The 51,190-nt window shown below is 42.6% G+C and overlaps 2 protein-coding genes across 4 annotated transcripts; both read right to left on the reverse strand.

Annotated features, from left to right (window-relative positions):
• Window positions 1–12,082: 12,082 nt before the first annotated feature.
• UBOX5 (U-box domain containing 5) lies at window positions 12,083–39,349 on the reverse strand. Of its 2 annotated transcripts, none has more exons than XM_089526377.1 (5): window positions 39,322–39,349; window positions 19,404–19,504; window positions 17,297–18,482; window positions 15,724–15,885; window positions 12,083–13,145 (listed from the first exon to the last, which is right to left on the reverse strand). In XM_089526377.1, the coding sequence occupies exons 2-5, from the start codon at window positions 19,455–19,457 to the stop codon at window positions 12,934–12,936; spliced, it is 1,614 nt and encodes a 537-aa protein (XP_089382503.1). In that variant the 5' UTR covers window positions 19,458–19,504; window positions 39,322–39,349; the 3' UTR covers window positions 12,083–12,933. The 2 variants fall into 2 exon arrangements, with proteins under 2 accessions (XP_089382503.1, XP_089382502.1); XM_089526376.1 differs by lacking the exon at window positions 39,322–39,349 and adding an exon at window positions 35,698–35,784.
• FASTKD5 (FASTK mitochondrial RNA regulator 5) lies at window positions 24,218–39,369 on the reverse strand. 2 transcript variants are annotated; one of them, XM_089526375.1, is made up of 2 exons: window positions 39,322–39,369; window positions 24,218–27,008 (listed from the first exon to the last, which is right to left on the reverse strand). In XM_089526375.1, exon 2 carries the CDS (start codon window positions 26,971–26,973, stop codon window positions 24,496–24,498), a length of 2,478 nt encoding a protein of 825 aa, XP_089382501.1. In that variant the 5' UTR covers window positions 26,974–27,008; window positions 39,322–39,369; the 3' UTR covers window positions 24,218–24,495. The 2 variants fall into 2 exon arrangements, with proteins under 2 accessions (XP_089382501.1, XP_089382500.1); XM_089526374.1 differs by lacking the exon at window positions 39,322–39,369 and adding an exon at window positions 35,698–35,743.
• Between the last annotated feature and the right edge of the window lie 11,821 nt (window positions 39,370–51,190).

Genomic DNA, 51,190 nt, shown 5'->3' on the forward strand with positions numbered 1-51,190 from the left:
ATTTGTCGTTTTACAAGGTCTTTAGCCTTCTGTGGTGCCTCACAAAACTATAAGCCCCAGGATTCTGTAGGATGGAGTCAGGGCAGTTAAAGTGGTGTCAGACTGCATTATTTCTGCAGTGTAAATGGACCCACTTTCAGGTGAAGATTGCCAAGGTGGAGTGGTGCATGGGAGCCAGCATGATGTAGTGAGTTGAATGCTGAATTACAGTTCTGGAGACCAGGGTTCAAATCCCCACTTGGCCACAGAAACCCGCTGGGTGAATTTTGGAAACTTAGTCTCTCAGCCTCTGAGAAAGGCCAAGACAAACTTCCTCTGAACAAATCTTGCCAAGAAAACCTAATGTTGAAAAAACTTCCAAAGAAGGCGACTCCACCAAAACCTCCAAGGAAGTGTGTTCCACTGTTGAACAGCTCTTACTGTCAGGAAGTTCCTCCTAATGTTGAGGTGGAATCTCTTTTCCTGTAGCTTGCATCCATTGTCCATGTCCTATTCTCTGGAGCAGCAGAAAACAAGTTTGCTCTTTTCTCAACATGACACCCCTTCAAATATTTAAGCAGGGCTATCATATCACCTCTTAACTTTCTCCAGGTTAAACACATCCAGCTCCCTAAGTCGTATCCTCATAGGGCACGCGGTTACCAGACCTTTCACCATTTTGGTGGCCCTCCTCTGGACATGCTCCAGCTTCTCAATATCCTTTTTGAATTGAGGTGCCCAGAAGTAGACACAGTATTCTGGGTGAAGCCTGACCAAAGCAGAACAGAGTGGCACTACTACTTCCCTTGATCTTCTTAACAGTAACTTTCTACTCCATGATCTATGTTATTGAGATATTTTTGTCCCTGGGACTAAGTGGGTGGAAGACCATGTCACTTTATTGACATGTTTCAAATAATTCCCCTCGTGGCCCCTGCCCACATCTTGCTTTGACAGGATTCCTGAGAGGGTGAATGTGCCCGGTTGCAGATGGCACCTCAGACTGACTCAACATCATGACGGAGGTGAAACCATCCAGCCCCAATTCGCCTCGCCAAAAGAACTCTCCCACACAAACTCCCATCTGTCCTAGGACTGGCAACGTCCGCATTGGCCTTCTTGAGTGCCAAGGTTGCCATTCTGTAGAAAAATATGTCAGGAGAACTCAGCGTCTACCCTAGTTGGGAAGTTCCTTGAAGCCACCTTTTCCAAAGCTGGGTTGAGACTGCTCTACTTTTGTTACCTGGATGAGATCATTCCTCCAATTGTAAGAATTGTGCTCTCCCCTAAAATGGTCCTTCAGCCCCCACATTTCTAGCATTGCATGAACTTAAAACTTTAGCTGAGCATTTAGAAATATGGCTGAGCCATCCAAAGACAGGCCCAGGCAAAGCAAGCAAGGAAATGTGAACACAGCGAATGCAAGAATTCTAGAGATTTACAATGATCAATGTTTTGTGTGCTGGCATCCTAGAAATGAGAGAAATGGAAAATTTCATTGAGGAAGCAGGATTGGTGTTTGGGAGGACAATGTCCTACCTTTGTCCCTCTCTGTCATTAGACCTCTAGGATCAGATATATGTGTGTGTTGCACTCTTTCAGCCTCAGAGGAAGGCAAGGGCAAACCTCTTATGAACAAATCATGCCAATAAAACCCTTGCTAGGTTTGCCATAGGATTGCCATATGTCCAAAATGACTTGAAGGCACACAACAACAAGGAAGAGGAGAAGAGGGAGCAAAATCTTGCCCTTCTCAGTAAAATCAGGCAAAAGCAAACTCCTGCAGCCTCTCCTAGCTCATCTATTCTTCCTCATTTGTAACTTTTAGCATCTTGACCACATGGTGATGTTGCATGGATGCATATGTCCCAGTTTTCATCTGTGAAATGCTGCTGTGGTGTAGTGGTTTGAGTGTTGGACTGTGGACTTTATCATATGGGGAAAATGGAGGGTTTAAACAGCGATTATCCCATGAAAATCACACAATTGCGATTAACATTTTCACACGTCGTCGCAATTAAAGTGCCATTATACCATGAATGATTTGTTGCTGTTTATTGCCTGTTTATTCCTGGGATAATGGCTCTTTAATCACAAAGTCGTGTGAAAATGTTAATCATGATTGCATGATTTTCATGGGATAACTGCTGTTTAACACCCCCCTCCCCTAATTTTCCCCACGTAACAAAGTCCAATGACTCTGGAGACCAGGGTTCGAATCCTGGTTTGGCCGTGTAAACACACTTGGTGACCTTGAGCAAATCACATTCTCTCAGCGTCAGAGGATGGCAATGGCAAACCCGATCTGAAGAAACGTGCCAAGAAAACCCAGTGATAGGTTTGCTCTAGGGTCACCGTAAGGCAGAAATGACTTGAAGGCCCATAATGCACACATGCTGGTCTATCATTCCTTTCCATTAAGACCTGTCTAAAGAAATGTTCCTCCTTTGCTTTTGACATTTGCAGAACAACTATGGCCCCACAGAAAGGAAAAGCATTTTGAAAAGGCTAAGGGAATGAGACCCCTGCTCTTCTAAGTCACTCCTCATTAAGTTTTGCATACTGTGTTTTAATTTTTGGGCACAGCTCCACTCCTGCACTGCCCCCAGCTGCTTCTCCTTGGATGCTCCAAACCATCATGCGGAGCAGTTCCCAATGGAAGAGATGTCCCAGGCCTGACACCAGCGGGAAGTGACCCCAGGAACGTGGAATGAATATGCAAAGGGGAATCTTGCAAACGAGAAACACGTCAGCAACACCCTCCTTCATGGTCACCCAGGAAGAGGAGCACAGCAGAAGCCTTTCAGCTTTTGGAAGCAATTATGAAAGTTAATCTTCATTGTTCAATTAGTGGAAAAGGAGAAGTGGAGGGGGGGGGGTTGGAAGAATGCAAAAGGAGAGGCAACTTAGTGCAAGCAAAAGGAACCAAACAAACACATCCATGAGGCTGGTTGTCTTTGGGCTTGTTGCAGAGGACATAAAACAAGAGATCAGGCAATGGAGGAAAGATGAGCAAAGAAATCTGGGGGAACTAGGTACAAAAGAAGAGAGAATAGGGTAAACCAGTTTTTCTATGCATCCTATTGGTCATAATTGATCAAATCATAGTGTTGGAAGGGGGCTCATGGGCCATCCAATCCCCTGTTCAGTGCAGGACCACCAGGTAATGTATGAATGGGGGACTGCAGTCAAGAAATCAGAAGAAAACTAAGAACGGGGAGGGCAGTTAATGAAAGAACTAGAAAAGCTCCTAAAGAGTAAAGATAGCCATCTAAGCACAAAAGTTAGAATCGTACAAGCAATTGTGTTCCCCATTGCTATGTATGGATGTGAGAGCTGGCCAGTGGGGTAAATGGACAAAACCAGAATAAATTAATTTGAGATGTGGTGCTGGAGAAGAGTGCTGAGAATACCAGGGATAGCAAAAAAGAACAAATAAATGGGTCCTGGAACAGATCAAGCCAGAAATGTCCTTGAAGACTAAACTGAGGCTGTCGTACTTCATACACATCATGAGAAGGAAGGACTCATTAGAAAAGACAATAATGTTAGGAAAGGTAGAGGGAATTAGAAAGAGAGGAGGACCACATGATAGATGAATGGACTCAATTAAATTGGTCACAGCAGGTACGAATCTACAAGAACTTAGGAGAATAGTGGAAGACAGAGAGTCTTGGAGATGTCACATCCACAGGGTTGCCATGAGTCGAGATCGACTTGAGGATGAGTAACAACAACAACAACAAATGTAGCTGTCCAGCTTCTTTTTGAAGACATCCAGAGAAGGGAACCCATCTCCTCTCTAGGTAATTTGTTCCATTGCTGAACGGCTCATACTGTGAAGACATTCTTTCTCATGTTCTATTTAAATTTACAATCCTGTAGCCTAAAACCAGGCCCTGCCTGCATTGGCCAAGTGCAATGGCTCTGTGAAGATCCAGAGCAACTGGTGTGTTTTAAAAAGCTGGGCTAAGAGGGATAAAACCTAGTTCTGGCACTGAGCATGCTGGCAGTCATCTGATCTGCTTGCACCAGAACTGGGCTTTGGGCTGTGCGTCGTCTGGTCTCCCTGCCGAGGGAACAAAGGCAGGTCATTGTATTTGGCCCATGCAGACAGAGCCTAGGTCTAAAGGTTTTAAGTTACAGGACAGTTGATTTCGATTTGAACCTTAGAAGAAATGTCTTGACAGTCAGAGCAGCTTGGCAATGGAACCTATTGCCTAGAGAGGTGGTGGGTTCTTCTTTTCTGGACGTCTTCAAAAAAAAAGATTGAACAGCTATCTTCTGGGAATGCTTTAGCTGGAGATCCTTCACTAAACAGGGGTTTGGATTAGATGGTCCTTAAATCCCCTTCCAATGGCATGATTCTATGATTCTATGTATGCGCAATGGAATATGCAACAGAAAGTTCAACCCAATGTGCATCCACTCTCTCTCTCTCTCTCTCTCTCTCTGTCTCTCTCTCACACACACACACACACACACAATGATGCTGCAGACACAACCCTACTTGTACAACCTTCAACTAAATTCAGATGTTCTGCGTTGGATAGAAATATCCACCTGCTTCTGTAAAGGAAACATCTTGCCGTTGTGTGCCTTCAAGTCATTTCTGATTTATGGTGATTCTAAGGAGATTATCACACAGTTCTTAAAGAGAAGTGGGATTGTAACTGGAATCACACAACCCTTGGCCAGGCAGTAGGTATCCTATAGTCAGTCTGTGCTTCTGCTGTTGCTTTTAATGAATGGGAAAATCCCATGCATAGCTGTCAATCATGCTGTAAACCCTTTATTGGAGTATGTGCCATAGATCATTCAGGGGTAATTCAGAGAGAAGGGGATTGAAGCCAGTTTCACTGCACCACCATCCCATTCCCAATGAAAGCAAGACTTCTTACTGCTGAGGAGGCAACCATTTCATCTGGTTATGATAGAGGCATGCACCACAGGCATGCACCCTACTTTGTCCCTCCCTGCTTCTGTCCATGAAGAACCAAAACCGCAGATCCCAAATTCACGAATGGGGAGAGATGAATGTACCTCTATTGACGCAGCCTAGAATCACATTGGCCTTTTTAGCTGCTGCATCACACTGTTGACCCATGTTCAACTTATGGTTTACTAGGACTCCTAGATCCCTTTCACATGTCATCTTGTTAATCCACATGTCCCCCATCCTATATCTATGCATTTCATTTTTTCTGCCTAAGTGCAGTACCTTACATTTCTCCATGTTGAAAATCATTTTGTTAGTTTAGCCCATCTTTCTAATCTATTCAGGTCATTTTGAGTTTTGATCATCTCCTCTGTAGTATTAACTACTCTTCCTAATTTCCAGTCATCTGCAAATCTGATAAGCTTATACCACATCCTGACAGAAGGTGTTTAAATTGGCACTATTTAGTTTTCCATCTGTGGCCAAATCTATATAAAATTATATTATCTATACATCCATTTGACTAATATTGCTGTGCCAAGGAGCAGCTGTCAGAGCCACTTGTAAGATGAAGGAACTAATGGACCTTACCCCCGAAATCATGGCTAAACTGTACTTTATGTAATTTAAACATCTTTTTTCAAAACCACACACATACTTTGAAAAACGGCCAAATGACTGTAATACAGTCTTCATCCAAGTAAAAATTTGAACATGCAATGAAAGAGGGGAATTTAAGGTGAAAGAGTGTCATAGTGACCCAGCTACAGCACATTATGCTCACTTGCTTAATGCCCAGGCAGGCAAAATCTCGATCTTTGTGTTCTTCAGGAATATAACTTGTTCAGCCTTTGCAGAGCAGCTCCAAGCAAGACATGGAGAACCTCACATCCCAGAGCCAAATCTGGACCTCGGGCGTTCCTTACGACTCATCCTTGAATTTTGATGGCTCCATCATTTAGTGGTTTCCCATCTGTTAAACATCCCACCTCCTCATTCTATGATTGCATCTACACTGCAGAATTGAAGCAGTTTGATACTGTTTTAACTGCCATGGCACATTACTATGGAATTTTCGGATTTGTAAAATTTGTGAGATTTTTAGCCTTCTCTGTCAAAGAGCTCTGGTGCCATAACAAACTACAGTAGGTCCTCCACAGTCGCTGGGGTTAGGGGCACCGGACCCCCATGAATGTGGATAAACTGCAAATAACCCCCCCCCCCCCCACTATTTTTCTAACATGAGAGAAAACCTCTCTAGGAATCTCTAGGTCGTCCAGCACACTTTTGTGGCTAGAGAAGGGTTTTCTCTAGTAATCTCTAGGTCCTCCAGAGCAACCCTATGGTCAACTTCCAGCAGAGTCACGCTGAAGGACCAAGGTATTCCTAGAGAGAACATATTAATCAAATCTGCAAATAATCAGATCCGCAAAAGCCAAAGCTGCAAATGTCAAGGGCTGACTGTACAGATCCCAGGATTCTATAGTATGGAGCCATGGCAGCTAAAGCATGTCAAACTGCATTATTTCTGCAGTGCAGATGCAGCCTAAGTTTGGAACACCTCTCCTAAGGCTCAGTGGTCAAAGGAAGAGCTTTAAGCCAAAAATGCCTTGGTTCTGGGTCCATCCTTTTGCCTTTGGACTTACTCACCTCTGGAGCTTGCCCCCCAAGTACCTGTCTGCAATTGTATCCAGGGCAAAAGAGATTCTTCAGCTCCACATCTCCATACCCTCCAACATTTCATGGATGAAAACCAGGATTTGTGTGGCCAAGCAACTTTAGAGTGTGGTCAAGATGGCAAAAGATTTTAATGGGGAAATACATATAAGATGAGAGTTGGCAGCAGTTTGCTTTTGGCCTGAGTTGACAAAGGGCAAGATTCTGCCCTTCCTCTCCTCTTTTCCCCTGATCGTAGAGTGCAAACTACCATTTAGAACCTGTTTTGCCGCAACTGATGAAACCTGAGGGCAAGGGGGAAAGTAGGAATGGAAGAAAGAAACTGGGATTTTTACAAGCAACTGAAGAAGTGGGAAAGCAGAGGTTTAATGAGGATTGTTCCGGCAAAACTGGGACTTTTGGTGGGTATGCATCTCAGCGATCCAGCTCAAGTCATAGGCCCAGGTCCTGGGATCTTAGTTTACAAATAGCTTAAAAGAATGGAGAATTGCTTCCAGTAAAAGCAGACAAGCCCTCCCAGATGGACTTGACTCAAGGCCCTTTCACACTACAGTTACGGACATATGATTTCACTTTAACTGCTATGGCACCATGCTATAGGAATCCTGGGTTTCGTACTTTGGTGAGGCATTACAGCTGAGTCTGCTAAATACTTCTTCTTAAATGGAAAATCCTAGCATTTCATAATAGGGATCCATTGCAGTTAAAGTGGAATCACTAAAATTGTATACGGTGAAAGGATCCCAAGCCCATCCCCTCTCTTTTATTTATATGTATCTGTAATTTGTATAAGAGAGCCAGCATTTTGTAGTGGTTTGTTGGATGAAGACTCCCAGAGAGCAGGGTTCAAATCACTGCTTGGGTACAGGAATCCAATGGATGACCTTGGGCAAGCCACATTCTCTCAGCCTCAGAAAAAGGCAATGGCAAACCCCTCCAAACAGTATACCATACTGGTTCTCATGGTATCAAATTGCTATAAGTGTGTAGCATAAAACAGACTTAAAAGTCTGTAGCAAAAGCAACTAGAACTTTGTGGAATCGTAAAGCCTTACAGATTTCTTTTTATCAATAGAGTCCATCTCAGAGATGGATTAAACATCGTCTTGAAAGTTGTGAAACTCTGCATGGAGTTACTCATATTCTCTTTCATTTGACTGCAAGAACATCATCCAGTTGCTGGGACACGCTTCACTCATAAACTCCTATCACACAATGCCAAAGCTGTACCTTTCGGCTAGTTGAAATTCCACTTGAACAAATTTCTATTCACCTTATCGGCAATAACTATGCCTTCTGCCTGTTTGAAGAAGTGTACTACTGTATATGTGTCTTAATTGTCTTTTCTGACCCTATGATTAAAAAATAATATAAGCAAAAGGTTTTAAATAACAGTAAATTGTAATTAGTTTCATCCCAATTTCCCATCCCCTTCAGTTCTCAGCAGGGTTTGAATCCGACTCTTATTATATTCTGCAAACAGACAGTAAAATTATGACACTAGACGCTGAGAACATTATTAATATTCTGATTCTTTTAAAAAGTCAGCCACTGTCCCAAGTGTCATTTCGGCAAGGAATGAAAGCATTAAAAGACCAGACCAGGCTTCAGACTACTGTATCTTAAAATTACATTAGCAGGAATTATCCACCCTCAAATGACTCGGTGTCTAGAATGATAATGCAAGAATAAAAGATTAAAATGCAATTACACTCTTTAAAGTCAAGGAAGGTTAATGAAATGTTTTCTGAGTTGAGGAAGATCTGCACAATCCAGCTTGGAATCACTTAGTGAAATCTGCTAACATACCAACTCAGAGGTTAAAGGTAAAAAGCATCATGGGGAGGGCAGTAAAAGGCTGAAGGGTCCAGCAGGAGCATCATCTAAAGGCCGATATGAGCAACCATAGCACTCCGCTTCAAGAAGTGTGCCTAGCATAAGATGCCCAACTTCTCCTAATCTATCAGAGCAGACATTCCCAAACGTAAGTCTATCTGGGGCCCAGTTCTCATGGATTAACTTGCACTGCAGAGATGACACAGACACTGAGAGATCTTTTGCTTGAACACCTCCCCAAATGTGACCAAACCACTGTGGTTTGCTTCCTCTGATCCTCCAAAGTGCTTTAAAATGCAAAAATGGAGGAAAGACAATCTGCCAAAGAGGGAGCTGAAACTGACGTCGCATCTCCAAAATAAGACTACAAGGCAAGTGTATAGTAGAAAAATGCAGGCCTCACTGAAACCTGGTGGGATGAGTCTCATGACTGGAATGTAGTAATAGAAGGATATGACCTTTTTAAGAGAAATAGGCCAAACAGGAAAGAAAGGGGAGTAGCACTGTATGTCAGGGACATTTACACCAGTGAAGAGATCCAGGACATCAATCCTGGAAGCCAGGTGGAGAGCATCTGGATAAAAATTAAAGGGGAGGGAAACAACAAGGATGTTATGGTGGGAGTCTACTACAGACCCCCAAGTCAGATGGAGGAATTGGATGATGCCTTTCTAGAACAGATGACCACAGTCAGAAAAGAGAGATGTAGTAGTGATGGGCGACTTCAACTACCCTGATATTTGTTGGAAGTCAAACTCAGCCAGATCCTCAAGGTCTAGCAAATTCCTCACTTGCCTGGAAGACTATTTCATGGTCCAAAAGGTGGAAGAGGCAACAAGGGGGTCGGCTATTTTGGATCTGATCCTAACCAACAGCAATGAACTGGTTAACGGAGTGCAAGTGGTGGGATCCTTAGGTGGGAGTGACCATGTGCGCCAGGCAGTCAGACAGGAAAGCTGATTTCTATAAACTCCGGGAAATACAGGGGTGATTCTGTAGTCAGGAATACTAAAAAAGAAGGGAGTTCAAGACGGATGGGAGTTTCTCAAAAGGGAGATACTGGAGGCACAAACTAAAACAGTTCCAATGAGGAGGGAAAATGAGAGATGTCTCAAGACTAGGATGGATGATTAAAGAACTTTCAACTGAGCTAAGTTTGAAATGGAACATGTATAAGAAATGGAAAAAGGGGGAAATCACAAAAAAGGAATTCAAAGAAATAGCAGGCATGTGTAGGGTAAAGTCAGAAAAGCTAAAGCGCAGAATGAACTCAGGCTTGCTAGAGAGGTTAAGAACAATAAAAAGGGCTTTTTTGGATACGTCTGCAGCAAAAGGATGAAGAGGGAAACGGTAGGGACACTGCGTGGAGAAGATGGCAAAATGCTAACAGGGGACAGAGAAAAGGCAGAATTGCTCACACCTTCTTTGCCCCAGTCTTCTCACAAAAGGAAAAGTGTGGTCAACCTGAGGATAATGGAGCAGAGGACAGAATAGGGGAATTTCAGCACAGAATAAGTAAGGAGATAGTAGAAGAATACCTTGTTAATCTAAATGAATTTAAGTCTCCGGGACCAGATGAACTACATCCAAGGGTACTAAAAGAACTGGCAAATGTAATATCGGAGCCATTGGCAATCATATTTGAAAACTCCTGGAAAACAGGAGAGATCCCAGCAGACTGGCAGAGGACAAACGTTGTCCCCATCTTCAAAAAGGGGAAAAAGAGGATCCCAACAATTATCGTCCAATTAGTCTGACATCAATACCAGGAAAGATTCTGGAGCAGATCATTAAACAAAGAGTCTGTGAACATCTAGAAGGCAATGCCATAATCACAAAAAGTCAACATGGGTTTCAGAGAAAGAAGTCATGCCAGACAAATCTGATCTCTTTCTTTGATAAAATTACCAGCTTGGTAGATGATGGGAATGCTGTGGATACAGTATATCTTGATTTCAGTAAAGCCTTTGACATGGTTCTCCATGATATTTTTGCAAACAGGCAGGTAAAATGTGGGCTAGAAAATGAAACTGTTAAGTAGTTGTAATTGGTTGACTGGCCAAACCCAAAGAGTGCTCAGCAATGGCTCATCTTCTTCATCTTGGTGAGAAGAGACCAGTGGAGTGTCCAGTGGGGTTCTGTCCTGGGCCCAGTACTATTCAATATCTTTATCAATGACTTGGATGAAAGAACTTGAATAGAGGGCATGCTCATTAAATTTGCAGATGACATCAAATTAGGAGGAACAGCTAATACTCCAGAGGACAGGATCAAAATTAAAAATGATCTTAGTAGGTAGAAAGCTAGGCAAAATCTAACAAAATAATTTCTACATGGAGAAATGTAAGATACTGCACTTAGGGCAGAAAAATGAAATGCACAAATATAGGATAGGGGACACCTGGCTTAACAGCAGTATGTGTAAAAGGGATCTAGGAGTCTAAGTAGACCACAAGTTGAACATGGAACAGTGTGATGTGGCAGCTAAAAGGCCAATGTGATTCTAGGCTGCATTAATAGTAGTGTCTAGAAGACAGAGGGAAGTAATAGTACCATTCTATTCTGCTTTGGTCAGGCCTCACCTGGAATATTGTATCCAGTTCTGGGCAGCACAATTCCAAAAGGATGTTGACAAGCTGCAGCATGTCCAAAGGAGGGTGACTAAAACGGTGAAGGATTTGGAAACCATGCCTTATGAGGAGCGACTTAGGGAGCTGGGTATTTTTACCCTGGAGAAGAGTAAGTTAAGAGGTGATTAGGTAACCCTAGTTAAATATTTGAGGGGGTGTCATATTGAGTATGGAGCAAGTTTGTTTTCTGCTGCTCCAGCGAATAGGACACAGAGCAAAGGATGGTAGTTATAGGAAAAGATTCCACTTAAACATTAAGAGAAACTTCCTGACTGTAAGAGCTGTTTCGACAGCGGAACACTCATCCTAGGGGAGTGGTGGTTTCCTTCTTTGGAGGTCTTTAAAGAGAGGTTGGGTGGCCATTTGTTAGGGCTGCTTTGACTGTGTATTCCTGCATGGCAGGGGATTGGACTGGCTGGCCCTTGGGGTCTCTTCCAACTGTATGATTCTATGATATCTGGTCTAGGGGGTATGGGAAATAATTTGACATTTTAAGCCCAGGAAAGCCCATTTTTCCCCAACAGGAAGTGACCATGAATTCCAGAGATGTCCAGTAATGTGTTGAAAGTGCACCCCAAACTGCTTTTGAAGGTTGTGGCATTGCACTCCCTGAGGGAGGTCAATATGGCCTCAACAGCTGTTCAGCCCTGCTGCATTACTTCGAAAAAGGCCTTCTTCTGCAATTGCTGTCATTCACTATGCATCACAACAGTTGTCCAGGACTTTTAAGGTATGTCAGCTTATTCCTCCATTTAGGAAGAGGGATTTGTATCTCACAAGCACTTGCATCTCCAACAAGAACATCCATTCAAGAGGTTGTAGCGACCCATTATGATGCTCTATGCAGGCATGTCGGGAAACTGTTTCTACTTGTTTAAAGATGTTTGTCTTAGTGAAGTATCACGTGAATAAGCTCTGCAGATTTTGACCAGAAGCAGCTCTATGTTATTTATCCATGCATAAGATAATACAAGCAAAAAAGACACAGAGGAACGTAACAGTTGTAAAAGCCCAGAGGAGATCAGCGGCTTCTGATCATAATTTTATTAAGGCTTACATATTTATTTGATGGACAGGCAAAGAGCGGACCACTTTTCTGACTTAGATGCACAACAGAAATGAAGAGCAACAACAAATGTAGTGCATACATAACACACTGATGTGTGTTTGCTTTTTAAAGAAATACATGTTGTACAGCTAATGAAAATTGGCACCAACACTTTTTCGAACGATGCCCATGACTCACTCCTCCCAGGTAGGTATTTGTGTTCAAAACAATCCCAGCGCCTGGTTAGCATTAGGAGTGGTTGGATCGTTTTCGTTCATTCTTTTCACGTGTTCTTTGGAGGAGAAAAAACTCCACACGGAGGATGCCAATGATGGACAGGTGCCACAGCAGATACCTTTTTTTAATTCCTTTGCTTATAACCATAAAGCTCTCTTACTGAAGAGGCTGTATGGCAGATGGAACAGATACTCTCCCTTCCCTGCAAATGAGAAGCCATTTATGCTTGAGCTGTTCGAAAGGGGGCCAAAACACCCCCACAAAGATACCATAATGTGGTTACGCAGATGCTACTTTTGTATATAAATGAGCTTTTTGGAACAAAAAGGAAATAGAGAAGCATATGGCTTTATTATCCTTTGATCACTTTAGCTCTGGCACAATGTACAAGGCTACAGTGCCACCTATTCGCACAAAGGGGCAGCAAGTCTTCTTCAGAACCTCCTGAAGTTTTGGTCTGCAAGGTTTGTGTAGCCTCCTGTCCTTGCAGGACTTCATGTTGCCCCTCCTGCTTTTTCAAGCCAACCCAGCATGGTTCACATACTCTTTTGATCACCCAATTCCAGAGAGCGCATTGGAAAAAGGTGTTAGAAATGGACTCTCAAGATGTCATGCGTGGCGACCAACCTTTTACAATTCATACACAGTACTGATAAAGATTTCTGTTTCTCTGCCAGACATGAGCGACAGACCAAGTGGCCACAAGGCAGCTGATAAATAGGTTCTGTTTTGAAGTACAAAGAAAAGGTCCGAGAGCAGGAAGAGCATCCTTGGGCACCGGTGCTGCTCCGGTTGTGGTCTGCACAAAAACACACACAGGGAAGAAGGGAAGGGAAGAAAGTGAGTTTGCCATATCGACTTTTCATCAGCAATACCATTTTGATATAAAACTCTTTCCCACTTTAGATCCTCTCCCTGCAAAGGAAAGCTACACTTTTGAGAGAGCCATGAGGGCTCAGGTTCAAACTAAGAAAGGATGAGATGTTTCATGGAATAATTCTAATCTGTTTGGAAAGCTTTTTATTATTATTATTATCATTCAGCTAGCTCCACCTGCCCAAACTCTGGGTTGAGGCAGGGTACAAATAAATATATCTAGCCATCTCAAAGATATATGCCAAAAATGTGTAGATTCTGAGAGACAGCATTCACATTTAGGACAATAAAACACACTGGAGGATCTTTCCTTTGAAGAACCCAAAAGACACTCCAAGACCACCCACTATTTGGGGCCTTCCTACTTTTAAAACAACTTTCAGAAATGTTCTTCAAAGCACTGCAAGGGGGCTTATTTTAGAATCTAAAATAATTTAGACTATGTTGCCTGTGAACTCTACAGGGGCTAATAAGCTAAATGAGTGCTAAATGTATCTAGTACTGTATATAGGCCGTTTTCCTTCAGCTTGGTATACTGAAGTGGTATCAGGAGAACCCAAAATGTCAAACAGAATTACTGTCAACAAGGCATATCCAAGGATAGTCATCTTGGATGTACAGCAATGTACAATAACATTCAAAATCCACAAAAGACAGATAACAGGCAGAAAATACATGCTTCTTCATCAGGTAAATGTGTTAAAAATCATACAGGAGAAAGAGAAATATGATGATGTTAGAATCACATCTCTACATTTTGTCAAAATATTGTTGTTCTCAGTTAAGATGGCATGGAGGAACGTAAGCAGAGGCCATTCCTTTTGGCCAAGTGGGCTTTGGGAGACAAACAGTCTTATAAATTTTATGTCCTGGATTTTAATACATTTTGTCTCCCAAAGCCCACACAGCCTAAAGAAATGGCCTCTGCCTACACGGATATCCTTCCATACCATCTTAATCGAGAGTAATCTCTTGACAAAATGTAGGTCATAGAAGTGTAGAGTTGGAAGAGACCACAAAGGCCATCCAGTCCAACCTCCTGCCATGACTCTGTCATATTTTTCTTTCTCCTGTAAAACACCTTTGCCTGTTGAAGAAGTCAGTGGAGCTCTGAAAGCTGGCATCATGTATCTTGTGCATTCTGGTTGGCCGAATAAAGCTGTTGTTTTGTGGATTTTGGATGTTATTGTACTTGTCTACAAGGCAGTACAGTATTTGTCTTTCAGCTTTGCCAAGAGTACGCAAGTGTGTGTTTACACCTGTTTAACAAGGCCATTGAATAGAAGCAGTTCAGTGCCACATCCTGAATGGCTTCTCACAGAAAAGGCCCCAAAACATAGATTATGTTACTGTATTCATTGTTGCACGATGCTTGGATGGTTACAGTCACAGGCTTCAAAGGGGTTTTTTTGTTTGCTTCCTTTGCTTTGTCAAACTCATAACAGAGGAATCAAAAGCCACTGGCCACAAATGTGAAATGGGTCCAGAAAGTAGACTAACAGGACAGCAGTGTGCAAACAGAAGGGAAAGACCACATCTGTCACGCTTGGGATGTAAGCGTCCTGGATGGCCAGTAATGGAAAAGAAAGGTGTGAGCTAAGTGGACCTCCTGCCTGAACCAGCGGCCTCCAAGGTCAACTCTCTGTATCTACAGATTCTGCATCCACGGATTCAGCTTTCCATGCCTTGAAAATATTGAAGAAATATTTCCAAAAGCAAAGCTTGATTTTGCCATTTCTATATAAGGCACACCATTTTACTACACCACTGTATATAATGGGACTTGAGAACCATGGATTTTAGTATCCTTGGGAGGTCCTGGAACCAAACTCCAGCAGATACCAAGGGCTCCCTGTATGACACAGCGAGGCAAAACTGTATCCAGCTGTATTTGGAAAAGGAGGGGCAAGGGAATGAAGTAGACCTGTGGCTTGAAATGCTGCTCTGCAGCTGAGGACACTTCCCCCATCCTACTTCATGGCAGATATTAAGAGTGATTTAGAAAAATGCAATGTTAAGCAACATATTTTAAGATCTAGAAAACATATCTCGGGTAGCCATCTTGGCCATACAGCAAATTACAATAACCTTCAAAATCCACATAACATCGATACCTTTATTGGCCAATCAAATTGGAAAAAATACATGATGCAAGCTCTTGAAGCTGCACTGTGGAGCTTCGAAAGCTTGCATCATGTATTTTGTGCATTCTGGATGGCCAATAAAGGTATTGCTGTTGTGTGGATTTTGGAAGTTATTAGTGAGCCCCAAACCAGCTACTTCAAAAGTAGCCCTTATTTTACTTTGAAACATTCAAGTTCCCAAAGAACCAAGTGGAAGGAGGAATAGTTCTCTTTCCCAACCAGCACCTTTAAGAAAGAGAATCCTAGCGATGGTCACACAGACCAACTAACACAGAGCCTCTTTCCAGACTCTTTCAGGAAGAGAGACTCTGGGATTGTTACTCACAGCAACTTTTCTTAAACAGTCTGCCTTTTTACCAAGTGTGCTGCTTGCGCTCCATGGGATGTCAGAACTGCCACTGCTGTGTGGTTGCTGCTGGCCTTTAGCCAAGGTGGCTGTGAACAATGGCATGTTGCTGAGTGCTGAGTTCAAAGCACTATCCAAACTTTCAGAAAGCCTCTGTTCATGAGAAACCAGATCTGCAAAGAGAAAGGTGGAAAAATATACCTAGGAATAGATATTCTGGCCATTCATAAAGGGCTCAAGCAACAAATCAACTCGCAATTCAGCCTTTTGAGTGTGTTGCAATCGCACACAATTTCTTTGAAAAGAAACCAAAACCTACTCTCCATTCTGCCTGATGTGATCTTTGCATTTTGTGTTATTTGGCACTGAAGGCTTGTCCAAAACAATCTTGTTGTTAGTACACAAGTGGATCTTGTAGCACCTTTGAAACAAAAGCTGAGCTTTTGTACAAAGAAACAGACTCAAGTCACACTACCAGCATCTTTCTCTCAGTTAATCTAAAAGCTGCTACAATGTTTCTTTGCATACTGGGACATGTCATCTTATCTGATCAGATAGCCCATCGCTTGGGGCTAGTTGTCAGATATAAATATTGTTCCTTGGTGCACATAGCTACCATATATCCCTGCACTTTGTGTATGTTCTGTGTTGCCCTCAGACCTTTCAGTCTGAGCAACTCCCACTTTCTGTGGTCTTCTCATTGGACAGGTAATTATAACCCCCTGCAAACCTCTAAAAACTTTGCTTTCCCATTTCCATTTGTGTTAGTTCTGTATGCTTTCTCTGTCTGAACTGCTATATTGTGTGTGTGACAGCACTCTGCATTTTTCTACAACAAAACCAACAAAAAACCTCTCTTAATTCACCTGGGATCCCCCCAGGCCCACCACCTGTTATTTGGGTAACACTTCCAGTTGCCTGTTGATAGTGGGTGAACAAGACTGACCCTTGTCTTTCCTAACACAGGAAACTGGACTTCCCAACTGATCTTCCACTATGAGCATCCCCAACCACCAGATATGCTACTGAGATTATGGGAGATGTGGTCCAAAACATCTGGAGGGCACAATATCAGAGAAGATTGAGCTAGCCATTCAACAGATATTGCCTACAGTATTGTTCTGAAATGGTAACATCTAGTGATATTATTTTATAGAAGTTCTCAGCTTATTGATACCAGAACAAAAGTCAGATTCTGCATCACCAAGTGCAGATGTGGAGACTGAATACTCTTGGAAATATCAAACACTTGATGAAAACCAAGAGATGTAAGGCAGACAATAATGGTGGCCTAAAACCCACAAATGTGACAAGACCAGCAGGACAAGATCTATGCTCTACCAAAATGGAAAGCAGTTCTATGATATGGAGGTTGGACATGAATACTTCAAAACTATCTTGTCCAGGCAGTGACAGATGCATAAATATTCCTCCTGATCCACCCCACGCGTACTCCATGAAGACTGATATGGTTCTGGACAACCAATAACCTGATGATTGATTTAGACATTTGAAAGAAACTACACTAGCAATCCAGGTGTTTGTGTGTGGGGTCTATGTGCCAGGATATAGGAGCCCAGGTACCTGTTGAGCAGTCCATCTGGGAGGAGTTCGTATCACACTCCATTTTCATTTTTTTAGCACAGGATTCCAAGGTTGAGGCGACTACCAAGTTTGCTGCGGAAAAACGGGAAGATTCCACCTCGCGGTGGCTGGTCATCTTCTGTTCCACAAGGTCTATTTTCCTTTTAAGAGAAGACATGGCTATAGAAGAGGCCACTACCGTCCCCAAGGTCTGAGCTCTCCCAAGTAGGTTAGTGCCAGGGATGTTGTGCTGGAGGAGGAAGTGGTCTATTCTTGCCTTGAGTGAAGGGTGGGGAAGGGGCTGGGAGTGCTGGCTGAAGGCCACGCCAGTGAATGGGTCACTGGGCACTCGCCCCCACGAAGCCTCACTTCGGTTGCACTTCTCCAGGGTGCCTTGATCAATCACTTTGCCAGAGGGCAGCAGCATGGGGAGAGTCATTACCTCCAGAGTGATTGGGTCCAGGAACTCCTCAGGGACATTCTGAATGGCATCTATCAGCTTTTGCTCCTGGCTATCTGAGTTGCCAAAGGGTACCAAGTCGCTCTCCATTGGCGATGGGGGGCTGGCAGTCTGCCCTCCAAAGCCTTGGGCCAATGACACTGAGGCCACCCGCAGTACATCACTGACCACTTCATGAGAACAGGATTTGGCTGGTTGGCCCCAAACCTCCACTTTCTTAAAACAAGGGAGACCTCCACCCGCTACATGGGTGATGCAAATTTTCAAGTGTGACACACTGCTCAGTGAGGTTGGGCCTTTATTCCACAAGTCCAGAGATGCTGAGCCAGAAAAAGAGAAAGGAGTGTCCATCTGATGATGAAAGGGAGGTCTTGGCTTGAAGCCTCGATGACTGAACGTCACTTTGCTTTGATTCTTCAGCACCGCTTTGCCCACCAGTGTGAAAACCTCTTTGTCCAATACAGGCTGACCAGCTGAGAACGGAGATTCTGGGTTGGCCCAAGAGGGTTTACTAGATGAGGTAGATGTGTAAATATCCAGCCCTGTGATGTTGTGACAGGCGCCTGAGGAGATGTCTATGTTAATCCGGCAAATGTCTACATTGAAGGGGAAAGAAAGAGTCACATGGACAGGGGGCTTGATGAAATATTCACAACGAAAACCACGATTTCTCTTCGCAAGATCTTCTGAGATCAAATTCTCTACTTCATATCCGTCAGCAGAGATCTGGCAATAAATTTTTTTTAAAAAAAGAGTCTGAAATTATTTTCAACTCTTTGATTGCAGTTATAATGAACAGGTATAAAGCAATTCAGTAACACGACAATTGGCAGGAAGACCCAGATACAATTAAAGCATTTAATGTTTCATGAGATTTCAAGAGGAGAGTGACAATGCTTGCTCAATATGCTCTCACTGAAATGTTTGAAAATTAAGCTTTTCATTTCAGTTGGACTTAATTTCCCCAGCTAAAATAAAAGTGAGTAAGAAGAAAACAAAAGGTCAAATTTTCTCAGCACGTTTTCCCAGCACTGTAATGTAACATGGGCAAGGAGGTGTACAAAGACAAAAGTGGGAACCATCAGAAGTGGCAAAGATCTGTGGCTGCCGTGATTTGGAGACATCACAGCTGCAAATCCACATGAAGGTTCCTTTTGTACCCTAAAGAGCAAAAGCAGCATCCAGGTGGACAGAGCAGGAAAGCTGTTGACTGAAAAACAAAAGAATAAGACTATTGGGGATGGGGTGGTGGTGGTCAAAATACAGGCCAAAAGAAGAATGCCAGTTCAGAAAACTAGCCAGCTATTAAAATTTCATTCTCTCTGTAGTTATACTTCTGCCTTAGAGAACACAAGAGCCTCCTCCTTCTGGGAGTATTTGTCTTTATCTTTTGGTGCCATGCAAATGATCTCTTGGAGAACTTGTTGGGATGCTGCTCTGCAGGTGCCATTAGCCACATTTCTCAGAAAAGATATGCATGAGCAGCAGGGAGCTCTTATACATAACCATGGCTGATTTAGCTCTGCAATTAGCAGTTGAGTCAAAATGACCCATGATCCCTAAAGCAGTAACTCTTCTGACTAATGCTGCTGCTGCTGCTGCTGCTCCTCTGCTTTTTTATTATTATTTAAGTTCCAGACAAAATACCTTGTTGCAGTGGATTCTTGGCTTGAATTGTGGGAGGCAAACATTGATCACCATCTTTATGGTTCAAGGGGGAGACCACCTTCCGAATCTTCAATGTGATTCTAAAACAAAAACACACAAACGCTGTTGTCGCTTTCAAATCATAGTGGACAAATATTGAGAGAGGAAAACATGTGTCATAAAAAAGAGTGGAGCTGGATCACACTGAAGCCCTTTACAGCCCACCACTGATCCCAAAGCGGCCAAGCAGATACTGTACTTCTGAAAACCCAACACTCTTCTGCTTGTTTTCTTCAGCAAATCATACCATCTATGATCCTGGAGGGTAATCTATAAACATTATGATGGGAAACCATTAACAGATTGCTTTTGCCTGGAAGCTCAGTCCCGGGGAGCCAAGCATGCATATACTGCTTCTATTTCTAAGCAATGGCCAGGGATGTAAAGACCATTTGCAAAATTTCTAGTCCTCAAAGAGGAAGGGAGCTTGGACACACTAAGATATTCCATTCAGAAAATAGCCACCTTCTGCAATATTTATTAACTTCAGAACTCTCTTCGGCAAAAATTATTTGCACAAAAACTTGTACAGTATACTAGGTTTTTAAATATAAGTATTTATATGCAGAAAGGAGGGTTTTTTCTCCCATGAAAAGCCAAGGTTTTTTGCATGGGAAAATGTACAAAAACTCTTGCAATCTTTCTCAGTGGTGATAAAACCGTTGGAAAATTTTTGTTATTGCATGTGAGAATGATGTAAGTGGAGTTTTGCCTCCGCAGCAATAAGATGATTATGGAGTGAAAGAATCCCTCCAAAGAAGCATTGCCATTTAAAGAGGTCAGAAACTCTTTGTTGCATGCCAAGCTTACAACATCTAGCAGAACCTTTTATCTCCCTGAAATAACTAGAATCTTGCCATTCCTCCTGCATATTTTTTACTGGTATGTTTCAGACTACCAGCATAATGATGTATAATACATATTTAACATATATAGTAATGCAAGATGTCACCTTTTCTGCTTCAAGGGAGGGTGAAGATGGAAGGACTCACTTCCACAATCTAGCACTGTTTAAAACAAAGCTGAGAAACCTACAAATAATTCCCACAATCCCTTACCATTGAACCTGCTGGTTAGGGCTGATGGGAGTTAAGAGACCAAAACATTCTGGAGAACCAAAGATTCTCCACCCATTTATTATTATTAACCTTTATTTATATAGCGCTGTAAATTTACACAGCGCTGTACATACAATCTTTTTAATTAGACGGTTCCCTGCCCTCACGCTTACAATCTAAAAAGACACAACACAAAAGGAGAAGGGAGTGGTGGTGGGGAAGGGGATCAGGTCCAGCAGTTTTTCTGTAACCTCTGAGGCTGAGACCAAGGGAGATGGACTGGAGGGAGGGCTTGGCTTTTTAATGGATAGTTAAAACGAGGCATCCTGGGGCAGAGAGGGGCTCACCCCTGGGAACGCTTCGCTAAACAATATAGTCTTTAACTCAGTTTTAAAACTGGGTAGAGAAGTGATGAGGTGAGCACGTGGTGGAAGAAGGTTCCAGGAGTAAGGGGTAGCAAGTGAGAAGGGACGAATCGGGAGGGGGCAGTGGCAATCCTATGCTGGGACAGGAGACCTTGACTACCAGAGCGGAGGGTATGAGTAGGAATGTAGGGATTAAGAAGTTCAGATAAGGAAGGGCCAAGTCCATGGAGGGCTTTGAAAGTCAACAACAAAAGCTTGTACCGGATGCAGAAGGGGAGCCAATGAAGGGAGGAGAAAAGAGGAGAAATATGGTCAAAGCGGCGAGTGGATGTGATAATACATGCAGCTGAATGCTGGTCAGAGATTTAAGGATGGAGGTGTGAGAGAGGAAGCCCTGTCAGAAGAAGGTCCACTAGGGCATGGACCAGAGTCTTGGCAGTAGAGGCTGAGAGGAATGGACGGATCTTGGCAATGTTGGGGAGAAAGAATCTACAGGCCTTGGCGGTGGCCTGGATCTGGGGAATAAACGACAGAGAAGAATAAAAAATGAAGCCAAGACCGCGGGCTTGATGAACCGGTTGAATAGAAGTGTCGACAGAAACAGAAAAGGAATAATGAAGGGTGGGTTTAGGTGGAAAGACAAGAAGCTCAGTCTTAGATATGTTGAGCTTCAAGCGCCAAAGCCGCATCCACTGAGAGATGGCAGTCAGACAAGAAGAAACATGCTGTTCAAGCCCCATCGAAAGGTCAGGGGTGGAGAGATACAGCTGAGTGTCATCGGCATACAGATGATAAGAGAAACCAAAAGAACTGATGGGTTTACCTAGGGTAAGTGTGTATAGAGAGAACAAAAGGGAACAAACCTCTTTTCATCTTGAGTCCCAGATGCAAGGGACTCAATGGCCAACTGTAATGAGAGTACACTTTTTCTATCAATTTATTTAATGCAAAATAAAGTATATCCAGCAGAGCTAGGAGTCAAGGTTTTAGCAAACTTTGCCCCAAGCTGTGTCTGTATTGCAGAAATAATGCAGCTTCACACTGCTTTAATTGCCAGGGCTCAATGCTACGGAATCCTGGTATTTGGTAGTTTGTTGTGGCACCAGAGCTCCCTGACAAAGAATGCCAAATATCTCACAAAACTACAAATCCCAGAATTCCATAACATTGAGCCAAAGCAGTTAAAGAAATGTCAAGCTGCATTATTTCTGCAGCACAGATGCAGTCCCAGTGAACCTTGCCTCTGTTGCAAGAAGCAATCTTGCAGATGCTGCTTTCTCCCTGCCTCTACCTTCCAAAGTACCTTCTTGCTCTCATTCTCTGCACAACAAGATGTAGGAATTTTTAGCTGATCAAGACCTTGTATGCAGCTGAAGTCCTTTTCCCTCTTTATTCTTAGCTAATGATTTACTTTGCCTTTAACTCTCTGAATTCTTACCTGAAATGCATCCAGGGGCTCTACCTCCTTTATCCACTACAAGTCAGTCAGTCTTCTTTGTCCTTTAGGAGCTCTCTCTTTCAATGTAATCTCCCTCCTATTTGTCACCTCTTGCCCTATCCTAAAGTCAGCCCTACAACTCTCCTACCCACATTTGATCAGGATTGAATTTGATCTCAGCTTTTTGCCCCATCTGCTTCCAGATTTCTTAATAGTTTCTAATTATTTTTTGCACTCAGATCCCATCCTTTTTGAGAACAAAATAATCACTGTAAGACTCCTTTAACTGATCTCAAAACCTGAATATCTTCCTTGTTTCCACTCCTTTTCCCATAGTGGTCTGGAATGGCTATACAACATCATAGATTACTTTTATTTGTCACATACTATTTAGATTAGCACAGTGCTCATAGAATAATAGAATCGTAGAGTTGGAAGAGACCACAAGGGCCATCCAGTCCAAGATCCCTGTTTTTTCCCGATGGCCCTGACACTTCAGAAGACAATGTTTTCAAGGTAACATGTGGGTATGTGTGTTTCAGCTGTAATTTGTGGTTGCCACCCATCCAGCATGTGCAGAGATGTTAGGGAAGTAAATGTGTTCAAAGTCCATGACGTCCAATACAGGCCGAGTCTCCCTTATTCAGAATTCCAAAATCTGAAATACACTCGTCCCTCCATGTTCACTGGGGTTAGGGGCACAGGACCTCCATGAATGTAGAAAAACCACAAATAACAAAAACACCTGAGAAAACACCTCTCTAGGAATCTCTAGGTCCTCCAATGCAACTCTGTGGTCACCATCTGCCAGACATTGATCATAAAATTGCACTAGAGGACCTATAAATGCCTAGTAGAGTGTTCTCTCTAGGAATCTCTAGGTACTTGAATGTGACTTTTGATTAAAGTTGATCACAGAATTGCGCTGGAGGGCCTAGGTATTCTTAGAGAGAAGATATTAATAAAATTCGTAAATAATCAAATCCACAAAAGACAAAGCCCCAAATGTGGAGGGACAGGGTGTACTCCAAAATCCAAAATTGTCCACATGGCTGGTTCAGATAGTGACACTTTTGCTTTCTGATGGTTTGGCTTTTTCTTTTTCCAGGCAAAGCATTCTCTGAAGATGCCAGCCACAGATGCTGGCGAAACGTCAGGAAGAAACTTTTCTGGAACATGGCCACATAGCCCGAAAAACCCACAAAAAACTATAGTTTTGTTACCATTCAGGATGGTAGAGCAAGATCAACAGATAAATGTAGAGCAAGATCAACAGATATATAGCAATTAATTCACAGTATGTTCCATTTCTAATACTGGGAACTCTATTTTTTCCACATGCTAACTGTCCTAAGAAGAAAGGTGGTTGAAGTACAAGAAGGAGTTACACAAACATATTATGTTCATGTGAACATTAAACAAAACTCCACCACGTCTTTCATATATTTCTCTTGCATTTTATACCAATTTTTAAAAGTATCTTACAAAACCTTATAATTTCTGTTTCATTCACATCTCCAACTCCACCATTTTTATGCAGCTAACCCCTCTTTACTGATATAAAATGTAGGCTAATGCCACGCTGCAGAAATAATGTAGTTTGACACTGCTTTAACTGCCATGGCTCAATGCTATGGAATCCTGGGATTTGTAGTTGCTGTGGTACCAGATCTCTCTGACAAAGGCTAAATAACTTGCAAAACTACAAATTCTAGAATTCCACAGAATTGAGCCAAAGCATTCAAAGCACATTAATTCTGCAGCGTAGATGCAGCCCAAAGCTGAAAGACTGACTCAGGGTATGTAGGAAATGGGATTTAAATCTTGGTCTTGCCACAAGAGCAGACTGATATTATGAAAACTATTCCTTTCCCTGTGACCTTTCAAAATATGATACCTGCCCCTTTCACCAAGAAAAAATAAATACATAAAAGTACTATTAAAATAAATTATTTTATTTACAGAAGAGTCACTGTTAAATCAATTTATAAGAAGGGAACATGCTGGATGTGTGTATTATCCATTCAAAGAACACTGATAAATTGACTCTGCTGAGAGATCACAGCTATTTAGTAGCTTTGAAAAGTCAGTTCTACTCCAGTGGAAAGACACCTATGACCAACATGGTAGCTTTCCAGTAGTCTGACTCTACATGATATTTGGGTTTCCTCTCACACCAAAGAACCAAATACTTTATAATGCAAATAGCTCAGTTTTTCTGAACGGCTATGCCGGAGTAAAGGAAACCATTCCCAGAAAGGTATTTCTATCACAACATATCCAATTCGACTGAGTTGTCTCCGTTTCAAGCTGTGGAGCCCTAGTAGATGTTTTGATCCATAGCAATAGTGATTCCGATTTGACACCTGAACAGCTAGTTTCATGCCTCCAGTTTGCTGTTTGCTAAGAGGAGCGTGTGGACCTTCACTAGACATCTTTGATTTGGTCAAAGCATTCAATATGTCACCAGTAAGTGGAACTCCATCAGTAAATGAAAAGTGATTCCAAGTGGAGAGAGACTGCTCCTGTGTTATTTCTCTTTCCTCAATTTGCATTTCAATCTTGTTTTCAGTATCACTCATAAGGGACTGGCTTTGGACCTTCCCCTTTACAAGCTGAGTCATTAAATCATCTGTAAGTACCACTCCATTCTCTTTTAGTTCTAATTTTACTGTGGACGCAGCTTCTGAATTAAATGGCAATGGTTTCTGGTTAGCATCTAAATGAATCTCTAAATCAGTTGATCGTGTGTGAGGCAAGATCATATGGTGTTTGATATATTGGGGCCCTCCCAGCATATCCTGCAGTAGAGAGAAGGCTTCAGTAATGTCTACTTTCATACAGTTCTCCTTCTTGGCAAGGTCCCATAGCATCTCTGCCACCTCTTGGCGAAACTGCAGGGTAAGGCGATGGCCTTTGTAGTCAGGACATTCAATCTCCACTGTGCCATCAAGGGTGAAAAAGTCCTTTTGGAGTTCAAATTTACTCTTGCTACTTAGTTTGAGAAACCCAGGACTCAGTGCATAATCTATCAAGTCATAGGGAAACCGCTTTGCAAATGTCAGTGCTAACAAACAGGTGAGCAAATGCTCAGGGAATTTGTTAAATTCATTTAGTTTTGCGTGCATCTGTTCCTCGAGGCTGGCATAAAATTCCTCTGCGTTGGGTGGCTCATAGTTCAAGCATCCAAAAGACCATAATAATTTGGCAACGTCTTTGCTTCGGCAATAAGCAGCCCTAGGAGGCACAGAAGCCGCAACGGCATTCATAACCTTTTCATTAAGATAATGCAAAGCTGAACAGGCAAGCGTTATGTGCATTACACCTTGAATGCCTATAGTGGGTATCCGAGGTGGAACCACATTCCCAAGTTGCTTCAAAAAGTCCATATGGTCAACATGGGTGTAACGGAACATCTTAAGGACATTTACTAAGGCATAATTGCTGATGTCTGCCATGCGAGCAGAGACTTTATCTCCAATTTTTCTCATAGTCTGCTCTGAAAGACCGTTCTGAGACTTAAAAAACCCTAAGCAAATAGCACCCACTTCCTCCAGGTTGAGGGAGTCCAACTGCTTTAACACCAAGAGGTCTAGTTTCTGCACTAACTCCTCAGGGGCTTTACGCCCTTCACCAATGATGTAAACCAGCTGGACCAGCTGGGGCAATGTGAGGTTCTTCCAGTGAAGGTTAACACAGCTCAGCACAATCTCTAAATACCGAGGGACAACTCGCCCCAAACATCGCCACAGATCAGCCACCAGCAACTGCTGATCCAGGTTCATGTTCCAGGCTCGACGGCAACACTCTGTTTCATACACATTCAGCATGGAGTGCATGGGTGGAATGGCTAGGCCAACAAAAGCTCTCAAAACCGCAATAAGCTCAGAAATATCAAATGCCTGGATGTTCTCAACTCCATAACGACAAAGCATAGCAAACCTGGCATTGGACATCATGCCCAAGCGCTGCTCCTCTGGCAAGCAGCTCAGCCTGAGGAAATAATCTGCAATAGTTCCAGGTTTCAGGCTGCTTTTCAAAACAGCAACTTTCTGCAGGATATGATTACACTCCTCCATGGAAAGGGGCTCAGGGAGTTCATATCTGCTATAACACAGAGATCTGTATTCAGGCCTTTGTTTCTGGAATGTCCTGGAATCTTCTTTACTATCATAATTCTCCACATTAGCAATTTGCTCATCATCTTTCACAGGGACCGATCTAGTTGGTTGCATTGATGAAGCTTGAGTGGAGAGGGCCTTATTGTTTTCCAAATCCAAGAGAGTATTCCTTGTGCTTGAAAGCCTCCGTGAGCAGGTAATGCTGTATGTATTTCGGACTTGTTTGGCACCAATTGTACTGTAATCACTCTCAAGTATTCCATCCTCCAAACCTACAGAGGCATTCCCATGATATACACATTTGGCCCCTGGGTATGCCAAGGGATTAAAAAATACCCTGTACTCTGGAGGCTTCCAAAGTCTGAGCTTAACAGGTGGTTTCGATTCCTTGTTTCTCTCTTTGGTGCTCTGGCATTCTTCTGTCTTTCTGAGGAATATCTTCTTCCCCCAAGACCGAGATGTAGTTGAAAATGCAGCTGCCCTGTAAGATGGTCCTGCAAATCTTCGGCACATTATCCCCGCAGTCATGGTCACAATTATCAGGTGAGAATTGGTTCCAGGTACTGAAAAAAGGGCAGATGAAGAATGAGTGGCTTCCACCTGTCATTATGGGTTCTCTCTTTCTTTTCTAACATTATAGCAAAATATGTCCTGAAAGGCAATGTTCACCCAGCATTTCCAACAGCTGTGCCACAACAGATGCCCACTAGAAAGTTGACTAGCTCAACAGTCATATCTCCAGACACAATGGAAGTTGCTCAGTTACTACATGATTAGAAACATGTTAGTGTTTGTCTACATACAATAATGCCTTTTTAATGACAGTATTAAGACAATAATGTCTTAAGCTACCATGAGTAACTAGGACTGGTGCAGAGCTTTCATGTACAGTGATGAAAAAAGAGAAGCAGAATTCCACCCAATGATAAGGTAAGATAAGAATTTACTAAGGCCGTTTAAACAAAGCATAGTGGTCAACTTTCTGAAAGGTCATAATCACTCAGGGTTAAGCAATGGTGGGACATATACCTACAATGAGTGGGGCTGGAAATGATCACTGCTAAAGCCTAAAACTGATTAAAAGGAAACCCTCCCTCTCCTTCTGTCTCTGCCCTTCATTTACAATCAAGGTTGGCTGGTTTAAACTAGGTTGGTTTAATCTAAGTGACTTAAAAAAAACACTCTTGGTTTTTTTAATTGATATTTTATAAAGTCTGGACATTATTATTATTATTTTCCAACTCTTCTTGGAACAACAATGACTGAAATTAAACAGTTTATTGTTAACAATTTAATGGCAATTGTTAATGGTTAGACCAGTATCCAGTGTCAGTTGCGTGCATTGCGTTTTGTTAATGACTTTATAGTGCAACAAATCCTCCAATTAATATACGTTCAGGCAAAACAACTTGCTTTAAAACAACACTTTTAAAAGAACAATTATCATTGTAAGCTAGTGGCCATAACATCAGAACTTCATTTTGCTACATAATTTTCTGATTTAGTTCTATACTGGTGTATTACAACAGTGCTAATGCAATGGTTCCGTTCGGATATCAGCCTGCTGAGGATCTACAGGTGGCCATGGGCCTCTTCTCCATGACACCATTTGTTGGTTTCCCAGCTTTTGAACAGGTTTCCCATTTTAAAAAATTGAAATGCCTCTCTTGAGGCTTAACTAAAACTAGAAAGAGCTTTAAGATAAAGCAAGCCAGCAAAAGGGCTCAAGCTCGACTCAGGCTTGCATCCTTCCGAGGTCGCTAAAGTGAGTACCCAGATTGTTGGGAGCAAATTAGCTTACAGTTGTAAACCACTTAGACACTGCTTAGGCGGTATGACACAGTATATAAATGAAGCTTGTTTGTTTGTTTGATTTGGTTCCACTCTTGTGCTCTGGGCTTCTTCCATCACTGGAAGACAGTTCCTCTAAATGTCTCTAAAATTAAATTAGGTCTACAGCATAGAAAGTTATTCCCCACCCTTACTCTAAACTAAGGATGTCAAGAATGTTCATGAAATTCCCCATTTTCTGGAAGGTAGAGTATCTTAACAAGATGAGCCATCTTGTTCAGATATCAACAAACCCTGCAAGATTTCTCATCTTCTGCACAAGAACAAGACATTTTCCCCTCATCAATGTTTCCACGATTTTCACAAAATGTTTCTACACTAAACTGTTCTCTTGTCCTTCTATAAAGTAAAGCACACATAATCTCAAGCACAGAATGACAGGCATATTGATCAAAAAGATGCAACCAATTCAACCAAAGCTTCTGATTTTAAGAAATCCATGCAACAAGCAGCTATTGTAGTCCAGTTTATGTATTACAACTCTATCAGGATAAGTATAAAGAGCATTGTATGTGTTCTCAACCCACCTGTTGACCTTTTGGCAACCTCATGCATTTCACATGGTTTTCTCAGGCAAGGATTACTCAGGCTGCATCTACACTGCAGAATTAATGCAGTTTAACACCACTTTAACTGCCATGGTTCAATGCTATGGAATTCTGGGATTCTTAGCTTTTGGAGATATTTAGTCTTTTCTGTCAGACAGCTTTGGTGCCACAACAAACTACAAATCTCAGGATTCCACAGAATGGAGCCATGACAGTTAAAACAGTGTCAAGCTGTATTATTTCTGCAATGTGGGAGCTTCAAAAGTGGTTTGCCATTGCCCTCCTCTGAAATACAGCCTTAAGCACCTAGTATTCCCTGGTGCTCTCTCTTCCAAGTACTAACCAGGCCTATTTCTGCTGAGCTTCTAAGATTAGGTGGGATCTGGTGCTCTGAAAACTGAAAGAATATACATTTCAGTCTTTTCAGATGAGGAGATTAAAATCTGCTGTATTAAGCAATGATTTCCAGCCTCCCTCTAAAATCCATGGGAGAATGGGAATGTGCTGCAGAATCATTTAAAGTGTCTATGTTGCACCATCTTTAACAAAAATCTAGAATGGAGTACAAATAAAACCCAAGAAGATTTTAAAAAACAGTAAAAAATTGGACTAGGTCAGTAGTTCTCAAATGGAGCTCAAGATGGACAGGACACTTAGAGATTCTGATCCCCCCTTGTCCTCTTCCCAAACTATTTAACGTGTAAAAATTTAAATGTGAGTTAAATATTAATTTACTTAAATAAAACTGTTCTAATTTGAACAATGTTATTTCCTTATAAAATGTTAAAATATGAATATACATTAATGTGCAAATGAAAATATGCACACTAAATATTTTTATTCATATAGTTGTCCTTCCACATTTGACTTCTGCAGATTTGATTATTTGCAGCTTTGATTAATACTGTATGTTCTTTCTAGGAATCTCTTGCTCCTCCAGCACAACTTTTCTAGAAGTTGACCATAGAGTTGTGCTGGAGAACCTAGAATATTCCAGAGAAAACCCTTCTCTAGGCATTTGTAGGTCCTCCAGCATAATTCTATGATCAACTTCTAGCAGATGTTGGCCACAGAATTGTCTTAGGTAAAAAGAATCGTGGTTTGTTTGTAGTTTTTCCACATTCATGGGGGTCATTCACTGCAACCCCAACAAATGTGGAGGGACCACTGTTCTACGTCAAAGAGGGCGACATCCACATGTAGATGTAAAGGCGGCCCCCAAGGATATAGTTTGAGTACCACAGGACTAGGTATTAATAGAAGACAATTCTTCATTTTATAGATCAATTTTCAACACACATCATCATAACAAGGCCAGTGGCAGTAGAATTACAAGACCATTGCCCTTCCTTCTCACCAACATATATTCCCTTTTATAGTTTGCTCTGAACATAGCTTTGGGTGTTGTCTCCATGTGCTATCATGAAAACTAACCAGAAATGCCTCCCAGCCACAATTTCAAACTACTACTTTGAGAGGATTTTCTAACCACTGGTTTGATGGATGCCTGATTTATTGCAAAATTCACATTGTAAACACCCAACATTGCTCCAGATCTTTGGGGAAGATCTGGAGCAAAAGGTGAGGTTTTTAAAATCTGTATTAATGCTGGTATTAGGCAGACTTGGTGCTGAACTGGCCATACGTCATCCAGACAGTTTGCACTAGAATTGGGGAGTGGACCCTGCATCATCTGATCTGACCGCTGTGAAGAGGGAGGGAGATACTATTTGGTCCATGAGGACATAGCTTCATAGACACAATTATTCCTGAAAATATTCCTGCAATATAATGTCTTTTTCTAATGGTAAGAAACATAGCAGACAACAGCACTTTTGCTCCATGTTCCCTCCAGTCCTACTTTTTAAAGATCAAACCTTTATTGCAACATACGGTCATTAGTTTTGCTTCAATATGGAGTCTCATGCATTTGACACCTGCTCTTTCAAATGCATGCTACAAGGTCAACATCTATGGATGTTGCTCCACACCATCAGCTCCACATTAAAAGAAAAACACACATTTAACTCCAAAATTAGTTTGAATCTTTAGTGTTTACATATAGCTTTTGGCTATTTAAATGTGGTTCTATCTATATGTGGTATATTAACCATATATGATCCTGCTCTCTAAAGCACTCTCAGCACAGCACTGAAATACATACAAGCGTAGATTTCTATCACATTACTTCAACTCCCCATAACAAAGAGGCAGTGATGTACTCCTGTTTGCAAACCACATTGTGTTTGTTGTTGTTGCATGCCTTCAAATTGTTTCCAACTCATGGCGACCCTATGGCAAATCAATGACGGGATTTGGTTGTCAATATTTGTTCGGGGGGGAGGGGGCTTTGCTTTCCTCTGAGGCTGAGGGAGGGTGACTTGCCCAAGGTCACCCAGTGGGGTTTCATGACTGAGCAGGGATTTGAACTCTGGTCTCCACGGTCCTAGTCTAGCATTCAATCCACTACATCACACTGGCTCTGTGCAAACCACAAACACAGTTATATATAATGTCATTATTTCTTATTTCTATTTCATCTCTCTTCTAAAGAATATTGGCTTTCCATTGTTATCGCACAACTACCTTGAAGGACACTTTAGGCAAAGAAATTCACCCTACTGGCCATTCTATGTTGTGTTAGGTGGATGGCTAACCTCCCTTGTCATGATCAGCATCTCACCCCTCTACATATGCTGGGGCTGAACATCTGCAGTAGAGTTATAAATTGTGCAGGGATCCTCATGAATAAAGCCACCTGCAATGCAGAAATTCAACCCCACTGAATGGAAGCTTACTCGGGGTATAGGACTGTACTTTCTCATCTGTACTTTCTCCTCATGACTGGGAATGCCTGAATAGGTCTATAATGCCTAACTCTAAGTCACTTCATCATGAAGTTCAAAGTTCCTCATTAGGGGTTTGAACACAGATCCCTCCAAAGACTGGCACACTGCCCATGTCCTATTTGATATTTTCTGCATATTAAATGCAGCCCATAGCTCCCCATAAGAAATGACAATGAGGTTCAGAAGTCAAGGCCACCTCAGTTCAATGGGATTACATTTTCTAAGAGCTTTCCTATCCCTGACAGCAGAGATTTTGCCATAGGGTTCACAAAAAGAACTCAAGGGAGGCTAGCCTGCTCCCCTCTGCTCTGTTAGGGAAAATACTTTTAATTTAGGCATGCTTTCCTTGTTGCTGTCAAAAGAATCTTTGTATTTCCCCTTTTTCTTCTTACAGGGCTTGGTTTTAAATAAGACTGCTTATTTAACATTTTTGTATAATTCAATGATATAACTGACTGATGTCCAGCTGTATCTTGTTTTAAGTCACGTTGTAAGCTGCTCTGGGTCTTGCACTAGGAGAAAGGTGGGATATAAAACATAAAAATGAAGTGGCACGCTCGCATTTCCCTTATCCCCATCCCCATTTTATCCTCACAACAACCCAGAAGGAGGTATGACTCACACCTGCCCCCAGCCCAAGTCGGGCACTCAGATTTGCTAGCACAGTACTTAAAACACAGCAGCAAGAAATATCCCTACCATTGTTGAACAGCAGAGCTGGCCCATGAAAATAGTATGTTCTACTTAATACAAACAAGCAACCAAGGAGGCGCCTCACAGCCAACGCGTCAGCATTTTGAGACCTCCTCATGTGCCACGCTCTCCCTGCAAGGAGACAGAGGTGTATGACCAGACCACCTCCCCAATCCTGCTGCCTTTGCCAGTCCAGAGCTGCACCAAGGAAGCGAAGATCTCAGTGGCATCCTCCAACCACTTCCTGGCCAGCGTCCTTCCTTCCTGCATGCGGAAACCCCTACTCTCGAGGAATGTGAAGTGGTGATCTGCCAGCTGTGGAACATCAACCACATGCATATACAAGAGCTGATGTATTTGAGATCCTGTTTGGAAGACATCCACAGGACCAGGAGAATCCCTAAAGATTACATGCTGGCCGGACACAGTGGGAACTTACAAACCAGTTACCCCTGATGAAGAACTCTCCTAAGCAATAGAGGATGCTGAATCCACTGCTGGTGGCGGAGAGATCTATCATGCTGGCCCTGAAGCAGACGCTGGGCAACACCTTTGCCGAGTGGCAGAAGCGAGCGCAAGCTATCCAGCGCAAGAGGCTCAAGCGGATGGTTATTAGACCCCCCAAATCCCACCCTCGGTTTCAGAGAGGGTCTGGTCCACAGCCATTGGAGGTCTCGCCTCCCCACCTCTCAAATGAAGGTGGCTTCCCCCCTTATTCCCTCTCCCTTTTTTGTCCTAGGTTTCACACTTACCCTCTTTTGTTTACTGTGAAAAAGAAAAACACCAAGCAACAACTTCTCCTTCTTCCTGGGACTGGCATGCCATAATCTCAACAAGAAAGTGCTGGCCTAAATAAAGAGGAGGAAGACGACATTCTGTGCTCACCAAAATGCCTGCAGGGCTGGTCGCAAATGGACTCAGGAGGACTTGGTTGGGTCAATATGGTTGGCATCCAGTTCAAGAGAAGATAGACTGGAAATCTGAATGAATGACTTCAGAATACAGGAAGTTTGGACCCTATCAGGTCCATATAATAGTGTCTATTCTGGCTGGCAGCAACTCTGCCAGATTTCAGATAGTAGTTTCCCCATTACTTCTGTCTGATCCATTTTTTAATTATAGATGCTATAGACTAAAACTTAAGACCTTTGGTGTGCAAATCATGTGTTCTACCACTGATTAGGATATCCCTCCACAACATCAAAAATCCCAGACAGATTTTTCTATCTGCCCCAAATTCTTTCTGAAATGCTTGCTTTGCTTTATTTTACAGAATACAACTGCTGACAGTTGCATGAAAATGAATGAAGCAGAGCAAAGGAGCTCCTCCATCCTCTCCCTTCACTCTGCCTTCCCAATGGAAATAAGCTCTTACATTGTTTTCATTCCTGGGAGGGAACAAGCTTGTTTTCTGTTGCTCCAGAGAACAGTACCTGGAACAATGGATGCAAGCTACAGGAAAAGAGATTCCACCTCAACATTAGGAGGAACTTCCTGACAGTAAGGGCTGTTCGACAGTGGAACACACTCCTTCCTCAGAGTGTAGTGGAGTCTCCTTCCCTGGAGGTCTTTAAACAGAGGCTGGATCTGTCGGGGATGCTTTGATTGAGAGTTCCTGCATGGCAGGGGATTGGACTGCATGGCCCTTGTGGTCTCTTCCAACTCTATGATTCTATGATTCTATGAAGCAGAATACACAAACAAATAAAAAGAGTGCAAAGAGAATTGTAGAATTACACACAGTGAAGAGTGCTACCTTTAGAAATGGCTCTTAGACTAAAAGAAAGGAGGCTGTTACTGCCACCTAGTGCTGATTAAGGTCCAAAACATACTGCAGAAATAATCCACTTCAAGTATTAACTGGATTTAACTGCCCTGGCTCAATGCTAGGGAATTCTGGGAACTGTAATTTTGCAAGACATTTAGCATTCTCTGTCAGAGAGCTCTGGTGCCACAATAAACTACAATTCCCAGATTGCCTACTGCTAAGCCAGGGAAGTTATTGTGGTCTCAAACTGGATTATTTCTGCAGTGCGTTTTGGACCTCAGTGGAACCACCATTGAGTGTGAAAACAGGTTCATATGTCAGGTTTTTTTTTTGGGGGGGGGGAACTCATTTTTAACTGATCACACTGTGGGCTAAAGTAGAACATGCCAGTAAGCTAAGCCTGCAATGTGTAGTGAGGTCAAAGTGACAATAAGTGGTTGTGTAGAAAAAAAGATAAGTGAGTAGAGAGGCTACAACTGTTAATTTGTAAAGGAAAAGCAGAGGAGGGAAATTAGCATTTTCATTGTCCACTAAAGGCAGTCACACATTATCATCTAGATAAGGTCAATCATACACAGAGGTGAGTTAAAAGAAAAAGAGTAAATAATTTTGATGAAAGGGGCACCTTGAGAAACACACAAAGAATGTCTCACCCACACAAAGTAGATTATCAGCAAACCGTTTGCTACAACCATTACATTGTCTCTATGTCTGTTGTGTCAGCAGGTTGACAAGCAAGGTGGGAAGGAAGCTGGATTTGGCTCTTGGGCCTCCAGAGTTGCTCACCTATATTGGGAATAAACATTATTTTACGCTTAAAACACACATACAGGCATTCACACACAGTCCGTCTTCAAACAGCATCAGTTCACAAACATATTGGCAAGGGAAGACAAGTTAGTAATTCACTGTGCATGCTGAAAATATAAAGGGAGGGAGGAGTGAATACATCCTTCACCCACTCTTTTAACTTTATTAATGTATCTATGCTGTTCCAAAGAAACTGGATGAATCGCTCCCAGGGGCTTTCTCTCCTCTAGATAGCTACAAGTCTGCATCAGCAGCAGTAAATAACATTAAGATTCAACAAGGTCATTCTGTTCACAATCAATTTGGTTGTATAATATACACTTCCTTAGGTGTTTTTTTAATTGAGTCACACTGCAGAACTGCATACATAGAGAGATCCCATGAACAATTTTCCCAGTGTTCACACTTGCTTTTAAAGCAACACTTGCAATCTCATGAAGGATACAGTGCCCTCAAGCTCTGTCATCTACCATATCATAACAATTCATGTCCATAAGCTGTTGCGGACGGGACTTCTTCCCAATGCCACTATGGATTTTCTTGTTAACCTGCAGCCCCACATCTTCTCCATTGAAACCAGGGGAGAACAAAGTGTGATTCTCCAGGTTGTTGGATTACAAGTCCCAGCGTTCTTCAAAACCAGAGTTGAAATCCACCAAGATCTGGAAGACCGCAATTTGCCCCCTTCTGAGTTAAGCTCTTGCATTTGGATACAGACATTCTCATACTATACCTCTCTATATGTGAATGAGTGACTGCTTGGCCACTTTATACTGAGCTGAGCCAATGATCCATCTAGCTTTTCAGATTTTCAAGGATGCCAAGAGCTGAATCTGGAATCTTCATTGCGCAAAGCAGATACTCTTCCACTGCACTACAGCACTAAGGAGGAGAGCAGGGAGAATCAGCAGAAGAATATGAACACAGATCTTGCTACTTCACTCAGGATGAATGCCTGTGCTAATTCCCCAGGTTATATAAACAGAAAGCAGGCACAAATCTCTGCATATGCACATACGTTCAAATGCAATGCATGTGACAATATGGGCATATTTGATCGCCCAGTTTTTCTAAACAATACTTGAATAACAAAACTGTTAACAGCAATAAGGCATTTCTTTAACTTTATGCATCCCTCCTTCAGTAGATCATAAATGTTAAGATAGCATCATGCCTTATTTTATGCAAACCTAGATGGTGTCTATGTTTTACTTTATATGAATGTAAAGGCAGAAATTGTCCTAAATTTTTCACAGTATTTTAGCTCTCTATAAATGCTATTATTGTTAGTTTATCATCATAATGGAGGAAAGACATACAGACAGTACCCTGAACCATATGGAAAGGGTTATCTATACTTCTACACCACTTGAAGGAAATCTATAGAAGTCTGGTGCATATGTCTGTGTGGAAGAGAAGGCAACACACTCTTCGATGTTGCCTAACAGATGTGGCACACTGAAAGGGAAAACATTTATCACAGAATATAGTTCATTCCTCCCTGGGTGAAACCTGTGGCACCTCAAAGCACATGCACATGGCAACAGGGCACATGAATACACACTACTAGCATCCTTTTTAAAATTCTCCCAGGCAACAGAACTAGGAAAGGCTCTTTCCTATTTCAGAATTAGAAGACTGCTACCAGTCAGAGCAGACAATGTCAGGGTAGATGAACAAGGACAGATACATATGCAACGACTAGGAAAGCCAATGCGATTCTAGGCTGCGTCGATAGGAGTACAGTGTCTAGATCGAGAGATGTAATAGTACCACTCTATTTTGATTTGGTCAGGCCTCACTGCAGGAATACTAGGTCCAGTTCTGGGCACCACAATTCAAGAGGGATGTTGAGAAGTTGGAGCATGTCCAGAGGAAGCCGACCAAAATGGTGAAGATTCTGGAAACTATGCCCTATGAGGAGAGACTTAGGGAACTGGGTATATTTAGCCTTGAGAAGAGATGGTTAAGAGGTGATATGATAGCCTTGTTTTAATATATGAAGGTATGTCATATTGAAATTCAGCAATGTTTAAATATTTGAAGGGATGTCATGTATGTATGTGAGAGCTGGGTAATTAAGAAAGAAGATAGGAAGAAAATCAATTCATTTGAGATGTGGTGCTGAAGAAGAGTGCTGAGGATCCCATGGACAGCCAAAAGGACAAACCAATGGGTCCTAGAGCAGATCAAGCCAAGCCAGAAACCTCCCTGGAAGCCAAGAGGACCAAACTGAGGCTGCCATACTTCAGACACATCATGAGAAGGATGGACTCACTGGAAAAGAAAATAATGCTGGGAAAGGTGGAGAGACGTAGGAAGAGAAGAAGGCCACAAGCCAGATGGATGGACTCTATGATGGAGGTCATGGGTTTTATGGGGTTGCAGGAATTAAGTTGAGCAGTGGAGGACGGGGGTCTTGGAGATGTCTCATCTAGAGGGTCAGCATGAGTCAAGATTGACTCGAATGCAGTTAACAAGAAAACATATTAAAGCATGAGTCAGCAGTGTGATGCAGTGAATAAAAAAGCAAATGTGATCTTTGGCTGCATTAATAGCAGTATAGTGTCTAGATTGAGGGAATAGGCCACTCTGAAATACTGTGTCCAGTTCTGGGCACAATTCAAAAAGGGTCCAGAGGAGGGCAACCAAAATGGGAGTTCTGGAGAGACAGTGATGCAGGGCAGCCATTTCCATGCCATGCTCCCTGGATGCTGGCATCACCCACCAAACCCACCCAATTTCTATTTGGTAGCAGTCTTCTAATTCTGAAATAGAAATTGGGTGGGTGATGTCAGCATCCAGGGCTCACTGGGCCAACGATGGACATGGGTGTGTGTGTATGTGTGTGCTTTGTTCTCTAGGGAAAGGCAGCAACCTGGATGCAGCCTAGGACTGCACTGGCTTTCTTAGCTGTCATATCACACTCCTGGCTCCTCTATTCCCTCACCCCACCCTTCCCTAGAGGACAAAGCACCCACCCTCCTGTATTCCAAGGCCCAAGAGCCACCTAAGCCTCCCCTTACAGGACATGGTGGTTTCCAGACCCTTCACCATTTTGGCTGCCCTCCTCTGGACATGCTCCAGTTGCTCAATGTCCTTTTTGAATTGTGGTGCCCAGAACTGGAGACAATATCCCAGGTGGGGCCTGACCAAAGCAGAATAGAGTGGCTTTATTGCTTCCCTCCATCTAGATACTACATTCCTGCTGAGGCAGCTTGGGATCGCATTGCGGGCCAATGTTACTTATTTATTTATTTACTTACTTACTAATTTAACCTGCTTTTCTCCCAATGTGGAGGCAGTGTGCATAGCATCGACTAACACAAAAATACAGCTTAAAAGAGAATTAAAAACAGTTTAATAAAATTAAATATGGCAGCATGGCCTAGTGGTTTGAGCGCTGGAATTGGATTCTGGAGACCAGGGTTCGCATCCCTGCTCAGCTATACAGAAACCCACTGGGTGGCTTCAGGCAAGTCCCACTCTCTCAGCCTCAGAGGAAGGCAATGGCAAAACCCCCTCTGAGCTAGAAATCTCTCTAATAGCTTTGCCTTAGGGTTGCCATAAGTTGGAAAGGACTTGAAAGCACACAGCAACAACAGCACAAGGATTGCACTGGTGAAGTCGAAGGCTGTCATGGCCGGCATCCATCGTTTTCTCTGGGGTTTTTTTGGGGGGGGGGGGGCTCTGTGGGGGGCCATGTTCTAGAAGAGTTTATTTTGCACATTTCGCCAGCATCTGTGGCTGGCATCTTCAGAGAATGCTGGCATGGAAGTGAGCGGGGAATATATATACACACACACATCACTCTCTTCCATTCAAGCATTCTCTGAAGATGCTGTCACAGATGATGGCAAAATGTCAGGAATAAGCTCTTCTAGAACATGGCCACATAGCCCCCCCCCCAAAAAAAAAAAAAACCAGCTATGGATCGCATTGGCTTTGTGTGCTGCTGCATCACACTCCTGGCTCTTCTATTCTCTTCTACTGCCACACCTCAAAAGTGGCTGCTGGCTTTCCCTAGAGAACAAAGCACACCCCAGGGATAGGTAACGTCATCACGCAGGGGACGGTGACGTCATCACGCAGGGCGTGGCCGGGAACTGACCACTTCGCGTCATTCTCAGGGATGACCCGCTCCCTCCATCCCTGGGGGGCTGCTATGACGTAGAACTCGGGGGCGGAGCTAAGACAAGCTGGTTGTGACGTAGGGCAAAGGGGAGGAGCCTCGCACATCACCCCCATTTCTTCTCCCTCCCCAAAGGAATGCGCCACTCCTTCGCTTTCTGTGAGGACTTCCTTCTCAGGCAACGCTGCCTCCCTCCGTCCTTCATTCCGTCCTTCCCTCACTCACCGGGAACCGCCCTGTTCCTGTTCCTCTTCCTCCTTCCGCCGCTTCTCCTCTTCTTCTTCTCCAGCTCTGCAAGCAACCTCCGGCAAACCGCTTCTATTTCCTCCCTCACGGGCTGCTTCCGGTGACATGGTCCCGCCCCTTGGCGTCATTTCCATGAGGGAGCTACGGTGGCCGCCTGAGGTCAAAAAGGATCTCTTTCCGAGGGATGGAGAGAAAGAGTGGAAGGAGGGAAAAGTCGGCCCCGCGCATGCGCTGTTGAAGGGACCCTGTGGAGGGAGGGAAAGGAGAGGAGAAGCGGGCAGCCTTGGCTGTGTGTGCGCATGCTCAGAGAAAGTCGATGGCGCTGTGCGGTCGCCAGGGGGCGCTGTCACGGTTGCTAGGGTGCGCTCAACCCATAGGCCTCAGGCTGCATCTGCACTGCAGAAATAAAGCGTTTTGACACCATTTTGACTGCATAGGCTCAATGCTGTGGAATTTATGGGAACTGTAGTTTCTCGTGGCACCACAGCTCTTTGCCAGGGAGGGATAAATGGTCTGATTAAACCACACTAATCCAAGCTTGAGATTGCTTCAACTCAATGCTAGGGAACTCTGGGAACTGTAGTTTTGTGAGACATGTATCCTTCTCTGTCAGGGAGAGAGCTCTGGTGCCACAATAAACTACAACTCCCAGAATTCCCTAGCACTGAGTGGGGGGGGAGTTAAAGCGGTCTCAAACTGGATTATTTCCGCAGTGTGGTTCGGACCATTATCACACCACTACAGTCTTAATAGTGATATTGTTCCACTTTTAACTTCTTCTGGCTGCTTCCTGTGGAATCCTGGGATTTGTAGTTTAGGGAGGGACCTTGAGGATTGTCAGCCAGACTGCTATTAGGGCTGGAGAAATAACCCAGTTTGGTGCGGCTTTAACTCTTTCTGGCTCAAGGCTATGGAATTCTGGGAGTTGGAGTTTGTTGTGGGGCCCAGAGTGGAGCTTTGCTCCACTCTGGGCCCACAACAAACTCCAACTCCCAGAATTCCATAGCCTTGAGCCAGGGCAATTGAAATGTATTTATGTTTCATATAAATATAGAAGACAGATGGACTTAAAATGGTCAGTACAAGTAATTCTGAAGCACTAAACACAGGGTAGTTATCCCTTTACAACAGCTGCTACTAGGCACTAATGCTTTTTCAGGCTGTGGGGCTGTGTTCCAGAAGCGTTCATTCCAGGGCAGCATGAGCTCATTGTGGCACCAGAGCTCTCTGGCAGAGAAGGCTAGACGTTTCCTAAAACTACAGTGTATTTGCATTATCGACTCCATCTTCATTCGAACGCTTCTATGTGTGAGCAACCAAAATTGCAGAGGTGCGCACCGATGCGGACGTTATATGCAGAAGACAGAAAATGGATCAGACGCTGGCTGTGACTTAGCAAATGCATCTGAGGAAGCAGACTGAAGTCTAGGAAAGCTCATGCTGTCAGCTTCTTTCTTTCAGTTAGTCTCAAAGGTCTACAAGGTCTCTCTACATACTGATTCTGCAGACTAACACAGCTACGTTTTTGATTTCAAGTTACTGCAATGCTTGAGATTTGGAGTCCAAATTAAAATTCGTTCTAGGCAGCAGAATTCTTATTATTGTAGCATTTTGCCCCCAGAATCACCCACAAGTTTGGTTCAAGGGCTTTTGTTGGAATCCTAAGCTGAAAGCCTTCACAAGTGGCGGTCCAAGCCACTGTAAATATGTCAGTGGTGCAGTGGAGCATCCTAGCTTTGACAGACGTTTTTGGCAGTGATTTTATGCTTTTAATATTGCATGAGAGGCAAAACAGTTCCGGAAGATGCAGTGAAGGGTAACATTTGCTTTCCTGTTGAACTGCCTGGGAGCGAAACAATGCCCTCACCTGGGAAATCCAAGCAGCCTTTCAATACATTCATTAGAAGTGACATGAACTTTGAAGCTTTCTATACTGTTACACTTCAGGAGTTAGCAAAGGTAGGGAAACTACCAAGGTAATAAGTAACCCCATTGAAATCAATTTAGGTCATTCATTTCCTCAGAGCAAACATTCCACAAGACCGACACAGCTCTACACCAGAGACAACATTTTTATAGGGTTTTAAAAGCATTTTCCAAGTCTTATGGGGAGGGCGGCTATGAGAGAACTAGAAAAGATCCTAAAATGTAAAGACATACCACTGAGCACAAATGTTAGACTCATACAAGCCATTGTATTCCCTATTACTATGCATGAATCTGAGAGCTGGACAATTAAGAAAGCGGATGGGAAGATAATTAATTCATTGGAGATGTGGTGCTGGAGAAGAGTGCTGTGGTTCCCACGAGAAGTCAAACGGGTTCTAGAGCAGATCAAACTAGAAATCTCTCTGGAAGCCAAGATGTCTGGACTGAGGCTGTCATACTTTGGCCACATCATAAGGAGGCTTGACTCACTGGAAAAAGCAATGCTAGGAAAGGTGGAGGGAAGCAGAAAGAGAGGAAGGCCACATGCAAGATGGATGGACTCTACTAAGGAGGTCATGGGTATGAATTTACAGGGTCACCATGGGTTGAGATCGACTTGAGGGTGGATAACAACAACACCACAAGGGGGTATCTGTTAGTCCTGCTCACTATTGTTCAACAGCTTGTTTACTTAAGTTCTTGATCTAAGCATTTATATCATGCTTTTCTGTTTTAAGTTCAGAGGGCCCCGACTTCCATCAAAAATGAAACAGGTTGCTTTATGGTTATGATCATCCCCCAGCCTAGAACAGCTCTGCAAGAGCATTCAAACGTGACCACGACTAAATGCCATGAAAACGCTTGGGCAGATCTGTTAATTAAATAAGCTGTTCAGCAAAAGCTTTAATTAGGCTGTGACAAACTCCCGGAACAATTGTGACGAGTGTCTATTCCTCGTCAGTTATTCTTATTAATGGCCACTTTTGTTCCACAGAGCCAGGTTCTCAAGGCCAGCGAGTGCCTCTCTTGTGCATAAAGCATCGCCTCACAAGAGCTCCAGAACATACTGGAAAGGTCAGGCCAAAGAGAAAAACGGTTAAGAGCAGCTGCCAGGTAAGTGGGAACGCGTACCCTCCGAGCTCCAACTGTCTCAATTTGGCACGGAGAGTCCCAATGAATCTTCTGCTGACCCATCTGAGTTTTTATCTTCCCACTTTCTGCCTCGGTTTACTTCAGTTTATACAAACTGATTTATACAATCGGTTTATACAAAATGTATACAGCCCACACTGCAAAATAGAGCAGATGGGTCAGCAGAAGATTCATTGGGACTCTCCGTGCCAAATTGAGACAGTTGGAGCTCGGAGGGTACGCGTTCCCACTTACCTGGCAGCTGCTCTTAACCAAATTACGAATCCCAGGTTTCCACAAGACGGAGCCCTGACAGTTAAAGGAATACCAAACTACTTTATGTCTGCAGTGTGGACAAGCTGTGAATTCAAAGTGCAAAAGTACTTTGTTCTCAATTAGCTCAGCAGAAGAGAGAGCAAAGGAGGAATCTTGCTCTTCCCTATATTCTCTGACAAAAGCAAAATGCTGCAGAAATCCCTAGCTTGTGCCTTCTTCCTTATCTTTACCATCTTGACCACACTTTGGTGCTGCTTCGATATACCTGTCCTGGTTTTCATCTGTGAAATGTTGGAAAGTATGAACCAAACCAATCAGTAAATAAATAACAACGCAAAGCTGTCCACACGTAACACATTTGGGTTTTTTTCCGAACTGAAACACTCCTTTCCCATAAAGCAGCCCATCTGCCATACATATGATGGGGATTGTGTGGGTCATCAGAATAAAGCCAGACAGTCCTAACAAAAGGACCACAACTGCTTTCAGTTTTTTAAAGGGAGTCTTCCTCCATGTTTTTTTTAATTTTTGCTCAAATAAAAACCCTTCACAGTCAGATGGAGATATAGACAGATACATGTATAACGTATTTATATATATATATTTATATATGTACACACACATATATACACATACTTCTATATAGATATAACTATTTACACTATTAAGAAAAACTGCAAAGGCAATAGCTGACCCCATCTTTAGAACCCAATCAGAGATTGAAATGTGCCATAAATAACTGTTCTAGAATGATGTCTCTGCTGTATAAAGAAAGAAAATGACTTCATTTCATTATATTAAATACAACAACCAGCGAGGCAAAGTTGATAGAACAATGTTTCAATGAGACTTTTAGCATTTTGAAATTTGATATTTTTTTAAAATGTGTGTTTTTGTGTGTACATATGTATATAGATTCCCCCCCATTTTAATTTTTTTTGCAAATCTCAGACATAGTTCAAAGAACCATCAACAGTCGACGCTTGACAAAAGATTAACAGTTTTGATCAGTACACTTCCGGCTTAAATTCACAGTAAGAGCAGATAAATAAAGAGATTGAGGCTTGTTTAAAAATTAAAGTTAAGAATACCAAGAAGGCAGTTTTGCTTCCAGACTGCTGAACCAGACCCTTCTCGATTTTGTTTTGATTCTAGAAAGAGAGGGCATCCAATACAATCAGAAATATGTAGACTGGCAGTTATTATTGCTGGTGAAATCAGCCGCCACACTGGGCTATCCCAACTATTAACTGAAAATGCGGCATTTCCATGCGCCTTCTTTCCAGAGTTTGAGGTTTGTTTGTTTCTTGGTGGTGGAATTACAACTCCCAGAATCACCCAGTCCAGTAACTCTTCTAAGCTGTTATTCTCTTATCCATTTTCCTCATCACACCACATTCTCCTGTTCTGAGAAAGAGCTAGCTTCGGTGTAGTCTGAAGAATGAAATTACAACTCACGGTAAGCTACGGTTCTGCTTAACTACAGCCAAGACCCTACATTGTGCCGCCTAGTCTAAGGGAACCGTGTCACATCTCCCCACTTTCCACCCCTAAGACCCATGCTTTTGCTGCAATAGCCATTTTGTGGCTGGTGGAGAGTCTCAGTGAGAAGAAGTATCTGGTTATGCCTCGTATGGTGACATCAAAGATCATGACACAGTCTTTTGAGATACAATGTAGCCTTAGCAGATGATATCATCCTCTAGCTATGGAGCATGGCAAGATGCTTCTCCAATTTGCTGCACTCTGTACAAGCCACAGAATGGCCATGAAAGGAGCAGGCTGTGGCAGCCAAATCATAAGTCCTGGGGGCAGGCTTTGGTCATTGCAGAAGGTGGAAATGAATACCAACCTCTACAATAACTAAAGATACGTGCAAGCATCAGGTAGATTTGCACACATGTATGTCAGTAATAGGATGCTACCAATGTCTGGTCCACTTCCTAACTTTTAGAATTCAGGAGATTCTTCCATGCTTCTTTGCAGACACACATGTGATTATCAAACAAAGTGAGTCAGATGTCCCAGGAGGTAGATTTTACGTGTCATTAAATGGAGCAAATTGACCAGTGTTTGCTAACATTTTATTGTACTTTATCCCTTTGGGGGATCCATATTAATTTTCCGCTTCAGATTCCAAGATCTTTTGTTCTGGCCCAGTTTGCAGCAGTCAAAGGATTCCTGTAAGCACCTGAGTTTGAACCTTATACCAGCTGATGATGTCCCAGCTCTATTCATTTCGTCCCAGAACAGATGTAATACTTCACAAATGTGCATTCATTCATTGATTTCATTTAATGGTAAAGATGAAAACCTTTGCAAATGTTTGTTCCCAAAGGAAGCAATGAGTAATTTTGTCAATTTTCTCCCCATTGCAAGAAACCATTCAGGAATTATTGTCTTCTATACAGGAAAACGTTTTTTTTAATTCAAGAAATAATATTTCTGTGCAGAAAATGCTATTTTATGAGCAATCTGCCCACGTGTGAATTTTGCATAGGATACAGCCTAAATTGCAAAAACTCTTCAGTCCAGGATTCTCCTTGCTAGGGTTTCCTGGCACACAAGAAATATTATTTTGAATACATTTTCCCATCCCTATTTAATACCAACAAAAATGTTAGCACAAATGCGGGTGACGTCAGTTGTAGCAGCTCAATGTTTTGCATGCTACAAATCCTTGTTTCCTATGTTGCAACTCCACCATCATCAACCATCCTATGAGAAGAACATTTCATGTTCACAGAGAACCACAAAAAATGACAAATCAGAAGTCATGACCATACCCTAGTTTTCTCTTCAGATTGTGTAAGTCATGACTTGTCGTGTTTTTCTTTCTTTTGTGGTATGCTTTCAAGGAATCGCGGAATGGGATCCCAGCATGCATTGTTTGTTGTTAACTGTGAGTACTAAGAGCCAAAACACAAGCCAGTAGTACATGTAGCATACACTCATGTGAAATTCAGTGCACAGGAGAAAAGACCTCCTCCATTTCCATTATACCACTTATCATACTCGTGCCCTTTGCAAAGGCATATTTGTATGGTGATCATACACTGGTGTGTGCTTGTGTTTCAGCTGCTGCAGTCGTATCTGAGACAGGTTCCTGTCTTCGCCGCTAGATATTCTGCTACACATATTCTGTCCTTTTCTCATGTGATATTTGCAAAGCTACTTTGCCAGCAGGAGAATGTTTGTGCGCTCAAGCACACACCTCTGCAGAATTTGTGTGGGTGTAATCTATACATGACCAACTGCGATTACATTTTCCATCTACTGTACTACACCTACATAGACTAATGCTTTGAAGAAACTCTAATGATAGCTAGTGTAGACAGGGTTCACAAATCTGCCTGGCCAGGAACTAATTTGATTGGGGCACCATTGTGAAAAAAAGATTTTGAAAGGTGAACTAGGATCTCCCAGCTCCTTTAGAAAGATCTGCTGAAAAGGTCCAAAGGAACACAAGAGTGATCTCTACATATGCATCAGTTGTCTCTATTGGAAATTGAAAAGCTAGCCTGGAGATCATGACTACATGGCTTGTATTTGGCCCCGGGATGCCCTTTCCTAAACCTTTTCCAGCCATGTGTGTATGTGTGAGTGTATATATAAGAAAGAGAAATTGCAAGCATTTTATTTATTCCCAGTTTCTTCTAATTTCTGCTTAGCAGTTTCTGGGCAAATTTTCTCCAGGTCAGGAGGGAAAAAATACTTTTAAAATCTCTCTGAACTTGAAAACTTTGACTCCCTGGAAGGAAAGGCTAAAATTCAGTCACTTCTAGGAAAATAAAAATGTAGAATTCATAAAAATATATTTTCTCTTATCTCCTCTGATCAAGAGCAACGCAGTTTAAAAGAAAATTAAAATGGGAGGAGAGAAAGGATAAAAAGGTATCTTGCCCCAACCACCTCCATCTCTCTCATACAACCGCATCCATCAGCTTGCATGGGTTGAGTTTTTAAAAGGCCTACATTTACTTTATCCAAAATCACAGTGGTTATTTCTCCAGAAACTGGTATTTTATTAGTTTGAAACTTGCTAGCACTCAGGCCTAGTAAATGTCTTCCTGTTGTTTAAACTAGGAAGTCAATTTACTATAAGATGGGCTAATTGGCACAGGGCTAGCTATTTCGGACTTTTTCCTAGCCCAGAATATAGGCAAGATGAGGCATTTATCATTAATGAAACTCACCATTAACATCAGAAATGCTGAGCAGAGCCTAGAAAAGTAACTATTTTGGACTGTAACCCCCATCATCCCTTAGCCTGTGTGTCCACTGACCATGGGAATCTGAGGATTCTGAGAACTATTGTTTAAAACAGTATCAACCAAGTACATTGTGTTTGTAAAGTTGCACACATGTACTTACCATACATACTAAACTATAAGTTGACTTCATATATAAGTCAGGGGCAAGTTTTGAGGCCAAAATTATGGATATGGTGCATGGATAAACTGAGGATATGTAACAAAGGATGCAAAGAACAAAGCAAAGCAAAACTATACCAAGGAATATACAAAATTCTGGCAGGTATAACTTTGTGCTCACCTTAAAGGCTGGATGGATGAGGAGGGAATTACGCCAAATGGAGGCTGTATGATGTGGAGGAGGACTAAGAAAACACACACGTCAAGAAAAATGTAAAGCAGAGCAAAGTAAATGGTGATTACATTAGCAATGATGATAGCCTTTAATGTAACTCTGCCTGATTTTCACCCAACAACTCTGACAAACACACACAAATGCTTTTTTAGATCGTTCAAAGTTCAGTTCCTGTTGATGCTCCTTTGAGGAGAAAGGCCAAGAGCTGCCATTGCCACCATTTTCCAGTCCAGCCATTCAAAAAGGTTAGAAGCAGCACTGCATTGGACAGAGTGGGGGGGGGGGGGGCTCAGTGCTTCTTTTAGGTTCTCCTGGGATATGAACTAAGTTCTTGCTTTTTCACCACTTTACTCAGAGAAGGGGGATGGTTCCTTTTTAAAAAGTGCAGTATTTGCACTGACCTGTGGATAAGCTGCCCAGGTTTTTGGGTCAATTTTCCCCACTAAATTTAATTTCCAGACTTATACATGAGTATACATGTATACAGTAAGTGTTGGCTGCTGCACTTCTCCATCCTTCTGCTGAATACCAACACTGTACAACTGAGTGTGTATCTGGCAACGTGCCTCCTTGTTGTCCCACTTTACAGTGGGAGAATGAGCAATGGCCGTTTCCATAATCCCAGTGGGTGATGCATGGAAGACACTAGCAGTAATTGTGCACCTCCAGCGATTGTGCAACTTCAAGGGCAATGGTTACACTGGCAGAACTCTGCCTGTGCACCTGTGAACTGAATACAGATGTTGCATAACAGCCAAAAAGAGGACAACCACACACGTAAGGGGATTTACATATGTCTGTGACGCCAACAGGGTTCTGGTCAAAGTTTCCAATGTCCAGCATGCCAAATGGTGGCTTGCAGTAGTGACAAATGGATTCTGAGAAACAAAGTTTGACACAGCACCTGGCTACCTGAGAATCTGTGCTTTTGCTTGAAAGAAGAATGAGGAATGAGCCCTCAAGGGTGCTAAGAGAAACAACTGAAAATGTGCAGGCTGCATTTCACAGTTTTAGAGAACAAAGCTGGCTAACCTGAGACGAAAAACAAGGGAAGCCATCCTCCCTCGCTTGTTAACTCATAGCGTGCACATTTCTGTACCTATTCTTTTGATCCGTAAGATGTTACACAACCCACAAACCTCGTTGCACCATACACTGGAATAGCGCATGCTCATTTGCTCCTTGTACCACAGTGTTTTATTTTTTAAGTTTCAGACCTTTGCTGCTCCACAACAGTTATCATTAAAAAATAGAGACATTGGTTCTGAATGCATCCCGTAGGGCCCTCCTGTCAGTTCTTTGGTCACATTGGCCAGGAAGCGGAAGCAAAGATTATAAAGTGCTGTTTCACAGAGGGATTCGGCAGGTCATTCTTTTTCTGGGCCATCTTTGGGCAACCACCCACCTTCAGGAAGGAAGCAGCTGACTCTCGTCAAGAATTTCGCCAGAGGCACCATGGCCTCTGAAGTCGGGATGAGGGACACACACGGCCCTGCTCAGGTGAGCTTTGTTTCAACCACAAATCAACACACCAAAATGATCAAAAACAGATGAAACCCTCAGGTTCCCCACAAGACTATCAACAGGTTGACAAAACAGACACCAAAACAAGACCACCATGTCATAACCTCGGGGAGGAACGCTGTGACCTGGATGCCATATGCAATCAGTGGGGCTTTTAAGAACTCCTGAGATATTCTTAGAAGCTCAGCTCTTGACAGTAAAGGTCTGCTCTTACTGTAAAACCCAGTTACTAAGAGAGTTCTCTTGTGTTCTCTCTCTTTTTGTACATATTTTGCTTTAATAATCATATATACATATACAGAACAATTATTTACATCCAAGTACACTTGTCTCTGTATAACGTAGCAGCATATAAGTAAACAATTTGCTTTCCTATTTCAGTTAATAAGCACTTTCACATACTGACAACCCAGCAGTAAGTCTTCTGCAGGCTAATGCTATCTATCAACAGCAGGGTTTGTTTGCAATGGCCAGTCCTGCCCTCAGGCAGAAGAAGGCCACCACCTTGAATGGTAGTTTCTGGGCACTGTTCAAAAGTGGCACAGGTGCTTTGTGTATGTTTCTGTGAGTGTCATTTGTAATGTTCGCCTCACACACCAATATGTCACAGGAATGGCCATGGATCTTGCTTTTGCTGGCTACAGATGGGAAAGAAGAGGCTGTTCTGTGTGATCTATTGAGGTGCAAGGAAGCACCACAAAAACCAAAAGAAGTCTAATGAAATTGTGCACCTTGCATTTGAGAGAAAAACCAAACCATGGATTGCGGGGTGGGACATCACACAGCCTCTGCACCCTGTCAGCTTACATAACCATTTTGCTATGATAGATCCAAGGGCAAATCTACACTGCAACTACCTGCCAGCCTAAAGTTGGCTAAATATTATGGCTCCCTCTTAGGGCATGGGAAAGATGAGTTGTGGGACTATAGTTCTGAGAATCTCACAGCCACCACACTAGCTGAAGAAAGGAAAAATTCTGATCTCTGTTCCTTTGTAAATCCTAAAATGGTAGCTTTGTGAATGTACTAAGCATTCTCTGTATACAAATCACCCATGCATGGTCCCAAACTTGGAGAGAATTTGTGTCTCTTTCAGTCATCACATTTGGCCCCAATAAAACTAACTGGCAGTAGAAGCAGGACAGACAATGCAAGAGGGACTTCATCACCCAACTAAGTTAGACAATTCAATATACTGCAACAGGTACTGCCTTAAACAACTTTAAAAGGTAAATTGACAATTCAATGGACATTTAACTGGAATTACTCCTGGAATCTCTGTACTCAGAAGTTGTGCCACTTAACAGCAGCTGAAGGGGAAAATGAGACAGAGGTAAGAATAATGATTTTGTTTGTATTATAATTTCCAGGGTTCCCCAGCTTGCATGCCAAGTATCCATGCTGGCTGGGAAGTTCTGGAAATTGTATTCCAAAAAGTAAATGCCCCAAGACTGAAGTAAGATCTAGAGAGGCCAGTTGCCTTTAAGTCTTACTTGCAAACTTCCCGGAGGTAGCTGGGTAACTACTGCGAAAAGCAAGATGCCAAACTATACGGACCAGACCTTGTGAAATTACTTTTAAAAGCAGTTAGTCATGATTAATCTTTCAAGCCTCCTCCAAACTGTTAATTGTTGTTATAACTGCAATTTTAAACATCTCTGCTTTCTCATTTCTCAAAAATAACTAAATGGTTACAGTTTTTTTGTGTATGGTTTTTTAAAAATATCTGAATCCTATATGTTGCTGGGTGGTTGTGTAAAACACACACTCCCCTTCTCCACTGTATCATCATCATTTAGCATTTAGCCTCAAGCCTGGAAGCTCTGGTTTCAGCAGTGGCCAGGAGTGCATTTACACAGTTAAAGCTTGTGCACCAATTATGCCCATTCCTAGAGATGTTGGATCCGGTCATGGTGGTACATGCCTTAGTTACATCCTGTTTCAGTTACTGTAATGTGCTCTACATGGGGCTGCCTTCAAAGAGTGCTTTGAAATTTCAGCAAGGACAAAGGACCGGGTCTGACTACAGGCAGCATACAATTCCCTTCTTGCAACAGGTCCATTTCCAGACACAGTTCAAAGATAACCTGGATGTAACCCACATAAGGTGGTATAGATAATCTGCTTGATCATATTTTCCCAAATGAGCTTGCTCCTCTTTTGAGATCTTCTGGGGAAGGTCCTTCTCTCTCTCTCTCTCTCTCCAATACCTTCGCAGTCACATCTGGGGGAAACCTGGGAGAGGGCCTTCTTGGCGGTTGCTCCCAAGCTCTGGAAATCCCTTCCCAGAGACATTAGACTGGCACCCTCCTTGCTATCCTTTCAGAGGCAAGTGAGCACCTTACCTTTCAGGACTGGCTGCTCAGGGAGAAAGAGGATT

The sequence above is a fragment of the Sceloporus occidentalis genome, unplaced genomic scaffold (assembly GCF_023333645.1).
Source record: "Sceloporus occidentalis isolate IW3139 unplaced genomic scaffold, rSceOcc1.0.p SCAF_5, whole genome shotgun sequence".
Classification (NCBI taxonomy): Eukaryota; Metazoa; Chordata; class Lepidosauria; order Squamata; family Phrynosomatidae; genus Sceloporus; species Sceloporus occidentalis.

What these genes read in the sequence shown, in the direction of transcription:
- FASTKD5 (XM_089526375.1), bottom strand. Translation starts at nt 26,973, where the DNA reads ATGACTGCGGGGATAATGTGCCGAAGATTTGCAGGACCATCTTACAGG.
- UBOX5 (XM_089526377.1), bottom strand. Translation starts at nt 19,457, where the DNA reads ATGGTGATCAATGTTTGCCTCCCACAATTCAAGCCAAGAATCCACTGC. An exon ending in CCAGATGGACTGCTCAACAG is followed by an intron (nt 15,886 to 17,296) that starts GTACCTGGGCTC and finishes TTCTCTTTGCAG; the next exon opens with ATCTGGTTTCTCATGAACAG. An exon ending in GAGCGCAAGCAGCACACTTG is followed by an intron (nt 13,146 to 15,723) that starts GTAAAAAGGCAG and finishes GTTTTTGTGCAG; the next exon opens with ACCACAACCGGAGCAGCACC.